This window comes from Triturus cristatus, chromosome 9, assembly GCF_964204655.1.
Source record: "Triturus cristatus chromosome 9, aTriCri1.1, whole genome shotgun sequence".
Taxonomy (NCBI): domain Eukaryota; kingdom Metazoa; phylum Chordata; class Amphibia; order Caudata; family Salamandridae; genus Triturus; species Triturus cristatus.
This window is the reverse complement of record NC_140592.1, coordinates 641,268,406-641,340,494: the sequence shown is the minus strand read 5'-3', so window position 1 is coordinate 641,340,494 and position 72,089 is coordinate 641,268,406. Positions and strand designations below refer to the sequence as shown.

The following is a 72,089-nucleotide window of genomic DNA, read 5'->3' as shown; positions in this document are numbered from 1 at the left end:
CTAAATTGATAGCAGACAGGCTGCAACCCCTGTTACCGATGGTGGCGCTGCCCGATCAATCGGGGTTTATCCCCGGCCGCGCCACGTCCCACAATTTGAGAACGATATTCTCCGTCCTACATCACCTACACCCCTCTGTACAGGCGGCGGTCGTTTTCCTAGACGCAACGAAAGCGGTTGACTCGCTAGAGTGGCCCTACCTTTTTAGGATTCTTGGGAGAATGGGATTTAGTCCCCTCTTCATAAACCTGATACGGCCCCTATATGCCGCTCCAAGAGCACGGGTGCGGGTGAATGGGCTGATCTCACAGCCTTTTGGCATAACACGCGGGACCAGGCAGGGGTGCCCGTTATCCCCTCTACTTTTTGCCATTGCCATGGAGCCTCTAGCGGCTCGGGTCCGCCAACATCATACCGCCCGGGGTATAGGCTTCAGCTCTCGTAGCCTGCTGATCTCCCTGTACGCAGACGATGTGACGTTATATGTCACCAATCCAGCCGAGAACCTGAGCCCGCTTCTGAGGGAATTCGTGCGGTTCGAGGGACTGGCCGGTGTGGCGATTAACTGGTCCAAGTCGGTCGCGTTCCCCCTGACGGATGCCACACTGGAGGTAACTTCAGATTATCCCCTACGCTGGGAAACAGACTCGGTCAAATACTTGGGGGTCTGGATTAGCCGTAGCTTGAACGACTTGTGGCTGCTGAATTTCGGCAGGGCAGTAGACTGGCTGGAAGGGAAAGTTGAACTCTGGAATAAGCTCCCCCTGTCTCTGGTTGCGCGGATTGCCCTCGTAAAAATGGTGGTCCTCCCTAAGTTTTTATACCTATTCGTGAATGTACCCTTTCCCCTGACGACGCATTTCCACACACGGGTGCGGTCACTTCTGTTGACGTTGGTTTGGGCTGGGGGCCAGGCTCGATCCTCCTGGGCGCTGCTTACTCTCCCGTTGCGACAAGGCGGACTGGGGGCCCCAGACATGGCATTATATGCGCTCTGCGCGTAGGCGCAGTTTCTACACTTCTGGGTGTTCCCCACACCTTACCAACCACATATTGCAGTGGAGACGGCGGCCGCTGCTCCTTTACCCCTGAGTGTGGCAGTATACGGAAAGCCGTCCCGCCCCTCCGGGGATGTGGACACGGTAGCCCTGCTTCGCTGGACATGGCGGGAGCTGAGACGGCGGGCGCGACTTCCCCTCCTGTATGCACCGGCCGCCCCCCTGAGGGGCAACCCTTTGCTTCCCTGCCTGCTTGACAGAGGGGGGCCTGTGGTGGTCAGAGGAAAAACGCTGCGCACTTTTGCTGATATTTACCCGGAGGGCACCTTCGGGGTTCCAACGGTAGGAGAGTCTGACTCGCAGGAGACCTTTAGTGATCTCTTTACCCTACACCAGCTACAAGAATCCTGCAAAACGCTGTGGCCTCTATTCCCGGAGGAACCCCCACAACTTCAGGCATTACAAAACTTACTCTCGAGAGCTTCCCCAAAAAAACTGGTGTCCCGGCTCTACTACTGTATGCAGGAGCAGGCCCCTGTGGTGGTACCTACCTCGCTCACTATGTGGAACGAGGATCTAGAGACCCCTTTGTCTGAAGAGCAATGGGCCTTTTGTTGTGGGCAATTGAAGGAACTATCCCCTAACTACAGGTTGCGCCTGGTGCATTTCAAGTTCTTACACAGGTACTATCGCACACCGCGATCGCTGCACCGTATGGGCCTGAGGGAGGATGACAACTGCTGGAAGTGTGGGGCCGAGCGGGCCTCTTTCCTGCATGTGGCATGGAGCTGCCCGCGCCTGGAGGAATACTGGGTGAAGGTCTTCACGGCCATAAATCAAATCCTTCACAGAACTGACGCGCCGACGCCACTTCTGGGGCTGTTGGGATGTGTCCAGGCTACCCCACCAAAGACCAGGAAACTACACGCGCTACTGCTCCTTTATGCTAAAAGGCAAGTGGCGGTGCGCTGGGGCCGTAAATCCGTGCCTAAATTTACAGAATGGGTGAGAGATGTTACGTATGGCAATGCACAGCTAGAATATTACTCGGAGACGATGCCGACCGCTTCCCGTCCGAGGGACATCTGGGAGCCCTTTCTGCAGTGGACCCGGGAGGGGGCGGGTTCCCCCGACTCTCCACGTTCCCTGGCGGGGGCAGTTTCAGACGACATGGGTTGAGAGGGCTGGGGGGCGGGTGGGGTTGGCCTAGCATGCTGGGCTCTAGCCTACTTTACAGCTGCCGGTGGTTGACTAGGGGTGCATGCTCTGAGATGGGGAGGTGGGAAGGGCAGGGAGTTTCGCCCTGCCGGGCCGGACAATGGGCCAGTGGGGATATGGCCGGGACCACGTGGGTCGCGTCATACCTGGGTCCGATGCATACTAAGGTTCGTCACTGCTGTGTGCCACTTGATATGGGGTGCCCCCTCTGTAGACTTCACTCCTGAACTGCCACGTGTATACTGTTTGTGCGCTGCTGATTTCCATCTGTACCGGAGTTCGTGTTCGTTTTGGTTCTGTAAAAGTGTATTTGGGTGGTATATGAAAACTGAATATTGCATTCACATTGATTTACAGTGCTTGATCTGTTCGGACTTAGCCCGCAGCAGCGGACGCTTGAAGCACCTTTAACTGTATTGTCATTTACTTGCTGACCTGAATAAACAAATTTTAAAAAAAAATGATGACAACTGAAATGACACATTGTGCATTGCGGTCGCGCAAGTTATAGTTACCTGATCTAACTATAACGTGGAATTTCATTGGTTTTTTACGAGTGAAATGTACAGCTAACTATAACTTGTGTGAAACCTATGGTTTTTTAAGTGAATTTGCAAGGTTCTTTAAATGCTAATTCCTAACTATAACGTGTGTGAAACCTATGGTTTTTTCAGTGAATTTGTACGGTTTTTTAAATGCTAAGTTATCTATTTATTGTTAATTTTTCCGCGCACGGTGCGCTTCGCACACCGTGCGCGCGCACCGAGCGCCCACGTTGCGCATTTCGTACCGTGCACGCCTCGCCATTTTTTACAAAATATCAATTGTTTTTTTCTCCCTTGGGGGTCCTTAGATTTATATATTAAATGTGATTGTTAATTTTTTTTTTGGGATTTTTACCGTACGGTAAGCTTACCGTACGCGCACTCCGCGATTTTTTAAAAAAATTATTAAATTTATTTTTCATACTTTTTGGTCCTTCGTGAACCCCCTGACGAACGCTAGGGGGTCTGCAACTCTCTTCGTTGCCCCATTTTCATGTTATCAACCTTTGTTTTTCAGTGCGAGAGACAGAAAATGGCGGCCGATACTTCCTGGTTTCGACCGATTTGAATGTTTACTTTGATCTAACAACCAATCAGAATCGCGCTCGCGCACGTCACCGTACGCGTACGGTAAGCTTACCGTAAGCGCACGGAGCGCGCTTACAGATATATATATTGATTTAAATGCTAGTTTCTCAGGAACTACTGAACAGATTTACACCAGACCTACAAAAGGCACATCCTTGGCCTGCGGACTACCTCTCTGCCAAATTACAAGTAATTCTGTTCAGCCGTTCGGGCTGTAGCTCGGACTAAAGGTCCTATGGAAAAATGCATGGGGAAAACGCGTTTTGGGACCCCCCTTTTTTCTCAGCCCCCGCTTGACGAATCCCCCCGAGACTTTCAGGGTAGGAGCGGAGCGTAGCGCCCCATTAGTTTTGAAAAATTCGCGAGGATTCGTCAACCGGCGCCAAAGTTATTCAAAATAGAATTTTCAGATTTCCTATGGAAACACGGTCCTAACTATAACTATCTACTGGCGACCGCCAGTAGATAATATATATATATATATATATATCTTCACATTCACCAACGCTCCGCTCAGCAAGGTATCCACGGCACCGTGGAGAAACAAGGTCAGGGCAATTATTTCTTTTTAATATTTATTTCAATCCACCATTAGTGCAGAGACATGGACGGTCTACGCGTTTCAACGCTATGCCTTCAACTGGAGTTCAGCTGTCTAGATCGCCATCTTAAAGTGACAGGTGCTCATTACAATCCCTTGTTTATTTTTACCCTTGTGCTTTCTTTTAGACTGCTGACCCACTACTCATTATAGTGGCATTTCATTTCCACCATTTTCACACTTCACTAACTGTAAAGTACATTAGTGATCTTTTTGCAAAGTATCAAGACACAAAACGGCGAAAAAGTGCAAATGCATTGTTTTCAAACAAAGTGCCAGTGCAGAAAAGTGCTTTCAGTTATTAATCAGGTAAAGCAGTTTTTTAAAGAGCCAAACATGTAAACATTTTCATAATAACGGGGGGGGGGGGGGGTTGTTTTAATTTGTTTTAATTTTTTGTTGGAGTAGCAGTATTGGCATTAGTTATAAAACCCCTAAAATGTAAAATTCATGCAAGTAAGTCATACCGTTTTGTCCATAAAATCAAGTCAAGTCAAAAGATTGCTTTATTCGGTTAAAAATTTTAAAACCATCAAAGCACAGGACAATATTTCATAGTGCAAGTAGTTGCAATTACAAAAATCAAATAGGACCACTAACACAATACAAATTAAACACAATTTACCACATTTCATGAATAATAAACAATACAATACGATTGGCACATAATCACAATAAAAAGTATATCATCCAAATAATTCTGCAATTTTTACAAATCCCATAAAACCATTACTACTTCATCATTCCACATTCTCCAACTATTAAAAACAGTACTAATAAAATATGGGGAGGTTACTAAAAAGACTGCACCCTATTTCTACACCTAATGGCCCCTGTAATGTAACTGGCTACTCCGAAGCATACCAGTGGTGACCCAAGCATTTGCAGATAAACCAGTGCGGGCCTCACTTGCTCAAAATTACAGTTCTTAAGAATAGGAAAAATAAATTTCTTGCGCTGCAAAGAGTAAATTTTACAAAAAAATATCAAATGCAACGTGTTTTGTTCTGAGGTATTGTCACAAGGACAGGGCCCCAGGGTTCCCTCTTTGAAAAAACCCTTAGGGTAAGCCAGTAGCCAGGGAAGCATGCCATGCTTGAACCTTATTAAAAAAAACAGATGAAATGGTTTGTTTATGTAGGTCAGGTATGGGTGGATCTCTCGACCTATACTTAGCGTGACAAACCTCCTGACTCCCGGCTTTCCCAGTTCACCTCCTTCCCTCAGTAACATCGCTCTACTCAAGAACTGAGTCTTAAAGGCCTTTATCTCTGCTTTACTCAACGCACTTGGTTTGTCAAACAATTCGAGACAGCCAAGTGACTCCAAATTAATTTTAATATATCGAAACCATGGAATAGACATGGCTTTATCAAGAGACAAATAATAAGTTGATTTAGGTTCGGAGGTTGCTGTGCCCAAACTCTCACCCAACCTAATAACGGAGCCACAGAAATTTGGTCAATAAGATAGCCTACCCCCAAATCTTCATGTATATTAAAAATAGGAGCAGATTGGGGGAGTAACAACATTTTCCGAAAAAAGGCATTTTCTACTGTTTGGATTTCGGTCGTAGCCTTGTAACCCCATACCTCGCTACCATATAGGGCCATAGGAACACACTTAGCTCTATATATCTTCATAAGAGCGGGTAGGGGTTTACACCCCAAACGTTTTGCAAAGCCCAACAGCGCTCCTGTCGCCCTAGCAAGAATGTTCTTTTTCTGGGCACGTTGCATGACCCAAGATCTCCTGTCATCAAAGACAATCCCCAAATATGGGAAGGTCTGCACTTTTGTGAGCTCCTGCCCGTTACAGTAGAATTTAGCCTTTTTCGCCCTCCCACAACCAATTGACATGGAATGTGATTTTTTAAATTTTATTATTAAGTCTAAAGAGACCATAAAATCATTAAATCCATTTAAAAGGGCTTGTAGGCCTCTCGCGATTCTTGCCAGCAGAACCGTGTCATCGGCATACAATAATGCGGGAATCAATTGAAAGTTCAACTATAAAAAGCATACATTGAATATACCTTAAAAGTTAAAAATCTCAATGATAAAAATATATATGTATGTAAAGTACATGAACGATCTGACAAAACTGACTGTTCATTTAAAACAATCTGGAGATCACAGAGGGAAATACTATTTGGTGGAACTTCTTCTAAAAAGGTATACTAACATTGTAGCCCATCATCATGTAAAGAGTGTAAATATAAGGAGGAGATGATCTTTAAAAACCAAGTGTGGTAAATGTATTAACTGTTTCTTCATGTTTATCTAAATAATATTCATAAATATGATGCCTATTTGAACATTTTATTGATAATACATACATCACAACTCCTTTTAAAATTCAATTTCTAGATTTCAGAAAAGAAGACGGTTCCATTCCCCTAGACTTTTCAAATCTCCATATCAATTGTTAAAGTGACAATATGCATAAATAAATAAATAAATAAATAAGCAATCCTCCATTCCCCTCTTATGTTTTGGTTTTTCCCCACAATTCTCTATTCTTAAATGCAATTTCTCATTTTAAGATCACTCAAATTGTCCCTTCTCATTAATGGCGTGGGAGTTCAGTTAAGAGTTTCAGAGCCATCATTGTAAGTGTATATGGAGTTCCGCATCCACATTGTGACCAAAAGGATTCTCTGTCCCTATAGCTAAGATGTATCTGGACTCCATTTTTCTTAACTCCATTGTTCTGTTACCACCTCTACTTCCTAAGGGCACAATTTTTATGCCAAAGTATCTCAAGACACGGTCATTGCTAGAGTGGTATTCAAATTTTTTTTTCGAAATGGGGTAAGAAAAGTCTTTGTTCTTGATGGCTCTCATATGTTGAAGAGTTCTTAGCTTTAACTTTTTGATCGTACTCCCAACATACTGTTTTTTGCAAGGACATTCTAGTATGTAAACTACATATTTGGACTTGCATGTTATATGGTCCGTGATCTGTTCTGTTTTCCCATTTTGTAATGTAAACATCGATGTATTCCAGCCATATTCACATGCCCTACATTTGGGACAACTCCAAAATCCCGGGATAGTCAACCAAGATGTTTTTTGGGGGGGCTTTGATTTCAAAATGACTGTGTCAATATGGCCCCTAGGGATGCTGTTTTCCTATATGTTATGCTGGGACATGATGGTAATTTCTTCCTTAGTGTTTCATCCAGCATAAATATATTCCAGTTCTTTTTTACAATCTTTTTCAGTTCCTTGTTTTCATTATTAAAATCTATGATCAGCAGTGTTATTCCCATGTCATCATTTTGTTCTGCCAAATCTTCCTGTTGAGATGTGAGAAAAGATTCTCGTGATTTTAGATTGACCTTTACTCTGGCAGTTCTAATCACCTCTAATTGGTATCCGCTCTCCAAGAAGCGGGCACTCATCTCGTCGAGTTGTTGTTCTACATCATTTGTCTCTGAACAGTTTCTTTTGACCCGTAGCATTTGTCTGTATGGTATGCTCCACTTCAGATGTTGAGGGTGCCCAGTATGTGCGTGGAGTACACTATTGCAGGCAGTGGGTTTCCGGTGTATTTTGCTGCAAATTTTGTTGTTCTTGATGAATACTTCCACATCCAAGAATATCACACTATTCTTGCTGGTAGTGGAAAGGTAGATTGAGATCATTCCTATTTCACCACATATATCACCAAAGTTCTCCCAACATGAATGTGAAATATCTGCTAACTGCAAGTATTCTCTCTGGTGTGCCTATCACCGGTGTAGACACAGGTGTGCCTATCACAGCTGAAGAACAATACTCCTAGATGTGTTTACAATCCTCTGAACTCATTCCGCTTAGTACACCGTCCAGACGCTGTTTTTTCCTTTTTTGATTGGTGTGCTTATCACCGCTTGCTTCCCAAACCAAAATGGCATGTATGTAAAACGCGTACTTGCACACCTACAGCTGATAAACACCCCCTGTCTGCTCCAATTGGGTTTTCATCAGCCTCGGCGTGACACACGCTGAACTTGACCCATGCGCATAGGCTCGGGCTCCACTTTGACTCAGCAGTCTCGAGCACATCGCTCGCACACTGTACACGCCGCTTGTTCCTGACTTTGACTCAACAAAAAGTATGATTTTTTTTTTTAAATAGCTGGAAATAGTACCACGGCGGGTCCAATCCACCTGCCTCCAGTAGGCTCTTATGCTCCGAGGCAATCACCGTTATCACCGACAACCTGCTGAACGTCAGATGTCGTCTTTGTCCACGATCTCCGAACACTGATAGCTTCCCAGTGTTGAGGTGCCCTCTTCCTCAGTATCCCACCCTCGTCGCCAGCATAACATTTAAAAGAAGATGCCACACGACATCAAGATGTGGTAAGTGGGCTTTTCCACTGACTCCTCACATCAACTGATACTTGCTCACATGAAACTTTCACCACATTCCATGTTCCAAGTTCTATGGAAACTATTGCATAAGCACCACCCTTAGCCAGATACCACAAGTCTGGTGACGGTTAGCAATTATGAAGGTGCGCAGTATGACGCTCACCTGTATATTCTTGTGACTTTACAAACACGCACTTGCTCTTGTGCGGTGTTTTTTTCATGAGGGCTGTGGCTGCGAGGAAGCGGATCTACATCCGTGGCAAGAAATCAGCAACTGGTCACAATCTTCACATAGTTCCATGACGCGCACCAGTGGCCATATAATAAATTGGGATTCGAGCAACCAACCTATCAAGCAGCATTTTTGGCACGGATCACGTGATGTACCTCATGCGGTTGCGTCAGCGATGCCATATAGGATCGGGACAGTGTTAATTCTTGAGTGTGCGAGGAAACCAACAAATGTCTATGTTTTCCTGTGATTATGTGCCCGTGTGCCACGCCTCAGTCTTACTGCGTTTACCTCGTGCTAATTATGAAGTGTGCCAGAGTGCCTTGATCTTTCTAAGTTATTGGAAATCTATTTATTTTTTGAGTTTGAAATCTATTTATTTTTCGAGTTGTGGTTGGTGATAGTGAAGATTTCTATAAGCATCAAAGAGACCGGGTGGATTTCAGGGCAAAATCAGTAGAGGGTTTTATTTAACTTCAGCTGTGTGCTCCAGCAGTGAGTAGATTGACTTAAAAAAAGAGAGAGAGAGGAGGAACAGTCCAAGGGGAATGATGGCTTATTGAGGAACACTACCATTAAAATATTTTTTGGTGTTATGCTTGTTTGTTGATCATATGAATAACCTAATAAACCCTGGAAAGCCTCGTTTGAAGTGGGGAAAGTGTGGTACGTCCCTAAGTGCAGCTCAAAAAACATAATTATTGATACATTGTCTGGGACCAGAGGGTCAAGAGGTTAATGAACATTTCCTCGATTTGTCTAGTGACGAAGCTCATAATTTAAATGAATTTGAGACCTGTTTTGAGGTAGCTTGATTTACATTATTTACCTAAAGTCTCAACTGTTCTTGAAACGTATCAGTTTGGCAAGGGGAAACAGTAGAAGAATAACTGTACTCAGAAAGTTGGGTTCAATATGCAATTTGGAATGCATTGTGAAGAGAGGCTGAGTGACCATTTATGTTGGGGTGCAGTGTGGAAAAAGTTAAAGAAATTTTTGGGAAAAAATATGATTCCAAAGGTAATTGCTGTTGCGAAAGCTGGTGAACAGAGTCAAGCATGTGCAGAAGAAATAAAGAAGGGGTCCACCACAAAGAATGAAGGAGAAATTCTGTTAGTTAAAACCAAAACTAAAAGTGTTGATAGTGATCAATTTCTACCTTTTGGGGAAAGGAATGATAAAGAGAGTGAAAATAAGAAAATTCCAGAATGTTTGTTTTAGGTGTGGTGAATATGGTCACTGAGCAATAATAAAGAATGCACAGGATGGAAAGTCACATTCAGAACGTGTGAGAGAAAAGTTAATGTACAAAGTGTTGTAGGCGTAGTAATTCAAAGAAAGAAATTCAAGTAGTGACACGTGAGGAGGAAGCAGAATGTGAGGAAATTGTTCCACAAGTTATGGAGGATGGTAAATATTGTCCTTTTGAGTTGGTTCAGATAGAAAATGTGCCAGTACATATGTTGTTCGACTCTGGAGCCAGAATAACCTTGATTCCCAGGGACATTTATGAAACGGAGTTAAAAGACAAGGTCACACTTATTAAACCTGATATTCAGCCTAAAGGATATGGAGGAGAACCAATCCAATTGATGAGTTATTTTACAGTTGCAATTCACTTTAAAGGGAGCTATACAGCTGGTAAAATGTATGTATCTAAGAAAAGGTGATTATCTAATCCGTTGGTCTTATCAAAGCGACTTATCAGTCTATTTAAATCCTAATGAGAATTCAGCAGTTCGTTTTAAGAACGCAAATCAGATTAGCCAAGTTGAAGAAAGTAGACCTGATTATGAAAATTAATATCCAGAGGATAAATTGGGGTGCCTTAAAGGTTATGTCCACGAACTTCTGTTGCAAAGCAACTCAGTGCCAGTTGTGAGCAAAGTTAGAGGGTATCCGTTGGGGGTTAAGGATAATATGAAGTTGGAAGTGGAGAGATTCATAAAGAGTGGAGTAATTGAAAAGGTTGAAGTGATGGAATGGCTCCCACGAGTAGTAATGGCGCATAAACCCAATGTTGATGTGAGGTTGTGTGTGGATCTGCATGTGCTCAGTAAAAATGTGGTAGTAGACCACTACCCCCTACATAACATTACTGAGATGATGACAATGTTGAATGGTGCACGATATTTTTCTTCTTTGGATCTAGCCTCAGCATATCACCAGGTGAAACTGCATAGTGACTCTCAAAATTTAACATCATTCATTACTCCATTTGGAACTTTTACATTTATATGGATGCCCTTCGGGCTTAGTTCAACAGCTGCTGGATTTCAAAGGGCAATGGAGAATATCTTGAGAGATATTGTGGGTGTAAAGATACATCAGGATGATCTGCTCATTTACGGTTGTAATGTTGAAGAATTAAACAGGCGAGTGAGGGAGGTGCTTAGCAGGTTGAGATGTAGTGATCCCATATTAAAAATAAAAAAACGTTGGCTCAATCTTTCTGAGACAGACTATTTGGGTCATAAAATTACTTCAGGTGGCATTGAGCCAAAAAAAGAGTTGGCAAACACAATAAATAAAATGGCTGGTCTAACATGTAATGAGGAAGTGGTAACATTTCTAGGTATGTTGGAATACTATAGTAAGTTTATCTCCTGTTTTGCAAACAAAACCAAGAACATGTGGACTTTGTTGAAAGAATGTATGCTGTTCAAATGGACGGGTGAGTGGGAGGATGAGTTTAACGGTTAAAGTCATGTTTGAGTGGACCGTGTACTTTGCAGAGCTTTGAACTTGGCCAACATACCATCATTAGGTCCGATGCCAGCTAGAGAGGTTTGGGGGCTGTATTAATACAACATTATAAGGGAGTACGCACAATTCTATTTATCTCAAGAGCATTGAGAGGGTCAGAATTAAATCATTCTGTGATAGAAAAGGAAGCTTTGGCGGTATAATGGTCTGTAAACAAGTGAAGGACATTTATTTGGGGTGGGGGAAAGCTTCAGATTAAAATGCATCATAAACCAGTGAAGGAGGTTTTTGACAGAAAAGGGCTGAATGATATCTCTGAAAGTATTAGAAAGTGGGGGGTGTCTTTACAAAAGTTTCAGTTTCATATGTACCTTGTCTGAGAAGAAGTCTTGCCGTCTGCTGCTCACGTTTGATAGATAAAGATGTAGAGAAGGATGTAAGTGAATGTAATGATGAAGGAGTAAATGACTGTGCGGTGTGTTTAGTCAAGGACAAAGTCATAAAAGAGGAGGAACATATGGAAGGATTTAACAAAGACGTGGTTCTAATGCAAGCATGTCAAAAACTTGAGTTTGGGTGGAAGAACGATGATAAATCTGACAATGTGTTGAGTGAATTTTGGCAACGTAAAGTAAAAGTCTTTTTTCAAGGGGGCGTGTTATTTTGCGGAACTAGATTGATTCCTCAGTATTTATTGAGAGAGGATCTCATCAACCTTGCTCACAAGAGTCATCAGGGATATCCAAAACCAAAGGGAGGCTTAGATTGTCATACTGGTGGTCTGGCATGGATATTCAATTGAGAGAACAGTATGAGAATGTATAAAATGTCTGAATTTTGACAAGATGTTTAAGTGATGGTACAACCAATGATTTTGAGAGTTACCCAAAGTACCATGGGAGGATTTGCTATTTGACATTCTGGGTGTGATTAGAAATTCAGGTGTGGATAAGTATGTAATTGTACTGCTTAACATGTTTTCTGGGTGTCAGAAGTGGGATTTGGAGGTATGGAGGCAGTAATAAGTAACATTGCAGAGAGCCAGGAAAAGCACGGACAAGCTATGGAGAAGTTTCTCAATGCAGCAGCTGAAGATTGGGATGCTATCCATAAAGCATTGACAGCCCAGTCCACTACGCAAGAAGCTCCAGAGATCTACACTCCACTCACCACACCAAAGTACCCATCAATTCCATGCTGAGGTGTATCTTTTGTGGGCGCTATGAGCCCATGATTGGGATAAAAAGGAAAGAACCTCTTCTAAAATTCCCGACCCTTGCCATCGTCTCCCGAAAGTCTGCATGCCATTAGAGGAAGATGACCCCAGTGCACAAGTTGATGTGGAAGGCCCATAGGGTCCAAACGAAGGTCCAGTGAGGGATAAATCTGAACTGTAGGGGCACAAGGGACAGCCATGTCCACCAGAAACCAAGACTGCATCTGAGGGTACCTAGACCCACTTGCGCCCGCTTGTGACCAATCTGGAAAAGGACCTGTTGAATCACTGCAAACAGAGTAAAGACATACATCACCGCTCTCGACCAGGATTGCAGGAACGCATCCGAACTCTCCGCCTTAGGGTCTGGGCCCCACATGTGATTCAGGGATTGAAACAGCAGCGGCCGGTGCAGGTAAGAGCGGTGGGCGGGGGGATGTCGACAGAGGACGGAATAGCATTTATTTAATTTTACCTATTCAGTCACATGTTGACTTCCCCCCCTTTCGCCCCTCCTCCACCCCACTCCACCGCCCTACTGCGCTTACCTGCACCGGCCGCTGCTGGATTGAAATACGCAAGAGAGAAGCCTCCATTTGCTGAAATCGCATGAGAACCTTGCACTCTAGTCCGCGATCAAATTCACCTGGCCTGAAATGTATTCCGCTTGTATCGCAATCTGATTCTCCAGACAATAATACCAGAAATCTTTGGTGATCTCTGCTAGGCGATGAGATTTGAGTATCCCACAGCTTATTGATTTACCGATCTGCAGAATTTGTGTCCATCTGAAGAATAATACAAAATGTTGCCTTGTGAGGGGAAAGAATCTTCACTGCAGAGGAGCCTGCAAGGGGTTTAAGACAACTGATGTGAAGTTGAAGCTCCTCTTGAGACCAATGCCCCCCACCCCATCTCGACAGAACCGCATCTCGCTCTCCAGCCCCATCTGCTGTCATCCGATACAATGATCTTTTCCGGAACTGAGGTGTATATTGCCTTGCCATTGCAGGTGTCCATATGAGCCAACCACCAGGAGATCTCCGTCCTGGCTTCATCCAACAGTGGATGCATTCTGAGTAGGAGAGACATTTGCAGAGATGAAGAATCTTGAGCCTTTGTTGGGCTAGGTAATGGAGAGGCCCCAGAAATATGGCCTGAATAGATGACGCAAGAAGGCCCACTAGCCTCAACAGAACTCGCAGAGATATGGAGGTGGCTAGCCAGAGCCCATCTCAACTCTATCTTTATGGACAGAATCTTTGAAAGGAGATGTTTGAGTTGCGCAGCCAAAGAGTCCACTTGGAACACCAGAAAGTCCAGGTTTTGAGAGGTTATGAGAAAGGGCTTTTCACAGTTTATTATGAACCTTACATCCGAAAGGAGTTGAATCGCCAAGGATAGGTGACGCAAAACAGTGTTGCTTTGTTGGACCAAGATGAGATATCGTCCAAGTAGACGATAAGTCTCACCTCTTTTTTCCCTGAGGCACTGGATGACAGGCCGCAGAAGTTTGGTGAAACATCATGGAGCCAATGAGATACCAAAGGGGAGAGCTGTGAATTCATAAGATTGGTTGCATCATAAGAACTGGAGAACCCTCTGATGAGGTGGAAAAATCGGCACCAATAGGTAAGCGTCTTTCAAATCAAGGCATACCATTCAGTCGCCGAGCTGGAGAAGGTTGCGAAGAAGATGGATGCCCTCCATCTTGAAGTGTTGACAAACTACCCAAGAGTAAGTTAAACTGGTGCAAATTGAGAACTAGGCAAAAACCGCCTCCCTTTTTTTACTCAAGAAAAATAGTGAGAACGAACCCCCGTGGGTGAGAAGGTGAACACACTATCGCTTCTTTGCAAAGCAATTCTGTCACTTCTGGGTCTATAAAGAGACTGTTGGGGTTGCGAAAAATGGAGAGGATGAGGAGAATTTACCTGGGAAGGAGTGTCATCAAATTCTAGGTGGAATCTTCAAACTGTCTCTAGAACCCAAGAGTCCTGGGTCAGGCATTCTCAGTTGTGAAGAAATAGCAGTACCCTGCCCCCCAAAATCACAGTTGAATAATGAATGATCGTTACCTGAATATTTTGTGTCGGTTGGGTTTTGTTCCCCACCATAGTTTTGATTGTTGTAGTGACCTCTGCCTCCCCTGGAATGTGAGGGGTAGAAGTGGTATTGCCTGAGTAGACATTCCCCATCCTTTGTAGGAGTAGAAATCTCTCTGAGAGGCCTAGAAAATTGCCCCAGCTCAGCGTGCAACCTTTGTCGCGCCCAGCAAGCACAAAAAGGGCACTATTCAAAACCCTTTTGATGTTGTTCTGGGCTTTATCCAGGGCTGAGAAAGTGGCAACATCTTTTCCTAAATCTTTAACAAATTTGTTTCCAAAAAGGAGGCTGTTCACCAAGGGGCCGGCATCAGAGGATGCGAGTTCACCTAATTTGGGATTGATACGAATTAGAAGGGACTTGCACCTTTCGGAGCAGAGCATTATGTATCTTTATCCTCTACTGCCAATTCCAGAATTTTTGTAAGTGGACCTGGAACGACTAGGAGCTTGTCTTGGCATCCACACCAGGCCCTGTCGCTTCCATTCTTAGGGTCCTTGGTGTCTTTTTAAAGAAAAGTGGACATGTTAGGGTCCAGGTTGGGAGTATTGGCAACTTTGCCGAGGAGAGAGGGCTGAGGGCACTAAGAGCGCAGAGTACTGCACATGTCATGGTTGAAACCTTGATGTAAACATGTATGGACATAATCAGTCACTTCAGGGCATGGGAACCAATCAGTGGATCGTGGGTGCACCATCTCATGAGGATTAAACTTTAAATTCTTCCTCTGAGGTGATTAACATTATGGCACTTACGCTCACGTTTGGAAGTGGGCGTGAATCATGCTGGGATTTCTCAGAACCACATGACTGGGAGCCTGAGTCATCTGATGTATAGTCAGGTACTTACACACACCCTTAGCTGCAGGGCCGAGGTCTGAAACCTGTCAAGGTCATCATGACAAGGTTGGTTGAGCTCTGTATGTTTCACCTCCAAGGTGGGTGTGGAAACTCTCGAGCTTGTGACACATTCCCTTCTACCATAATTAAGTAATGGTTGAGTAAAAGGGCTTAAGGCCCTGACTACGACTTTATTGGCTGAGTCTTGTACATGGGTATCCAAGGCTTTCATGAGTCTCTCTCCCATTTGCTGCTCGTAGGGAGCATCCAAAATTCTCCACTGGAGTCCTCCTCCTGAAAGTAGCATTGTATATTGGTGCATTACACCTGAATGTGCCCCAGGGGAACTGAAGTGAGGAGGTAAAAGGATGGGAATGAGGTGGAGTAGCCCTTGAGGTGCAAATGGATCTAAAACACTGTGGCAGGCAAATATGGTGTGGAGAGAGGCATTGAAACCCCAGAGCAGGGCCCTGTAAAGTTTTTAAGGGCCCCAGCGGACATGGGGGCAAATCAGAGTGCACCGCTGGAGCATCAGCACTGCTGGAGCTGGAAAGCCGGGTGCTCAGTTGTTTAAGACAGAAAACAGTGGCCCTAGTTCTGACTGACGCGCACTGAAAACTCCCCCCTTCATGCCGGGTACAGAAATCAAAAACAAAGGCGCACACCTATAAACCCATAAATAACACAATAATGAGATAGGTGTGATATACAAACTGTGAACATCATGTCACAATCAAACAGAATAATGTGTAAGAGCACCTATCTGAGCTGTCAGCAGCGAAGAAAGAGGAAGGACTAGATGTCTTCTTCTCTGGCTGTCAGGTTCCTTCTGACAGTGGTGTGTTATCATTACTCCACGGTCACTTTGAATTTTTTGCCACAGTTTTGGTTTTCTTATTGATCTGTGAAACTTGTCACAGGTGAACTTGGTTCACAAGGTCAGCACTGTGATCGACTGCGGATAGCGATCAAACAGGTTTGCAGAAATGCCAGCAAGCTTCTTGATCAGAGGGTTTTCCTTTAGATCTAATCCTTTGTAGAATTTTTTGTTGAGTTTGCGGAGATGGTGGTCCAATATCTAATCCTAGGTCTCTGTGGCGGTCTGCTGTTCTTGCGAAGCAATGAGCACCTGTTGCTATCCCCAAGGCCTTGCTCTGTACTCTCTTAATGTCTTTCTGATACTTTGGATGGTAACCACTCCATACTGGTGAATCGCATGTCATTGTTGGTTGAATAATTGCGTTGATTGTGCACACCTTGTTCCGCATAGTCATTGACTTGGTCCTCGGAAGTGGGTACAATGCAGCCAGTTTGGTTGATGCTTTCTGGCAAGTCTTCTCTATGTTGATTTCTCCAGGTGAGTTTGGAGTAAAGTGTCACCCCTAGGTAGGAGCTGTTGTTTTCCCACTTGGTCTCCTTTCCATTGAGGAGGATTTGTGAATGATTTTTGATTCGATTTTTGGTGAATAATGTTTCTGTGGTTTTGCTTCTTTTTAGTTATCTGCCAGTCAGTGTACCATCCGTGGAATATGCTGAGCAATGTTTCGAGGTTCTTAGCCACATCCTTTTCGCTGAATGATTGGGAGGTGACTGCAACATCATCGGTGGAAAGAGCAAGAACTGTTTCACCTTAGTCCGTGGGGATACTGTTTGCAAATTAATTAAAGAGGAATGGTCCAAGAATTGATCCCTGAGGCACTCCAGCAAGAATAGGGTGTGCTGCTGAACATTCTTTTTGGACCGCCAAGTGAAAGGTCCGTTCTGCCAGATAGCTAGTCAGCAATTTTACCAGGTAGCTTGTAAACTTGAGATTGATAAGCTTGTAGATCAGCCCTCTGTGCAATAGTCGGTCGAATGCTTTGGCTACATCACGGAAGACTACTCCAGTAGACTTTTTGATGTTAAATCCATGGCTAATAATGTCCACAACTCTGATAAGTTTATGACTTGTTGAGTGTTCTTTCCGGAATCCAAACTGGTCTTTGAAGAGAAGGTTTAAGCTTGATGCAAAGTCAATGAGACGGGCAAGAATAACCTTTTCGAAGAGCTTTGATAGGCCAGATAGAAGACTTATAAGGCGGTAGTTTGCAGGATCTCTTAGTGGTTTGCCAGCTTTAGGGAATACAACAACACTTGCTTCTTTCCAGGTGTTAGAGAAGTACTGGTGACACATACATGTATTGAAAATCTCAGCAAAACTATCCACTGCTGCATCTGGGAGCATCTTGATGGCTTGGTTGGTTATTCCGTCTTTTCCTGGAGCCTTGTCATTTTTCATTTTCTTTCCCAGGCCTAGTACTTCATCAATTGAGCAGCTTCTGTTTCTGGTGGGTGATCCAGGTGATGCTTGGTGACTTCTTGCTCTACTTCTGCTGTCTGTTTGATTGGCTGGTAAGTCTTGAAGGATGCCTCTAGTGGGTCAGCAAAGACCTCTGCCATGTCTCTGTTGCTGCATGCCACGTGAGTCTTTCCTTGTATCGGGGGATTTGGTTCCTTTTTTCCAGTGAAGCGTTGGACCATGCTCCAGAGAGAGTTGTCCGACTCCTTTAAATTGGCTGTAGCTGCTTCCCATTTTTCAGTTCTGTGCTGGCTCATTTGTGTCTTCTGCAGTTTTGTCAATGCGTTGTACTTCTTCAGCAGGTCAGGCGTGCACTGTTTTTGTTGCCTATCAACTGCTTGATACCGTTCAGGAGGTTATAGATGGAACAACGTTTGGGTTTCTGTTAAGGAACGCTGCATTTGATGGCAGTGTGGACTGCAGCTGAGAAGTGGTGAACTGCTTGTTCAATGTCTTCAATACAGCGTAAGGTACCAGGGACCGGTGTTTCATCCAGGCTTATCTTGTATAGGTTTCAGTCTGCCTTCTTGAAGTTGTAGCTGGTGCCCTGTTGTTGGTTTTCAGTTACATCTCCAACAGTGATTAATACTGGGTTGTGGTCGGGTTTCAGGGCTGTTAAAGACTCCAGTACCATAGACTGGGAAAGGTTCTTCATGATAACGAGTATCCAGGACATCCAGTTTCTGCCCTGCAGTGCCTGGATAGTATGTTGGATGAGTTGGACCAGCAACTACAAAGTCCTTCTTTCCTGAGTGAGCGAGAAGAGCATGTCCTGCTGTTTGCAGTCTGAGAGTTCCAGCACTGGTGCTTGGCATTAAGGTTGCCTCCAAATAATGTTGGGATGCTGGAGTCCAGTAAAGCATCTATGTTGCTTGGGCATAGCTGGTTTGGGGGTGAGTAGGGGGCAATCAACCGCAGCTATCTAGATCTGTATACCAGTTGCTTCAATACTCCCCACTGGTGGTAGTGTAATCTCATGGTGCTTCACTTTTGTGCTGATGATCACAGCTCTTCCTCCGTCCTTGGCTCCAGTCAAGTGGTCTGTGTGGTATACCCTGTAGCTTGCTAGGTTGAGCTTCTGGTTTCCTTGGAGCTGGGTCTCAGAGATAAGCGTTATTCTCACATTCTTAGATTCCATCAGGTCATCAGGTGCAAGAGTTCTGTGGTTTTCTTTTGAATGCTGTTGGCATTCCACATCAAGAAGACAGAGTTTTTATTAGTTTTGGTTGCCATGATGGTTGATTTCTTCACCATGGAAAAGTCTGGCGATGAGGTCCGCCACCTTTGTCACCACAGGGTGGATGTTCATACCTGTAACTACTTTTGTGATCTTCACAATGAGTTCCTGTCAGTTGATGGCAGTGCTTATTTCATAAAATGAAGCTGGGGTGGTTGTTGTTGGTGGTCTGTCCTGCTTGGGTCTTGTAACCTCTGCATAGGTCCTTCCATACACGTGTGCATCGCTATGGCTGTTGGTTGAGGTGTGGGTTGGGATCCTGTGTGATGTTCTGGGTTTGTGGATGCATTTCTTCCGATGGCCCTGGTCTGTTGCTGGTGAGTGGCAAGATACCTTCTGTGGTTGGGGAATTGCTTTCGTGGTTTGTCCTTCTTTGCTTTCTGCAGGAAGATACAGCCGCAATAGCTTGCTGGGTGATTTCCTGTGCAATTTGCACATATCACTGGTTCTCTTTCTCTATTCCTGGTGCATTGGTTGGAGGTATACTACCCTCCACAGCATACACACCTTGGCTTCTACTGGCAAAATGCAGAGGTCTGCCCCAAGTGTTGGCAGTTGTAGCACATGACTGGGGCCTGTCTCGCCTTAGATGCTGCTGTGGTGACGGTGCAGCTGCAAAGCCTTGTAACAACTGAAAGATCTGCAAGTTTTCCATCTTGGCTTGCAGACAGGGTTATGACGAACAGGGGAAACGTCTTGTTCTTTTCTGTAGGAGAGGCAATTTGGGTTATGTTCTTAACAGGAATTCCAAGTTCTGCTAACTTCGGGGTGATGTGTCCAAGGGATGCATTTACCAGTAGTTCACATATTACAAGGCGCTAGGTTTTTACTGTGGTCAAGTGTGCTATTCCAGCTTCTGATCAGTAAGTATGCTAGTCACACTCCTGTAATCTTTTGGTGTGGTGAGCATGATTTTGGCGCGGTCCTGCCCGAGCTTTATCTTGAAAATGGGGGTGCAGTGTTCCTCCAGTAGATCCAAAAGATTGATGTGAGTGGGCAAATTGTTCAAGTTGATGGGTGGGATCCACAATCTCTTTTTAGGGCATGAATGGGTTTCAGCTCCAGTCATCCTGTGGTCTTGAGAATCAGCATCGCAGTCCTAGGCATTTTGCAGCACTTGAAAGCGATTTGCCGTTGCAATTGCAATACTTCTGGGAGGTGCACTGGAAAGCCTTGATGCTTTTTCCAGTGAGTTTGGGCACGAGTCGCATTCTCTCTTTGAGTTTTTGTGCCATTTAATGTTGTCCTCAGCGTCTGTGGAGTGAGTATTGACTTCTTCATTCCTTGTTGGTAATTCTTTGTTGGAGCCGGAGGGTGAGTTCTTAATGTAGATATATTAGCTTGTTTGCCACTCCTATCGCTGTCCTTTGGGGTAGATATATTAGTTTATATAAATTAGCTTATATAAGGTAGCTATATTAGCGTGTCTAGTGGTCCCACAGCTATATGCAGGGACTGTAACATCTGGTGAACCTTATGTCCCCTTTACCCTCAACTCAGCCTTGCTCTGGACAAGCCAGAGAGCGAAGGCCCGGCCTTAGGACAAGTTACGTAGGGTCCAGCTTGGACTAAAAGGATCTGAGCTAAGTCATCCAAGTGAGGAATAAACTGGACTCTCAAACCTTCCCCTCCTCAGTGCACGGCCTGGCCCCGGTCAACCCAGGGTGACAGAGGCCCAGCACCTAAAAGTATCTGGGTTCAATTATCAAACTGAGAGGTACGTTGGAACAGTGTGTCAACCTGGAGCTGATCATGGGTAAATACACTATACCCAAGGGGGGGAGAGGGGTTGCCTATACTAGGCTTTTATGGATCGTACCTCGGCTTTCGATCGAGTTAACAAATCCAAGCTTTGGTATCTCCTCCTGGATTTGGACATCGAACCCTAGTTAGTTGCTTTTCTGCATAACTACCGTTCTAATCTATATTCCACAGTTAGGTATGATGAGAACAGTAGTTTGTCTGCCTAGATTAGTCAACTAACTACACCAAATCACACACAATGACGATTCGCTGTCAGAAGGCTGGTGGGTCCAAGTTCTTTGGTAAAGGGGTTGAACTCACCAAAGTTTCGACCTTCCCCTATTTCGTGGTAGTTTTTGATGATAGGGGGTCCTGTTGCGCACAAAAATCCCTTAAAAAGAAAACTTTAATGAGGGCAGTAGGCGCAACTATGGATTTTGCCAAGAGACTTGGGGCTAAACCGGTGCAAGCCCTGGTAAAGGTATATAGAGAGAAGTGTATACAAATGGCAAGCTATGGGTGTGATGTATGGGGTATAAATAAGTTGGAGAGCTCCAGTAGATCGAAAACAAATCCCTGCATAGTCTCCTTGCTTTTCCCAGCAGTACCCCATCATTCATAAGGAGGTGGGTTTAGGTTACATCACTGACCACATTGCTCTGGCACCCATTATGCGATGGCTAAGGATTTGGTCTAGCTCTGCCCTCAATTCAAACCAGCTTGTGATTGAAAATTGTGGATCCTTGGAGGGTGCACTGCATATCCCATGGCTAAGGTAGGTCATGCTGATGCTGAAAAGTGTGGGATGCATAGAATTGTTTACTACTCCCAGGCAATTATGGCAGAGGGAATTGCAGAGTGTAAACAAATATGTTTTAGCCAGGTGGCAATGTGAAAGAGAGGATAGAGAGCTTCTCAAACCCATTGTGAAACAATACATTTTGTCGAAAACATGCCCCCATGGGGAACCTTATTTGTTGTTTGTTACTAAAGCCCGCCATTTTTTTCTTATTGGTGAGGTTTAGGTTTAACATAGTACACTGGTCTCTAGTCTTCCTTAAAGGATTTTATAAGCTGGATGAATTAAAAAAGTGTTGTTGTGACAACTTTTCTGAGCAAGATATTTTACATATCATGTTGTTCTGTGATTTTTATCTGGCATTAAGGTTTAGATACATTCTTCTGCTGATAAGAAATACTCAATTTGCACAGGTAAGACCAGCTTTGCTGAACTTACAAGTGTCTTTCCCCCCCCCCCCCCCCTCCGCCGTCTGTTTTGGGGTTGCAAACTTTTTCACCGGTGCACTAAGGCTCAGGAAAAACATATTTAATGATTAGAGGTCACTTCTAAGCATTCTAGTCAATAGCAGCATTTCCTAAAGGTCGTTCCCTGCCATTTTCATATTTTTAAGGATAGCCCTATATAGGAATAGGTCAGGGGATGACCTGGTGTTTGCATCTTATGTATTCAGTATTGTAATGATGCACTTGCACGTTATTCAAATGACTGATGTAGTTTATGCTCCAGCACCACTCTGTAATCTCCCTAGAGGTTTTAAAGGTTGAGATATTTAATCGATGTATTAGACTGATATATTTTAGATGCTCCTCAACATCTCTTGCAAACATAGCAGACCCGAAAAAGAGGTTTTTCTGGTCAGGTTTTTGTTGGGTTGTGCCCCTTCATGAAATGTCATGTATTTAGGCTAATACCGATGCAGTTTGTTTTTAATCTGTGCCATGTTGTGTTTTAACTTTTGTTTGTATATTTATGTTAAGGTATGTTTGTTTACACAGGTGTAATACATGCTGTTGTTGGGTTTTTATATTGTCCTTTATGGTCTATCTTGGCCGAACAAAGATCTATTGATCGCTGTGAGTGGGCAAGTTCTTCAAGGTGATGGGTGGGATCCGCAATCTCTTTTTAGGGCATGAAGTGGTTTCAGCTCCAGTCGTCCCGTGGTCTTGAGGATCCGCGTTGCAGTCCTGGGCATTTAGTAGAATTTGAAAGCGATTTGCAGTTACAATTTCAATGCTTCTGTGAGCTGCACAGACGAGATTTGGCATTTTTTCCAGTGAGTTTGGGCATGAGCCGCATACTGTTTGATTTTGTGTGCCATTCCATGCTATCCTCAGCATCGGTAGAGTGAGTTTTGGCTTTGCCATGAATTGTGGGTAATCCTTTGTTAGAGCCAGAGTGTGGGCTCTTAAGGTAGATATATTAGCTTGTTTGCCACTCCTATCACTGTCATTTGAGGTAGATATATTAGCTTATATGAGGTAGATATATTAGCTTGTCTGGTGGTCCTACAGCTATGTGCAGGGACCGTAAAGTCTGGTGAAACCCTTCCCCTTATGTCCCCTTCACTCTCAGTGCAGGCTTGCTCTGGGCAAACCGGGGAATGAAGGCCCAGCGTTAGGTTGACTAGGGTACAGCTTGGACTAAAAAGATCTGGGCTAAGTTATCCAGCTGAGGAAAAACTGGACTCTCAAACATTCCCCTCCTTAGCACGCAGCCAGGTCCCAGTCAAACCAGGGTAACGCAGGCCCAGCACCTAAAAGGATAATGGGTTCAATCATCCAAATGAGAGGGACGTTGGACCAGTGTGTTAACTTGCAGCTGATCGTGGGTAAATACAATATAGCCAAGAGGGGGTTGCCTGCACTTTGCTTTTATGGATCTTCTCTCTGCTTTCTAGTGAGTTAACAGGTCCAAGCTATGACATTTCCTCCTGGATTTGAGCATTGAACCCAAGTTAGTGGCTTTTCTACATAGCTTCCAATCCAATCTATCTGACCCAGAGAGGTATAATGAGAACAGTAGTTTGTTTGCCTCCTGGGGGTACAGTTATTCACCCTATATATTAATAAGCTGCGAGAGGACAGCAGCCTGTAGGGTTATTCCTCAAACAATCAGGTGATTGTTAAGTGCGACTACTCACCCGTAAGGGTCTCGAGGCGCTGGGGGGAGGGGTTCGCAGGTTCCAGTCCATCAAGAAGGGGTCTGTCGAAGAGCCAGGATTTGAGGTTTCTTGCGAAGATGGGGAGCGATGTTGTCTGTCTGAGGTGGAGCGGAAGGTCGTCCCAGGCTTTGGCTGCGAGGAAGGAGAAGGAGCAGCCTCTTGGTCTGGTCTTTCTGGTGCGGGGGACCACGGCGTAGGCGAGCTGGGCTGATCGTAGGGTCCTATGGGGTGCGTGGAATTTGAGTCGGCTGTTCAGGTATGCTGGTCCGGTGTCGTCGAGGGCCTTGTGAGCATGGGTGAGCATCTTGAGGGTCACTCTAGCTTTGATGGGGAGCCAGTGTAGTGTGCACAGGTGCTGGGAGATGTGGCAGTGTCTTGGCAGGTTGAGGACCAGTCTTCCGAAGGCGTTTTGGATGTTCTGTAGCTTGTGGGTGAGGTTTTTGTTTATTCCGGCATAGAGTGCGTTGCCGTAGTCGAGTCTGCTGGTGACCAGGGCGTGAGTGACGGTCTTTCTGTGTTCGAGCGGGATCCATAAGAAGGCCTTACGTAGGAGGTGGAGGGTGTGGAAGCGGGAGGACGAGACGGAGTTGATCTGGCGGTCCATTTTGAGCTCTGAGTCCAGGATGATTCCCAGGTTGCATGCGTGGTCCGTGTGAGTGGGCGGGCGGGCTTCCGAGGGCGCGGGCCACCAGGTGTTGTTCCAGGCGTCGCGGTTTGGGCCCATGATGAGTTCTTTTGTTTTGTTGGTGTTTAGTTGAAGGCAGCCGTTTTTCATCCATTTGGCGACTGCTTCCATACCTTCTCGAAAGTTGTGTCTGGCGGTGTTGGGTTCGTTGGATAGGGAGAGGATGAGTTGGGTGTCGTCTGCGTATGACACAATGTTGAGTCCGTAGGTTCTGACGATGGGGGCGAGCGGAGCCATGTAGATGTTGAAGAGCGTAGGGCTGAGGGAGGACCCCTGGGGGACTCCGCAGGTGGTTGGTGTAGGATTGGAGAGGAAAGGGGGGGTCTGACCCACTGCGTTCTGCCTGGGAGGAAGGAGCGGATCCAGTCAAGGCTTTGTCTTGGATCCCTGCGTCGTGGAGTCTGCGTATTAGGGTGCGGTGAGAGACTGCATCGAACGCCGCTGAGAGGTCGAGGAGGATGAGGGCTGCTGTTTCTCCTTTTGTCCAGTAGGGTGCGGATGTGATCTATTGTGGCGAGGAGGGCGGTTTCTGTACTGTGTTTTTTTCTGAAGCTGGATTGGGAGGAGTCGAGGGTGTTGTGCTCTTTGATGAATGTGGCTAGTTGGCTGTTTATGGCTTTGTCGATGACTTTCGCTGGGAACGGGAGCAGGGAGATGGGTCTGTAGTTTTTGAGGTCGGTGGGGCCCGCCAAGGGTTTCTTCAGTAGGAGATTGATCTCGGCGTGTTTCCGGTCATCGGTGAAAGAGGCGGTTGCCAGGGAGCGGTTGATGGTGTGGCGGAGCATGGGTGCGATGGTGTCGGCGGCTCTGTTGAAAATGTGGTGGGAGCAGGGGTCCGTGGGGGCCCCGGAGTGGATTGACTTCATCGTCTTCAGTGTGACTTCGGTGGTGAGGGCTGTCCAGTTGTCGATCGCTGGCTTCAGGTGGTCGGGGGGGGGGGTTGATGAGGGTTCAGTGTGTTGGGTGTCTTCTTCTAAGTTGTCGTAGATGCTCTTGATTTTGTGGTGGAAAAATGTGCTGAGTTTGTCGCAGAGGTCTTGTGTGGAAGGGATGTCGGTGGACTCGCTGGTGGGTTGGGCAAACTCCTTGATGATGTTGAAGAGTTCTTTGCTGTTGTGTGCATGAGTGGATATTCTGTCTTCAATCACTTTTTTCCTCGTTTTTCTGATGAGTTGGTGGTGGGTGTTGGTGGCGACTCTGAAGTTATTGTGGGCTTCGGTGGATTTGGTGTTTCTCCAGGCCTTCTCAAGGCAGCGGCAAGTGCGTCTGGACTCTCAAAGTTCTAGCTTTCTTGGCGTGTGTGTTGTTGGTTTTCTTGAGGGGGGCTATGGTGTTGGCGCTGTTGGAGATCCATCTGTGCAGTGTTCGGGCTGTGGTGTTGGGGTTGTCGTTTTCCGTGATGTTTGGGGTGGAGTTGCTGAGTGATGAGGTTAGCTGGTCGTCGGTGATTCTGGTCCAGTTTCTTTGTGGCAGCAGGTGCTGGTGTCTGTGGATGGTGAGTGTTCTGAAGGTGAAGTGGACGCATCGATGGTCAGTCCATGGGCGTTCAGTGGTGTGGCTGAAGTTGATGGGAGTTTCCTGTTGTGAAAAGGGGGTCTAGGGTGTGTCCCGCTGAGTGCGTGGGTTCTGTCACTATTTGGCGGAGCCCAATGTTGTGGAGGTTGTCCACGAGGGATGTGGTGCTGGGGTCCAGTTGTTTGTCGAGGAGAAAGTTGAGGTCTCCCAGTAGGGTGTAGTTGGTGGATGCGATGGCAGGCGGGGAGATGATGTCCGTGATGGAATTGGCGAAAAGTCAGCGGCGTCCAGGGGGTCCGTAGATGAGGGTTCCTCTGAGGGTGGAGGTAGGGTTGGCCAGTATCTTGAAGTGTGGACGATGGCGATTCCTCCTCCCGGGTGGGTGGGGCGGTCCTTCCTGGAGATCTTGTATCCTTGCATAATGGCGATGGCGATGTCCGGTCCCGAGGTGGTGTTGGCCCAGGTTTCGGTAAAGAAAGCTCGTCCGGGTTGGTGCTGTCGAGGAGGTCCCAGATTTCTGTGGCGTGTTTGTGGAGGGATCGGACGTTGAGGAGGATGCATTGCAGGGTCTTCGGTTCGGTTGAGTTCTTGCGGGTGGGTTGCACTGGGTCCGTGGTCTTGGCAGGGCTGCAGGTGTGACGCAGCAGTGGCAGCTGAAGGGTCCATGGGTGTCGGCTGGTGATGCTAGCTTGCAGTTGTTGTTGCTGGCTGGGTTGACAGTGTGGAGTGCTGCTGGGTCGTAGCGTTGGCAGTGCAGAGGTCCAGGGGTCCTGGCGCTGGTCGGGTCGCGGACTGGTGCAGACGGGCTTGCCTTTGGCATGCCAGCGGTGCGGCCGCCAGTAGGGGTCGGGGAGGGCTGGACAGCTGGGAGGCGGGAGCAGGGAGGAAAGCTGAATTGGACCGGTCGCGCGTGGGGCACAGGGGCAGCAGCGGCAGGGACATATAACGGGAGGAAATAAAGAGTAAAGGAAAAGGGGAATAAGCAGAAATAAAGCAGAAAAGAGCCGAGTGGAGCGAGAGGAAGGAGACAGAGGTCCACTGGACCACCAGGGATGAGGCGCAGGGAAACCTGTGGGTGGAGAATGGCCTCGATCACCAACACTCGAGAGTGCAGGGGCAGGCAGGCCTCACTTAATGGTGGAGCTGCGACGGTGGGGGAGCAATTTCACTGACAATGAGTGCGTTCTTGCTCGCCTGTCCCCGCAGCAGCTGCCATTAAGTAGGGGTCGTGGAGGGCTGGACAGCTGGGAGGAGGGAGCGGGAGGGGAGCTGGATTGGGCAGGTTGCGCTGGGGGGGAGGGGCCGCAGGGGCAGCAGCGGCGGGGCAAGGTAAAGGGAGGAAATAAGGAGTGAAGGAAAAGGGGAAATAAGCAGAAATAAAGCGGAAAAGAGCGCAGATGCAGAAAAGTGCAGAAAGGTGAAAAATAAAAGAGGGTAGAAAAACGAGTGAAAGAATGGAGCGAGAGGAAGGAGACAGAGGTCCACTGGACCACCAGGGATGAGGTGCAGGGAAATCTGCGGATGGAGGAGGGCCTCGATCACCAACACTCGAGAGTGCAGGGGAAGGCCTCACTTAATGGTGGAGCTGCAAGGGTGGGGGAGCAATTTCATTGACAATGAGTCAGTGGCCTTCCTCGCCTGTCGCCACAGCGGGCGCCATTAAGAATGGGTCGGGGAGGGCTGGAAAGCTGGGAGGCGGGAGCAGGGAGGGGAGCTGGATTGGGCCCGTTGTGCTGGGGGTGAGGGGTCGCTGGGGCAGCAGCGGAGGGGAAAGGTAAAGGGAGGAAATAAGGAGTAAAGGAAAAGGGGAATTAAGCAGAAATAAAGCAGAAAAGAGAGGAAATGCAGAAAAGGGCAGAAAGGTGAAAAATAAAAGAGGGTAGAAAAACGAGTGAAAACGAGTGAAAGAGTGGAGCGAGACAGAGGTCCACTGGACCACCAGAGATGAGTCGCAGGGAAACCTGCGGGTGGAGGAGGGCCTCGATCACCAACACTCGAGTGCAGGGGAAGGCCTCACTTAATGGTGGAGCTGCGAGGGTGGGGGAGCAATTTCACTGACAATGACTAGTGGCTTTGCTCGCCTTTCCCCGCAGCGGCCGCCATAAAGTAGGGGTCGGGGAGGGCTGGACAGCTGGGAGGGGAGCTGGATTGGGCCAGTCGCGCTGGGGGGGGGGGGCGCGGGGGCAGCAGCGGCAGGGAAAGGTAAAGGGAGGAAATAAGGAGTAAAGGAAAAGGGCAAATAAGCTGAAATAAAGCAGAAAAGAGCGGTGATGCAGAAAAGTGCAGAAAGGTGAAAAATAAAAGAGGGTAGAAAAACAAGTGGAGCGAGAGGAAGGAGACAGAGGTCCACTGGACCACCAGGGGTGAGGCGCAGGGAAACTTGAGGATGGAGGAGGGCCTCGATCGCCAACACTCGAGAGTGCAGGGGCAGGAGCAGGCCTCACTTAATGATGGAGCTGAGAGGGTGGGGGAGCAATTTCACTGACAATGAGTCAGTGGCCTTGCTCGGGTTCTAAATTAATTCTCATGCTACTAAACACAAATGACGCAGTTCTTTTTGGATGAACCGCCGTGGGCCTCCAGCATCTTTTGAATACCTCTATAGATTTTATGGATTCTCTAGATTTGTCCTCAGCATTGGCAGAGTGAGTATTGGCTTCTCTCTTCATTGTAGGTAATCCTTTGTTGGAGCCACAGAGTGAGCTCTTATTGTAGATAAATTAGCTTGTTTGTCATTCAAATTGCTGTCCTTTCAGGTAGATATATCAGCACATATGAGGAAGATACAGTAGCTTATACGAGTTAGATATATTAGCTTGGTCCTACAGCTATGTGCTGGGACCGTAACATCTGGAAAAACCCTTCCCCTTATGCCACCTTTGCCCTTAGTGACGGTTTTATCCAGATAAGCCAGAGAACAAAGGCCCAGCCTTAGGTCGAATTACGCGGGGTCCAGCTTGGACTAACCAGATCTGGGCTAAGTCCTCCAAGTGAGGAATAAACTGAATTCTCAAACATTCCCTTCCTCAACGCTAAACCTGGCCGCGGTCAAGCCAGGGTGACGCATTACCATCACCTAAAAGGATCTGGGTTCAATCATCATAATCACTGCTGAATGCTTCGAATGAGCATCTAATCAATCAGCAGTCTGTTTGAAAACTGGCTGATACTCCTTTTTTCTATTCACAAGCACTGATTCCAAACCCGTATATGTGATATCTTGGTTCAGCTGGCTGATTCAGACTGTGTTTCCAGTTCTTTTGGAGGTTTCTGTTTTCTCTGGACTCTTGGGGTATTCCTGTTTAGACTGTTTCAGGGACGTTTGGGCGAAGCTGGCTCACGTTTGAGTCAGTTTATATTTTGTTATGACTGAAGCAGTTGATTTTGCCAAGAAAGAGGAAGGATTATGGTTTCTGGACAATATATAAGGCTACATTATAGGGTGACCAGGTGTCCCGGATTTGCCTGGACAGTCCCGGTTTTTTGCCAGCTGTCCAGGAAGATTTCAGGACATTAAGTCCCAGGATTTTAGAGAGGGTCGGCTGAAAACGGTGGGAGGTATCTTTTCATGTTTTGCAAAGCAGGGATAGTTAGCTCCTGTTATAAGAAAGTAATTTAATTAACAGGCATGCTACTGGCTCTTAAAATGGCATTTTATGTATGTTCCAACAGCCTCTTCTGAAATTCTCTGCTAAGGAGCACTGTCATTCTGTGCGCTGGGTTGAAGGAAAATTGTAGTCCTTCTTCTATTTTGGGGAAATGTCCCGTTTATTGGCTTTAAAACTCTGGTCACCCTACTACATTAAATAGGGCTGTGTGGGGTCTGATTAGTGGAGTATGGGCTGTAGGGGCTGGGAAAGTGTAGTATATTTCTTATGTTACTTTGCTGTATTCAGTAGATAAAGAAAGACAAGTCCAATCCGAAGCCTCCGGTCCTGCCGTAGAATTCAAAATTTGCGAACATACGTGACAAGAATTTTCAATTCTATTAAGGACACGGAGGCGAGGATTATGCTTCTCATTTCTTTTCTAGGAAATGCTCAGCAGCCAATCAGCTTACAGTAAAAAATAATAATACTACATTACCCATGAACACTCTGGGTATTAGCTGACAACCATAGAGAATCCCCTATAAAGGGACCATAAGAGAATACTACATCCTCTTTCTTTGGTAAGTAACAGTTAATGGAAGAAACACAGTCCAACATTTGAAGAAACTTGTAACGCCAAACAGTGCGATCACGGAAACAGCAGACCAACGGGCTGGAACAGAAGAATCAATGCTTGAATCAGGAGAAGAAACAGGAACCTGCAGGCATCGAAAAGACAGTCCATAGAGGTAGAACAGCTCTCCTCACTTAGGATCAGAACCTGAAAAGAAACAGAGAGTCGTAATACACCATTCCCTCATGGCAGAAAAGATAGTAATAGGGGAGGGAAAAATCAAGGAATACATCCATAGTACACAGTGTATATATATATATATATATATATTCACTGAAAAAACCATAGGTTTCAGGGGTGTTATAGTTAGCTGGACTTTTCACTTGTACAAAACCATTGAAATTCCCCCGTTATAGTTAGTTCAGCTAACTATAACTCACGCGCCCGCAATGCACTGCTGATGACGTCACATATTACATCACTCATGACATGGTCAGTGACATCACTCATGACATCACTGATGACATCTCAAATGACATCACTGATGACATCATTCAGTGAATGTGTGTTTTTCTGAAAATTAAATATGTTTTATATATGTATATCTCAAGGTCGATGGAAGAATAAATGGGTATATAAGTGTCTAAATGGATGATTTGTTTTTGAAAAATTGATTGTGTAACTGACTGATTAAGTGTGTCATAGTGAATACATGGCTTAGTGAGTAATGTTTAAATATGTAAATATCTGTATCAGTCTCTCACTTTGTGTATAAGTGGCTGCATGGGTTGGTGAGTAGCTACATGGGTGTCTATATAGGTTATTAGTTGGTTTTTTGAGTATCAGTCTGAGTGTCTGCATGGTTTGGTGGGGGGTATTACGTAGTGCATAGGTGCATGAATAAGTGACTCACTGTTTGTATGTGTTGAAGACAGCATGTGTGCAGGACTGTATGGGTGGATGAGTGTGTGTATGGGTGTGTTAGCGAGTGAATGACTGTCTCAATAGTGTCTTTATGAGTAACTACATATGTTTTAAACTAGTATATGTGACTATTGGTGTATATAAGTGAGTATATGTGAGAGTGAGAGATTGAAATAGTTCCTGTATAAATAAGTATGTGTTTCTATAAGTGATTGTTTAAAAGACTAAGTATGTGTAAGTTTCCGTAGAAGTAAGTGTGGTGGTGTGTGTATAACTGTATATGCAAGTAAATGTATGTTTGATTCTTTATTAGCATGAGTGACTATGTGTGTGAGTACCTCTATGGATGAGTGGCATTGTGTAACAGGATGTATAGGTGTACGAGTACATATGATGAGTGAGTACATGTATCAGTGACTGTATAGGACTGTTGGTGAATGAGTGTATGTGTATGTGGATCTTAGAATTACTGAAGAGGTTGTTGTAACTGGTATTGGTATGTCCATTGTTTTGAAAATTTTAGTCTCTATTTTTGAATGTGTGTATCAAAGGTTATATTAGGGTGAGAGGAGGTCTGCCACTCTATCACAAGGATGATGTCATCAGTGATGTCATCAGTGATGTCATTTGAGATGTCATCAGTGATGTCATGAGTGATGTCACTGACCATGTCATGAGTGATGTAATATGTGACGTCATCAGCAGTGCATTGCGGGCGCGCGAGTTATAGTTAGCTGAACTAACTATAACGGGGGAATTTCAATGGTTTTGTACAAGTGAAAAGTCCAGCTAACTATAACACCCCTGAAACCTATGGTTTTTTCAGTGAATTTCTGAGGTTTTTTAAATGCTAATTCCTAACTATAACGTGCCTGAAACCTATGGTTTTTTCTGTGAATTTCAAAGGTTTTTTAAATGCTAATTTCTAACTATGCCTACAGAGATAGGACATGTGAAGAAAGAAGAAAAAATGCACAGAAAGGAAAAAAAATAAGTGCAGAAAGAAGCAACAGAAGTCCTCAAAGACGAAGAAAAGTGCAGGAAGAAGGATAACGTGCAGAAAGAACAAAAAGAAGAGCAGAAAGAAGCCTTGTTGCAAAATCATCCTGTACCCTCAACTTTTTCAGACGGATACTGGTGGTAACTGAGTCTGACTAACCAGTCCTAGAGCCAGTGCTCTGTTAAAAGACACTAAGAATACAGTGAAAACACCTACATACACTAGGGAACATTATGCGTTGGGGTCCCCCTGTGATTAGCATGACCTCCTCTGTAAGCCCCTAGTATATAATAGGGCAGGGGGATTAAAACTACCTCTTAAAACAGGCCACAGGGCGTTTTTGCACACGTTAACTCAGGCCCCGTCCCCTCCCTTCACCACTGTGTAAACATGCCCTGTGTCCGTTTTTAGTTGGGAGATTAAGTTCATTTGAATCCTGAGGGTCCCTAGGGTCCAACTAGCCCACTAGGTACCTCCAGTAAGTGCCACAGAGCTGCGTTGCAGAGAGGTGTAAAAAGTGGCACGGCCTGGACCACCTCTCTGCAATGCAGCTCAGTGGCGCTTACTGGAAGCACTTGGTGGACTAGTTAGCCCCCAGGGGCCCTCAGTATTGAAGGGAAATGATATCCCCAATTTAAAATGTGCCATAGTGCGTGTTTTCACACGTCACCTCAGGCCCCGTCCCCTCCCTTCACCACTGTGTACACGCGCCCTGTGGCTGTTCTAAGTTGAGAGATTAATTCCCCTTGAATCCTAAGGGTCCCTAGGGTCAAACTAGACCACTAGGTACCTCCAGTAAGCGCCTCAGAGCTGCGTTGCAGAGAGGTGTAAAAAGGGGCTTGGCCTCATAACACCTGTCTGCAGCGCAGCTCCCTGGCGCATACTGGAGATGCCTGTTGGGCTAGTTGGCCCTCAGGGACCCTCAGTATTGAAGAGGAATTAATTCCCCAACTTACAACTCGCCAGGGGGCGCGTTTGCAGAGTGCTGCAAGGAGGGGGCGTGGCCTCTGGCACAATGCCAGTCTTTTATGTATTTTAATTTTTTAAGAAGGGGGGCTGTGTGGTTCCCCTTCTTATTCTAATTTATTGGCCCTGATGACCCCATCCCCCAGGGCCTGTCTCCTAATTATATGTTTTTGACCCCAATCCCTAGGGCCGGCCACTGTTTTTTATTATTTTTAAAAAATATATATTTATAGACACACCTAGGACATGCTGGACAAACCGTACGTACCTATCACCATGACGATTTGCGTGATATTCATCAAAAGGCGACTATGCATACAATGAATCCACGTGGAATGTATTTACACCACTAGTGAAGCTCTGACATGTCTGATGCCCTACCGTGCCTAATCCCGGTAGACACCCTAGTCGTTTATTTATACAAACATGAGTAGCTATTGACGGGCACATTTAATACACATGCACACCAAGCCATTCAAAGGGGATTCGACAAACTATGCAAGAAACCCCCCTCACAGTTAATAAAACACACATCCACTGCCGGATGTGTAATACTTTTTATTTTACTCTCTGGAAAGGGGACGAACATCACTTGAGAGTCACAGCGCGCTCCTGGCAGAGCCCAATGCTGTGTTACACCCACCATTGCCTGCTGAGTGTCACACACCTCTGTGTTGTATTCCACTAGCTAGTGCATATGCTATGACACTCTCTAGCCCATGTGCACTGTAACACCACCCTGTGAATATGTCATGCCACAATTGTCTTCGCACGGGTTATATTGCCCCATCTAACGTGCCTTCCTCGATGCCTATGTTATAACGCACAGTGCTATGCCATACATATTACAATCTGGGATCCATATCTTTGTCACAGTGCATATGCAACGTTACACTCCCCAGCACATATTTTATATTACAACTTTAGAGACTAGTTAGGTTACACAACACTGCCCTGTGCATATTACACTCCAAGGCGCATATCGCATAGCACGCGCTAGTGCCTGTGCTATCTCGCGCTCTCCAATGAATCTGTCATTGCGCACAATGTATTGCATATTATATTTCACGCCCGGTTCATCTTGTATCCCACTTTTTGGTGCATAGTTTATACCATACACTATATCTAGTTTTCATTTTCAATCGTGCTCTCAGGACTATGTTCTATATAACACTGTGTTCACCTACCCTTTTCACGGGCATTACATTTTGCGATCGGGGGTGGAGGGTCAGGGGGTGTTTCTGCCAAGTGAGCCCGGAGTCACAGTCACAAACGTCCTCTTCTTCCTGAATAAAAGTGAGATTATGCTGCATACTTGTTCATATTTTAAGTAGTTCGCACAGACACACGTTTTAAAAACAATAATGTTCCTAATACCCGCCTTCTCTGAACAGTTAGCTTGCTGCCCCATCCCCCTCCTCCCTATCCTCTGTGTGTGAATCCATGGACTAGCCTCCTCCCTCCTGCCATGCATGGTCTGATGTGCTGCCACTGCCCTCAATTTAGTATGATGTACCAGTCCACTCCTCCTGCCCTCCATTGCCCAATTCTATGCCACATCATTGACCTCCTGCTTTAACTCTGTGCTTAGCTTGCTGCCCCTATTCTCCTTCCCCCTGCCCTCCGATGTCTTTGTGCATGCCCCTGCTCCATCCTTTTTGCCCACCATGTTCCATGGACCTGCCACTCCTATCTACTCTGAGTGTTCTGTTGAGCTGCCACTCCCCTCCCACCTGCCTAGCATTGTCAGATGACTGTAACCTGTCCCTGCCACCTCCACCCTGCCTGTCCACATGCCATGCCCCTATCCTCTTCCTCCTGTCCAACATGGTCCATTGTACTGCCACACCCTTCTGCCCTCCCTGGTCTGTTGTGCTGCAACTGCTCCTCTTGCCTGCCCCGTGCGGTCTGTTGTGAGGCCCCTTCCCCTGAACTTTCTTGTCTGTGCACAGGTCCATCGTCCTTTGTACATGCCCCTGCACCCTCCTTCTTGCCCATCATAGCCATTGTGCTGCCACTAACCCTCCCACTTGCCATGCATGGTCTTCTGTGCTGCCATGGCCCCTCCCACCTTCTCTGTGTGGTCCGTTAGCTGCCCCTGACCCCCTCCCACCTTCCCTCCATGGTCTGTGTGTATGCCATCAAAGTCTCACTGTTGCTCTTCATGGTGTGTCTTGCTTCTAGTGCCCATCCTGCCTGACCTCCATGGCTATCTTGCTGCTCCTGCCCTGCCCCTTGCCCCCAGCCCTCTGTTTACATGTGCAGACCCCTACTCACTCACTCCTGGCTTGTCTGTTCCATTGTAATGCCCCTGATCCGTCCCTCCTGACCTTTATGGTCTGTTATGCTGCAGCTTTCTCGCCTGTCTGTCCATTATGGTCAGCTAGCTACCATTGCCTCTGGCCCCTCTGTTCTCTGTTGTCCATGTGCATGGTCCTGTCCCCTCCCTCTTGCTTTCTATGGATTGTTGTGCTGCACTCCCGTCCCGCATGCCCTGTGTGGTGTATTGTGCTGCTGCAAACCCTGATGCCTGCCCTGCAGGGTCAGTTTGGTGCACCTCTCCATGTTCCTCCTGTCCTCTGTTATCCAAGTCCATGTCCCTACCCCATTTCCTTCCATGATCCAATGTACCATACTTACTAACATTTTGAACTTGGTAATAGGGAGATTTTGAAAAAAAACTGGGGTATTGATTTTCCCCTTTGAGTTACATTGAAAAAGAGGAGATTGTAGACAGGAGACAGATCAAATAAAGCCCATTTGACATTGGACGTTTCCTGGCTGAATCGGGTCTGTTGGCATGTATGGTTGTACTACCATTGCCTCTTCCTTCTGCCCACAATGGTCAATTACATTGCCACAGCCTCTCTTGCAAGTCCTGTATTGTTGGTTTGTTGCCCCTGCACCCCTTTCCACTGCCCTCCATAGTCTGTTGTGCTGCCACGGCCCTTCCTGCCTGCTCAGTGTGGTTAAATTGTTGCCTTAGCACCCTCCTACCTGCCTTCAATTTTCAGAGTCCGTGCCCCTGGCCTCTCAACAGTATCCTAACAAACAACTAGATTGCTAACATTCTATATTTATTACAAAAGTGTAGAACGCCTGACGTCATCTTGATGTAATCAAAACTGTAATACCTAGAGCATTTCCTTTAGAAATTACATATATGAGAGGGTCATATTGGCATCAAAATTATGGTTAGTGCCCTAAAAGACTAAAATAAGGACATATTTTCTGAGTTTTCAAATAGCGACAAAGCACTTTTAAATTTGTTATCTTTATGTTTTTTTATCCAGTTGACCACTTGATTAAATGTTGCACTTAGGGGAGAGGATGTGGTGTTACTTCCAGAACTGCAGACTTTGCAACTGGGGAACCAGGTTGGAGTTTCTGCTTCAGCTCGACATTCTGTGATTCTGGTCAAATCATTTAGTCTCCCCATGTCTACAACCAAAATGAATTTGTTCTTGTGTGATGTAATCAATGCTCATGTAAAGCACTCGAATACCTGACAAGTCTGCACTATATAACACTGCAAAAACACAAAATAATAAGTGTTTTGCACACTTCTGTCATTGGGCTATATTTGGGCTACATCTGGGTGATTTTGGGCTACATTTGGGCTCTTTTGTCTCCGGTGGCCATCTTATTTGTTATGAAGTTTCCTAATTTCCTCATGTACTGCAGTCTCCTCACTAGGAAATGCTTTCAGTTTTTTACTTTGATTCCATCATGAAGGTATTCAGATATGTCACACATTTGCCGTACATTCTGAATGTTAGCACTCTAGTTGCTCATTAGATCACTGTAGTAAAACTACTGTTCACCATTGAAGTCTGCTCCTGGTATTAAAAGTGCATGTTTCAGTCTGCATGTCAGAATTTTTTAATGAAATAGAAGAGGATTTGAGAAGTCACTCAAAATGTGCCCTCATTTTCTTTCTTCAGCATTAATCATAATTTCTATGGCAAAATGAACCCCTCATTGTGTTCCTTTTGAAATTAAATGTTTTAAGTGTTACCAGTTTATTCCACTCAAGATGGCTTCAGGTGTGCCATACTTTTGTCATAATGAAGACAGTAAGCGCTCTAGTTGTTTTTAAGAACACTCTGGGACATTCTATCATTGGGCTATACTTGGGCTACATCTGGGTGATATTTGGGCTACATTTGGGCTCTTTTGTCTCTGGTGGCTATCTTGGGAGACTTATTTGTTATGAAGTTTCCTAATTTCCTCATTTACTGCAGTCTCCTCAGTAGGAAATACTTTCAGTTTTTTACTTTGATTCCATCAAGAAGGCATTCAGATGTGTCACACATGTGCCATAAATTCAGAATGTTAGCACTCTTTTTGCTCATTAGATCACTGTAGTAAAGCTACTGCTCACCAGGGAAAACTGCTGCTGGTATTGAAAGTGCATGTTTCAGTCTGCATGTCAGAATTTGTTAATGAAATAGAAGAGGATTTGAGAAGTCACTCAAAATGTGCCCTAATTTTTCTTTCTGCAGCACTAATCATACTTTTTATGGAAAAATGAACCCCCTCATTTTGTTCCTTTTTAAATTAAATGTTTTAAGAGTTACCACTTTAATCCAAGCAAGATGGCTTCAGGTGTGCCATACGTTTATCATAAGTAGGACTGTTAGCGCTCTAGTTGTTCTTTGGAACACTCTGCGAAGCTGCAGTAGAACACAAAGGAATCAACTGACAGTCTCTGCCCTTGTTGGATGTACATGTTTTACTGAGAAAGTCAGACTTCATTCTCACATGACTGAGAAAGATAATGTGAATTTACAGAAAATAAGCTCTCAGTTTAGCTTATAGATCACCTTCCAAACCTCTGTGGGAAAAGCATGAGAAAATATTTTTCTCTCAATCATGATATCCCAGCAGAAGGCTTTTTCACATGGTGAAATCACCTTAGAACATACCACAATTCCTAAAATGAGTATGGTACCATCAACAAATTATTTATAATGTAACTAAAGTCTTAAAACCTTCTATTAACTGCAATGCTTTTTAATGAGATGCTATCATGTATATTGGTCCCAAGATGGCTGCCAACACTTCTTGGATGAAGTGCTGACAGCCAATCAGATCTCAGGATGAGATGTGTGGTTAGGCTCCGCCCACATATATATATGATTTTACTTTTGATTTTCTCAGGAACTACTGAACAAATTGACACCAGACCTGCAAAAGGCACTTCCCTGACCTGAGGACTACCTCTCTGCCAAATTTCAAGTAATTCTGTTCAGCCGTTCGGGCTGTACCTTGGACTAAAGGTCCCTATGGAAAATTGCATGGGAAAAACGTGTTTTGGGACCCCCCTTTTTTCTCAGCCCCCGCTTGACGAATCCCCCCGAGACTTTCAGGGTAGGAGCGGAGCAGAGCGCCCCACCTATTTTGAAAATTTTGCGAGGATTCGTCAACCGGCGCCAAAGTTATTCCAAATAGAATGTTGCGGATTTCCTATGGAAACACGGTCCTAACTATAACTATCTACTGGCGACCGCCAGTAGATACTATATATATGCAAGAAAAACAGATAATGCAAACAATCATATGAAAAACAGAAACAATGGGTGTGATACTCCTCGCCTCCGTGTCCTTAATAGAATTGAAAATTCTTGTCACGTATGTTCGCAAATTTTGAATTTTATGTCAGGACCGGAGGCTTATGCTTGTTCAAAGCTGCGCCACCACAACAGATGCAATATCCACAATAGGCTTATAATAAAAAGTCTTAAACATAGTCAGATGACCAATCAGCTGCCTTCATAATGTCAATTAAACTCACTCCCACTGAAAAAGCTTTGGAAGCCATAGCTCCACGCACTGAATGGGCACCAAATTTGGCGACATCAATAGCAGCTTCATTCATGAGCCACCTCACCCATCTTGCCAAACTAGCTGGGGTCACAGGACGAAAGGGCTTTTGCAAAGCAATCAACAATTGACCATGCATATCCTGTCGAAATGGAGCAGTACTTACCTCATAATCCCTAATACACTGTACTACACAAAGTTTTGGATTATTGGAAAAACTCGGGTAAGTAACCAAGGTAGTATTACACTTAGTGCGCCTAGATATAGCAAAAGTAACTCCTTCAGGTGAAAATCTACAACCTGCAAGATCCAGAGCACGAATATCAGAAACGCGTTTGCAAAAAAACAGACATAATAACAGTCAATTTTGCAGAAAGTTGTTTGTGGGATAAAGAATTATTGGAGGGCCAAACCTCCAAGAAACACAAAACAATAGAAACATCCCATAAATCAACATACTTCAGACAAGGTGGTTTGACCAACCTGACACCCCTGAGTAAGTTAGAAACCAAAGGATGCTCACCAGCAGGTTTGCCATTGATAGTTATTTGGCCTGCAGAAATGGCAGATCGAAAAATTTTAACAGTCCTATATGCAAGACCGGAAGAAGCAATTGATGCCAGAAAATTCACAATCAAAGGAACATCTGCTGAAGCGGGATCCACCTCCCGTTGATCGCACCAACTACACCATCATTTCCAGGCTGTGGCATAATGTTTGTGTGTGTTGGGAGACCAGGCTTCGCTGATAAATCTGGTAGCGTCTCGCAAAAGGCCAGGGATTTGCCAGCGATCCCCGAAACCTGCCATGCAACCAGAAGGAGTTGACTTGACTATCAGTGGATGGGGAGTGTTGAGAGGGCCCAGCAACAGATTCCACCGCTGGGGAAGAAGGAGCGGCACTGCACAACTCATCTCTAGAAGAACTGGGAACCAAGCCTGAGCCCTCCACAGAGGAGTGATCAGAATCAACTCCGACTGATAAAGCTTCATGCGTGCTAAGACCCTGGGGTTCATTACAAACAGGGGAAAGGCATAATCCAGATGGGACGGCCAGACCTGCAGAAATGCATCCATGGACAGAGCCTCCGGATCCGGACGCCAACTGAAAAACATTGGAAGTTGGGTGTTGAGGCGAGAGGCAAATAGATCGATCTGGCATTGACCCCATAAGCGAGACAGGGATCTGAATACCAGAGGGTGAAGCCTCCAATTGCTGAAGTCCCGGAGGTGACGAGAATTCCAGTCTGCAATCAGATTGCTGTGACCTGGAAGATACTCTGCAATCACTGTGATGTTTCTCTGAAGACAAAAGTGCCAAAAATCCTTGGTGATTTCTGCCAGAATCTTGGACCTTGTCCCCCCTAATTTGTTGACATACCGAACCGCTGACACATTGTCCATGCGGAGGAGTATGCAACAGTTTGTCATGCATGGAGACAGACAATGAATCGCAAAAGACCCTGCCATAAGCTCCAGACAATTTATATGGAGAGACAATTCTTCCTGAGACCACCGGCCTCCCATGGACATCTGACCGCAACGGGCTCCCCATCCCCACCGACTGGCATCGCATTCTATCACCACCTCCGGGGACACTCCGAACAGGGCTCGCCCATTCCAAGACTCCATGTGTTCTAACCACCACAACATCTCCCACCTAGCTTCCTCTGAAAGAGGAATCTGATCCGCATACCGGAGGCCTTTCTGGAAATGGCAGATTTTGAGTCGCTGAAGTGCTCGGTAATGGAGAGGACCCGGGAAGATGGCTTGAATCGAGGAAGCCAACAGACCGACAATCCGAGCTACAGATCTCAACGACACAAGCTGTTTGTGTAAAATCAATCTCAACTCCCTCTTGATAGGATAGGATAGTCATTTGTGTAGCGCAACGAATGCCGGAGCGTCTTGGCGCTGGTAGAGAGAGAGGGAGAAACATCATCTTCATCAGCGAGTCTCATTAAAGAGCCATGTTTTAACCGTTTTCTGAAAGCTTGATGATTGCCTAATGATATCATAGAGCAAGGAAGCTTATTCCAAAGACTAGCGGCACAGAAAGAGAAGGCTCTGCCACCCCTTCTGACTTTGCGTATCCGATTTATCTTGATGAGGCTTTGTGTAGTGGACCTTAAGACCCGGCCGGGTACATAAGGAATGAAAAGCTTCTGAACATCCTTGGCTCCTCCTCCAAATATAGCCTTATGTACTAAACACATAGCTTTGAATTCTATACGCTGCTGGATAGGGAGCCAGTGTAATGTTTTAATGGCACCAGAGATAGATTGGTCTGTGGGAACAGCTATCAGAAGTCTTGCAGCAGCATTCTGCAGAGTCTGCAACCTCTTCATCTGAGTCTTATTTATCCCTAATAGCAAGGCGTTGCAGTAGTCAAGTGTCGATAATACAGGAGCCACCACCACCGTCTTGCGAAGGTCAGGTTCGATGAAAGGAAGAATCTTCCGCAGAGTCCTTATTAAAAAGGAACATGATGAAGCGAGGTTGCTGACGTGTGCTGAGAAATTGAGCTGATTGTCAAAGAGCATACCCAGGTTCCTGACTTTATGCACAGGACTAGGGCACTCCCCCGCCTCCACCGGCCACCAAGATCCATTCCACACGGGGCTGCCCTGGCCAAACTCTATGATCTCCGTCTTCTCTGTGTTAGTTTTCAGGAAACTCTCCCGCATCCAGCTCATAATCTCAGACAGGCAGCTATGAAAATTAGAAGCCACATCGTTTGATTGTTCCACAGTCGAGACTATGAGCTGGGAATCGTCGGCATAGGAAATTATGGTTAAACCATATTTCCTAATGAGCTTGGCCAGGGGGGCTATATAGGAAGTTAAAAAGCGTTGGTGATAAGGCAGAACCCTGAGGAACCCCACAGGGTAGATGGAAAGTGTTAGACTGCAGACCATCCCATAGTAAACTCTGCTCCCTACCTTCCAAAAAGGAGGAAAGGAGGGACAGAGCGGTTCCCTGCACACCAATCTCCTGAAGCCTCCGCCTCAACACCGTGTGGTTGACAGTGTCAAAGGCAGCTGACAAATGTAACATCACCAGCACTGCCCTGCCTCCCCCGTCCACTATACCATGAATTTTCTCCGCTGCCACCAGGAGTGCTGACTCCGTGGAGTGCTGAGCACGGAAACCGTGCTGAGAGGAGTCAAGCTGATCATGGGAGACCAAATATTCGGTTAGGACCCGGTTTAACTCACTCTCCATGACCTTAGCCGCCATAGGAAGTGCAGCAATCGGACGGTAGTTCTTTAAGATAAGAACGGGGAGGCGAACACACGCTCCCTGCAACAAAGTGTAAAAGGAACAATGAGCGGAGTAAGCGCCAGTGAAGAACAAGCATTGGCATAGCCAATAGGTCTCGCTTTTGGGACCTTATAAGTAGTTATGCAGCACAATATCCTTGGTGCAACAACATCAAGTGTTGAATGGCTAAACACGTGTAAGGTCCCAAAGGCTTTGCCAATGCTTGTTTACTAATTACTGCTTTGAAAATTGAGTTTATTTTCCTTTCTCTTACTACAGTTATAGGTTTTTGTCAAGTGAGCTGTCTGAAGATGCCAGTTTTTTTCTCGAACACATAACACGTAAGTAAATAGCCAGTATATAAATATTACAAATAATACAAAATATATCAGGAATTATGAAAGCACATTTGTTTTGTAATTAAGGAGTGCGATGCAAAGAGTTAAACAGAACAAAACAAATCAGAAAACTTTACTTGGTGAAGTGCAAATGAAACATATGTGCAGAAACTCTATTTTAAAACATTATTGTTTGTACACTATTTAGTTTTATCCGGAAAACTGCATGTCAGTGAGAAATTGAGTGGAGGCATTTCAATGTAGAAATCGGATCTCTGCACCTTCTGTGCCAGCGTTTCGCTCTGCTGATAGGATGGAGGTGTCAACTCACATAATGGCCAGATGAAGAAAAGTAAATCGCGATGGTATTTGTCTTGAAAGTAATTACCACTGGAAATGGGGACATATGGCTGCGAGGGACAGGCGGGTGCATAGACTCAAGAAGTCAGTCGAGGTGCGGAAACCTGTGCAGTCACTGCATGTGCAGCGGAATTGGCATCGCGGCAAGGGCTAGTGGGGTTGTGCACTCACAGGGATGGGGCTCTGAACCTGTGGACGACAGAGATTTAGAATATGTGTGAGAGAGAGTGTGTGTGTGTGTGTGTGAGAGTGAGTGTGTGTGTGTGTGTGAGACAGAGTGTGAGTGAGACAGAGTGTCAGTGTGTGTGAGAGAGAATGTGTTTATGTGTGTGAGAGTGTGTGAGTGAGAGAGAGAGAGGTCTGTGTGTGTGTGTGTGTATGTGTGTGTGTGAGAGAGAGAGAGCTCGTGACCGAGAGAACCATGTGTGAGAGAATTAGTGTCAGAGTGTGTCGCAGTTAAAGAAAATCTTTGTGACAGTGTTTGAGAGAAAGAATGTCTGTGTAAAGAGAAAACGCGTGGGGATTTCTAAAACTTACTGTTGGAAGGAAGACTGGATGCGTGAGCCAAGCTCGAGCTATTTAGGGAGGGGAGGGAAGTCCTGCTGTAAGGGGGAGGGGCGCCCATGTGTGCTGCTCCTGCCCTGTGTGTCCGTAGGAAGTTGAGCATTTCTGTGCACTCTAGGAGCAGGGTGTCGGGATACAGACATTCAGAAAATAAAAACGCAAATAGCATACCCGGACTGTGACACGGGAGGAGGGCATGCATTAGCGCTGACAGCACATTGGCTTACAAAACAAGGTGAAGGAAGAGGCACAGAACAAAAGAAAAGACAATGAGAAACAAAAGGGGTATAAAACGGGAGACGGGTCACAGACATAAAGAAGGGCACAGTGACAAAGACGGGCGCTGACAAAAAGAAGGGCCATAGTGAAAAAAAGAGGGCAGAGAGAAGAGCAGGAAAGCAAACGACTGAAAAGAGACCACTGAATGGGCATTGTGAGACTGAAGAAACAGAGAAACATAAGCGAAATGAAGACTGACGTAAAAAGCGGAGAGTGAACAGAATGACAGAAGGGGCACAGACCAAATAAAATTACTTAGAACGAGAGAAGCAGCATTGCGAGACAAAAGGGGTACAGAGAGACTCCATAAATCAAAGAGACACACATAAAGGGCACCGAGAGGCAGACACAAGGAGCTCAAACAGAAGTTATATGAGATAATAGACTGATGGAGCAGAGGCAACACACAGAAGCAGAAAGTGCACAGCGAAGTAGGAGAGAAAGACCGGGTCAGAGTAATCAGACAGAATGTGCACGGAGATAACATGAACACAGAGACAGAAGACACACAAATGGGAGCATGAAGAAAGCGATTGAAGGTCAGTGTAAATCGCGACAATTGGCCAACGTCCCCACATTGCCATTAGATAGTGAGATCACTGCTGCAAAGAAATCCAGTAGCTCAAATAAGCCTTTCTTCACCAATGAGAGCTATATGCAACGAAGCTTCTACGGTTCCAACCAAAGTGATCATGGCACGCCATGTAGCGATCAGCGAGCGCATAATGTGACATATACCACGGACGAAGAAGCACAACACGCTACTTTTCAAATAAATAAAGACTGAGCTATTCATCTCGTCTAGTCATTTCTTGACAGTTGTAACAGGCGCTAGAAAATGTAGACCCCAGGAGGGATAATAACACAATAGCAAAACCGAACATGGATGTGTACTGGAATATAAAACAACTGTATAGCGTTAAGGCATAAGGCATTGCTTGAAGAGGAAAACTTGATACAGATAAACTGAGTGTTTTACCTCCCCCAGAGACAAAAAAAGCCGGGATTTAAAAGTGGTGTGTGCGCGAGCGGCCGCCGACGCTAAAGTGAAAGCACATATGTTTCCAATTAATGGAGACGCCGCGGGGGGAGGGGTGGTGCGCGTAGCGTTAAGGCAGAAGGCATTACTTTAAGACGAAAACTTGATACAAATTGTACAGTTTGACTTGGTTACAGCTTTTTGTATTCTGCTTATTTTCTTGGAAGATAAATATTCCTCTGAACATAAAAAAGAGTGGATCTAACTTTGCACAGAGTGTTTTACCTCCCCCAGAGACAAAAAGGCCGGATTCAAAAGTGGTGCGCGCGCGAGGGCCGGCCACGGCTAAAGTGAAAGCACATATGTTTCCAATTAATGGAGACGCAGCAGGGGAGGGGTGGTGCGCGAGCGCCCGCCGCGGCTAAAGGAAAAGCACTTACACACTGAGAATCCCTCATCGCGATGACTCTAAAAGCAAAAGTGATCGCGATGACGCACGCTAGGGATACGCGCGCAGCAGCGGGGGAAGGGGTATGGTGCTGAAGGCAAGTGCAGGAAAGGCAGATGGCTGGGCGAGAAGGGAGGGGGGAATGCGGGGAGCAGCTGTGCGCGTGCACGCCATCATGCACTGTAGCTTGTCGCCAGCACAAAAAAATTTAGGTAGCACTTTCTAAACCCACCTACTAAATGTCTCGCCAGACGAGCGCATGCGCTGGGTCAGGCGAGACTTAAAAAAACGAATCGGGAAACGCGACGAGCGCAAACGGCACAATTCCGAATCCCAAACAGCACCACAGCGGGCAACCAAAACAGATACAGGTAGCGGCTCAAAGCAAATACAGTGCAATAAAGCGCATAAATGCAAATTCCAAGAACAATATAGTAGGAAGGTAAAGCACTTAACTGGCTGCGGGGCAGCAAATAAAGAAGTTGTAGTATTCTCTTATGGTCCATTTATAGGGGATTCTCTATGGTTGTCAGGTGATACCCAGAGTGTTCATGGGTATTGTAGTATTATTATTTTTTACTGAAAGCTGATTGGCTGCTGAGCATTTCCTTGTAAAGAAATGAGAAGCATAATCGGAGCCTCCGGCCCTGACATAGAATAATAGCCCCAACTACGGCCGGTCGCCGCTTCACCCGCTCGCTCAGATATATTCGTGACATGATCAAGTAGGGTTACGGGTGTGTATTTTTCTGGCTACTCTCTTACGTGAAAAGAGATCTTGGAAATCAAAAATGTTTGCAAAATGTTGAGGTTAGCCATCTTTCGTTTACTTTTTTTATCCCGAAAATATCGATTTCTATTATATTTCATGGCAGCGGTCGGATGCTGTCCCTTTTCTACCTTCGTTACTGAAATTTACCATCCTTAGCCCTTACGTCACATTTCTGAAACACGCCATCCCCTTTCTCAGCGGCAAATCGAACACGAAGACAGACTATTTATGTGGTCTAATATGAGACGTGAGGGGACAACTTCTAATGAAACGACTGAGACCTGGTAGTTGAATGTTATCGATAAGATTTCCCATCTTAAAACTGCATTATTTTATTATTCAAACCAGGTCTGTGGGATCCTTTGAAATTAAAAAAAATTTCATGTTGATATTAAACAACAATGAATATTTGTTCAACATAAATATGCATGACAATATGATGTGTTAAGAATTTCAAAACTGATTTGTTGTAATACGACAAATATATAATATACTACTGCTTCACAGAAGTACGGGCCCGTTTCTACAAGAACATTCCAACATGGTGGCGAGGCAAGCCATAATCTGGAACTACTCTTACGATCGTTTGGGCCACACGAAACGGAAGCGGAAGTTGTTCTGTAAGCGCCACCGTTGAGAAGACGTGAAGCTGTGTGTGTGCTTGAGAACGGAGATCGCCAGTGAAAAGAGCAATCATGTAAGAACGGTAGTGGTATTTGGGAATGGGGGACGTGTGGTATAAGAACGCATCAATGTTCTGTTTTATAGGGCATAGAAGGGAGCAGTTTGGGCGATGTCGGGACAAAGGAGCGCGAGGGATGCTCTGCGTCTCACAAATCGCCATAAGGCACCGCGTGTTTATAGCTTTGGAAAAATATATTCGTTAATTCACGGCCCTCTTCGGGGATCTTTTTCGCCTTCCGCATCGATGTATGCCTTTGTGCCGAGGGAGAGGGTAGGAAATATTTCTTTATACGAGAGCAACAGATAGGCTATGCCGACTTATTACCCTGCCTATTAAACACACCTTTGTGCGCCAAGGTTCCAGGATAAGCCAGATGTCCAATCTAACATTAAATGAGTTATCAATGGGCGTCTCTACCACAAACTAGGTATTCCACCTATTCGAAATATTTAGGGAAACATTGGTCATTCTTTGAAAAACCTGACCTATTGGACCTTCTTTACAAAACCTGAACAATGTCACCGATTCGTTGCTAAATTTAGCCTTATATCAGTATAATAGTCATAGTATGTTATCAGATGGTATTTAGGTAAACTTCAATTAGCAGCCTGCTTTACAAACTAACAGCAAAGTTCTTATTGGCCCTCAACAGAATATAATATGTTAGTCACTGTACGCCACTTGCTTATTCCACTCCTATTCACCACTTTAATGATTCTTTAAATGCATCTAGTCAGCATCTTTCAAGGACTCCCCAAATAGTTCGCAACGGCTGAGCCCATTCTGTTGTTCTCACCCCTTTCGAATTACTACCATTGTTTGAAGATATTTAAACGAATGATTGGTAAATGGGAACAACTAATTAATTTGGGGGTTCAGAATATTGGTCTATCTTGCATGGTCTGCAGCATTTGTGTGCTTGCTAGCTGAAAACAACCACGGTGAAAGTTTCGTCAACAGTTCTCGAAAGTAAAATGTGATACAAGCTTCTCTGACCGGAAACATTACAGGTTCGACCATATACACTTGTGGTGTAAGTTCTGCATAACGCCAGTTAAGTCCGACATGATTTTAGTATAAACAGATTTATTATTGAAACCACAGAAAATCAATACATCTTGAATGTTTCTCTAGTTGATCTTTAAATACTATGGGTGAATAAGTGAAAATGCCGTTTTCTCAAAAAGTTTCAAGCTTTATTAGCTGGGTTAATGCAGTTCACTTAAATGGATTGAAAGGTCCTTTGATGACTCCTTCCCGGGGCGTTGGTTTCTGTAACCTGAATTAGTACTCTTCTGCTGTTTTGGCAGCTACCAAACCTCCGGTTGTGCTCCCCAATTTTGATCTCAAGAATGATTGAGAGGTCCCTTTACAATAGATTTAACTCGTCTCAGTACATTACAAGTAATGTAATTCCTCGCCAGCTGTACCTGACAACGCAGTCTCTTCATATAGCACGCAAAAGGACATACAACTTGAGTAGGCATCCCTCTCCGCATCCACCCACCTTGTTGATTCAGCATGTGCAGACAAACAAATTAAAGCCATGATGTCAGTAGTACATGATTGAGGCCTAAACTCTGCTTATGCCAATGCTAAAGTGTCTCCTTTCTATTCATACTAACATGTTTCAGAATTAATTTGCATATATTTTACCCTTAAAATCAGGGAGAGCAGGTATGCTAAAGTAGGGAGGAATGGACCTGGCCCTTTTTCTAAGACTCTGCTTCTAAGAATATAAATTTAGAGTGAGTATAAAGTAGTCCAGACTTCTGGGTTTAGTTCAATCAACGTGATTGTAATACCATTCACACCAGGATTCCCAGAGCCTTTACGACGGTTAATAGCTTCACAGATGTCTATGCTTGAAATCCTAAAATTAGGTGAAACATAGTCTACCTGTTTATTAAGCATAGTGATATTCAGACAGGGGTCTCCACCATAAATGTTGGCGATAGATTCTTCCTTCTGTGTATCTTCCCTCCGTGCATACTTTCTCTTGTGCTTATACACTTCATACCCCCTATCCCCAGGCATTTACCTCTGTTGGGCTTCATAGACTCAACATTCGAACCATTTTGCGTCGTACTTTAGCATGTGTGCTGCCTCCCACAGCCCTTTTCCACCCCATCCATGCACATTCATATTCTATCGGGTATGTGCCAACTGTTTGTCCTCATTGGCATGTTAACCATTGTTTCTTTTTGCACCATGCAGGAGTCTCTTAAATAAGCCTAAGAGTGAGATGACCCCAGAAGAGCTGCAAAAACGTGAAGAGGAAGAGTTTAACACTGGCCCCCTCTCTGTATTAACTCAGTCTGTTAAGAACAACACACAAGTTCTTATCAACTGTCGCAACAACAAGAAGCTGCTTGGGCGAGTGAAGGCTTTTGATAGGTAAGAATGTGTTCTGAGAAATTAAGCCACTGTTTTCTGCTGCATCTTTGATGGCCAGAGACTAAAGCTACATGATGTGCTCCTGGGTCTGCCATAGCTGCTGCTACCTGAAGTTGGTAACCATGAATGTCTGAAGAGTGGGACGTTGGCTTAATGTTACTTAAGTGGTGAATGTACTGCCATGTGCATGTTGTCTGCTCTTTTAGAAGTTTCTTTCTCTTTCTTTTAGGTAACTAATTACATCTTATCAGTGCCAAGACTGCTTCAGTTATGAAGCAGCACTTTACAAATAAACTTATGCTTTGCTAGTTCTGAGGCAGATAAAGTTACATTGTCTTTGTTTGCTCTGAATGTTTCCTCTGGTACCATTGGCTGTCTCTGAGGTATCCTGGTATTATCTACTCCCACTAATGCTTCCTCCAGTACACTGCCATCCATATACCTGACCGATGCTTCCAGGATTCCTGTGGTGTCATCGCTGCCAAATGCTGATTAATTCTGCAGTGTCAATATATGGCTTAAACTGTTAGTGATGCTTTTGTTACTGACCATTGTTAGAACTGTTTACAGTGTAATTGGTCACTATTCCAGTTCCATTAGAAATTATAACATGATTGCACATTTTTGGGATTATATGGAATCTATATCATTATGCTGTTGGAAACCTGTCAGAGTTGTGCAATTGGCCATAGCTTGAGCTTCCAGAAGTGCGTTGTTACTGACCATGGAGTGATATTAATGTGGTTGGTAGGTGGGTAATTCATTTGATCATTTTTGACTAAAACTGGCTCTGGCGACATAGCGCGATCTACAGTTGTAGCTCATATTAGCTATTCAAATTTTCGGAGGTGGTTATTGCATCACCAACTGTCACTAAGGCAATCTAGTGTGTTCATGAATTATCTATTTGCATTGTTTATTTCAGCTTTTGAAATGCTACCTTGGATTTTCTACAAAGCTTTGGTGGTTTGGTCTTCTCTTCAGCTTTTGTCAAGGTTCCTTAGGAACAGCCTATCACATATACAGATGTTATGGCTAAGGTGTCCCAAGTGGTTTATGGAATGTAGCAAACTGGTTTCATGGCAAACTCAAATGCCTGGCTGAGATAATGCACTCTCTAGCAGGTCCACTGGAATTGAGCACAAGTCAAGGATCAAATTATGTATCTGGGTTGACTGAATTATGCATCACATTATGTGAATTATTTTACTTTTTTATTAACGTATTTTAACACGTTAATATCGTATGTACCTCATTAATACTTTTTAAATATGTAAATAGAGTATTCGGCATGTAAAATTTGCAAGGGTTAAATACAAAAAGGTCGTCTCACTCATACATGAACACAAAAAGTACTTAAAAAGCTGAAATTGTTCTTTGTAGACATATTGATATTTGTATTTGATAGTGTTAATAGATGCGAGGAGTTCCTTAAAGGGTGCAACCTTCACCCATCCTAGATGGCATTAATATTAATGGGGGGTGCCCCCTTCTTATGCACCAAATAAGTTTTTCAATGGCCTCCCATAGAGCCATTGGAGCCTTTTAACCCCTTGTGTGCCCCGCCCTGTGCCGGGCGTTGAATTAGCGGGCGGGGTTCATGACGAGATAGTCTCGTCATGGGCACAGCGCAACCGCGGCCCATGACGAGACCATCTCGTCATGGGCACTCAAGGGGTTAAATAAAATTAAAAAAAATAATAATCTTGGCCTCAAGCACATGCTTGCATATAATGTATACAGTCCATATAGATATAATCAAATTTCAGTGTTTCCAAGTTGTTTTTTAATTGTTCAGTTTGTTGTTGTTTCTAGCCATACAACCAACACATGTTTTGTCGTTATTAGGGATTAACCTACAGCTTCCTCTGGGCTAAAAAATATAGAGAAAGCCATCTTGTTTGTAATGTTAGAACTTTCTACATTGCCGATGGTACCCATACTTTAGTGACATCGGTGTTAATGCATATATCGCGTACTGTCCGTGAATCTGTATGGAAACCCGTGCACAAAATATTACATAAATCGTGAATATATGACTTAAAACATACATCATGCGCACCAATATAAGTTGTTTCATAGAATCATCTTAAATACAGAAGAAGTTCTAATTGACACATTCAAAATAGTTTGCCGCCATCTTCGTTGTCTTCCATAATGTGCCTGTCTTAAAATCTGTTTTCCTAGGTTATCACCACTCCGTGCCCGGTAATGTCAAGTATTATCGCCGCTAGTCCAACATATTTCAAAGAAACATAATAAGTACTTGTCTGTTTTTACAGAATATTCGTCTTTAAAACAAGGAGGAACCAACACCATGGAATCAACACTTTCTATTGCTATTGTGCTACCACCAAAACAACAAATGCCTTATCGTCCAGACATATGAATACCATATTGCCGGTTATACCTCCGTTCCGGTAAAGTCGGTATTGTGCCCCCTTCAGTTTTTTCTGTGAATATGTAAAGTGGCCACAGGCGCTATAGAACAAACAACCAAATGTCTGTAAAATTATAGGCATAATGTACTCAGCCCTGTTATCAAGCAGCCTGCAGTCGTTATAATTATTGCTGGATGGGCTCAGGCATTCAGAGACCAAACCCACCCCGCTTTAAAACAGCAAGTTATAGAGAACCGCATTAATATTGGTAATATGGCCAGTACCTGTTACTTGAAATATCAATGTGCCCCATCCTAAAAAATAATAGGCCCCTGTATGCTTACCAGTCGTATACTTTACAGTCTGAATCACGAAGAGTGAGTAAGCTCAGAAAACAGTTTTCTAATCTGGCGCCATCCAACACGCCCATATGTGTTGTAATAGTGAAGGACAAGCCTCAAAGGTCCGCGTGGAAGCTTACCTCATATGGTCGCCATCTTTGATTAGGTCAAAATCAAATCACAAGAATATAAAAAACTTTCATGACACACAAAATCTACCTCCTGGCCGTGAATTTACTCCACTTTCTGGTAGGGTGGGATAGTAAAACCACCTCCATACATAAATTCATTGTGAACATATGTGAATCCGCTATGTGTACTTCGTGTAGTATACACTGATCAGTCTTGAAAAATGGCCACCATCTTTGAATATCTATTTCCTAACAGAATGTAAGTCAGCAGCTTCTTTAACCATATATCTCCTTCCTGCATTCCATAGTCCAATATTTCCAACCTCTGTATTCCTTCATAAATCACATCTAATATCGTGATGTGAAAAACAGTACAATGGGGTGTGTGCTTATGGTGACCGTGCGTACTATACTAAGATGGAGTCCATGTGTCATCGATTAGAAGTGTCAATAAGACTTATTACGTGCCCTCCATATTAAATCCAATGTAAAGCATAACCTGTCTCTTACACTGATTGCATCTTCACATCACCATATTACATTATCACCAATGCATCATGACTGCCATGTTTCGGATTGCCACAAACCTATTTAGGTTTATCATCGCATTGTAACATAAACCTAACTTAATCCAATTGCTAACAGTTTATAATCACAATGTCACATAGTATTGTCTTAACATTGTATTATTTTGGAGGCACATTTGTGATGTAATAGGTACACACTCATAATTACGTCCAATATGAACCTACATTGGACATACTCTATAGTCATTATCTCATCGCATTGTTTGGGCATTGTACAACAGAATATATTTGTGACCCATATATATTCTATACATGTGTCTGAATATACAAAGATAGGACCTCAAGAATACCAACTGCCTGCCGTCTGATTTCTATATCCTTGTTACACTGCTCATGCAGCTGATCATGAGATATGCAGGAATATAGTCCACTGCGTTTAAAAGCAAAAAAGTCAGTTTGAAGATTCTTCATAAACATCTGTAATTCTTGTTTTCAGCTCGGCAAGCGTTTTAATGAAAACTGGCATACTGGGTGTGGTCCATAGCAAACATCTAAGGATAGCTAGTACATTTTCCTTTAAGATTTGCCTTCTTACACTTACTGGTATGATACCTAACAAGCTGTGAGACTGACAGACCTGCATTCCTCTTATCATTTACTGTGCTGTCATTTGAAATATTACAACCTTCCATTGTCATTCAAATTAGATTTAGCATAGCTGTCCCTACTGACTTTTCTTGACAATTTTGCTGAAACTGTCCAATAAATTCATCCACTTCCATTTGAAACATTTCCTTTAGAATAATAGCAGCTGCATTGGCCTTGCAGACACTGAATATATATTTTCTCCTATATCATTTTTGTGTATTAGAAGAATATCCCTAACTTTTGGTTCATCTAGAAGTTCTGGTATGAATGCAAGAATCTTTTCTTTTTAATTATCTGCTGCGTACATATGTGTCTGCATTTTCTGCACCTAATTCTATCATACAATGAAATATGAGTGATTTGATGTTAGTAAATACCGGCAATACTTTGGAACTTTGAAATGTTATCTTCAAGAGTTTACCATTTCACCAAATATCATGCCATAGATTAATGTCAATTTGTTATCTTTACTTTTTTCTTTGCTCTGTATTTGCCAAAGCCGATTATCAAAACTAGCATGACACTTTTTGTGGCGTTTTGCTTGTCGCAACCATATTGCCACCACTTAACTTGGCAAGTACTTTTGAATCCCTTATTGCAACTGCAGCATCTCAAACTCGATTACTCAATTCAAGTTTACGCACGTTTATAATCTCTATCCCGGACTCTTCGTCACTGAAGAAACACGCATCTTTCAATTCGACTATAACTGAGGCATGCATACACTAAATTATTCTCGTACACTTTTGTGAACTAGTTTAGTTTATTTTTTTTTTTGTCTGTTTCAATAGCCTTGCAAGTTTGTTAGGCAAATTTTGTTTCTACACTTTTTATGGAATTTCCCACAGTTTATATTTACCAGTAGGTAAACTACATCATGATTGTTTAAACAATTTTCTCTTGATGATTGATGGAAGTGCTTTGATTTCGTCAAAAGCTGGCAGGCCATCAAGCAAACTTTTTTTACCCAATTTCTTTATCAGAACATTTACTATTAGCTGGGCACACTAAAACTTCTGGTAAATCTTGTTGACACAATACACACAGATCCCAATCAATCTCAGTTCCAACATTTTGTGTACTAAATATCTTCATTAATATTTACAAATTCATCTTTCGGTAGACCTTTTTACTCCTTCACAGCAGATAATCTCACACTTTCAGAAACCTGCAACAAAAAAAATAATTTTAGTTTACAAGGGCAGTACCACATACGTTTTTATTTACATCATAAGGTATTTACTTACTGGATCCATGAAGTTCTCATACTTTGTCAGCAGTCAATAAAATGCTGAATTTTTACAACTTTTGGCATTCCAGACCAGAAAAATGTGATGTGATGGATACCTAACATTAGAATCATGATAGCTATACAAATAATAGCCGCAGCCATTTACTTTTATGACTTTATATTGGCAAAGTAGCCATCCAATTTTTGGGGTCTATATCATCACACATCATTTACCTTCTTTATTAAGCCCTATGTAAAATTTCCTCTTTTTTTTTTTGTGGGCATCACATTTTGCATGATTTGAACACTAAGGTACCTCACTATTGTGCTGCACAATAATGATCTGACTGTATTGGATTGGTGAACTATAATTGTTTCCTGCACATGGAAAATATTGCTGAAACAGTAAAAATCAAACTTAAAGTAGTGAATTTGATGAAATTACATTAAGCCTTTATTTCTGACCACTCTGAAGCGTGTAGTGGGTTATACAAAAACGGAAGTAGTTTTGACTGGGCTCTATTTATATAGATAGCATTCCAAGTGGAATGCATCAGTCTACATTTTGATACTTGATTGAACCTGTATCTCAGAGTCTGGGTTTGGGGTGTTTTAGCTCTGTATGCAAGGATCTTAAGTAATACTGTTAAAGCATCTCAGCTGAGAGGGCACGTGTGCCATCCCTCTTTCCAATGGTGTTTATGCTATCTCAAAAAAAGTGATCTTGGGTATGACATTGGAGTAGTCTAACCAAGGTGTTTCTATGTGACACTGAAAATGTTTATACTAGCAATTTTTTTCTCACTCTGGGAGGGAATGGAACCCAGGCAAGGGGTTTTATTTATAGCTGGCATTCTAGCAAGCTGTATCATTACTGGAAGGGTGACAACAGGCAGTTTGAAAGCACTAAAGTGTAGCTTGCAATGAGTGCAGATGTGCTTTGTGTCTCTTTTGGGTGAGATTGCCTTGCTTGGCGAGTTCACTAATTAGTATATTTGTCAGAGTATAGAGGCGCCGGGACCAATAGCAGTGTACAACTACCAGTCCAGACACTGAACTATTAATGTTTCTTATGTTTAGTAAACTCTGTGTCTTCAAGGACCATTCTGCTCCAGTGGTGATTGGTCCTTGTACTTTTTTATGGAAAAATGTTTATCGTTTGTTACAAATACGCACTTGCAATGTGACACGGGGTTTCTCTAGTTCCCGGTTTAGACTTTCTAGTTTATGTATTTGTAGAAGCAGTTGTGGATGTTATCAAACAAATACAGTACACATGGCTGTCAGGGCATGAGGTGTAATGTTGCATTGTAAGCAAGTTTCACAGTCCAATGACATTTCTGTCTTGCCCTACAGACACTGTAACATGGTGCTCGAGAATGTGAAGGAGATGTGGACTGAAGTACCTAAGAGTGGAAAAGGCAAGAAGAAATCCAAGCCCGTCAATAAGGATCGCTACATCTCTAAAATGTTCCTTCGAGGTGATTCTGTCATAGTGGTATTGCGAAACCCTCTACTAGCTGGCAAATAAAGGACTCTCCTAAGCCATTATCCACCCAGAGCAGCAACTAAGCCTTCTTATGATACAATTGATTGCAGGTTTCATTGCATTTGATGACAGCCTATATCCTTGGTTTCCTATTTTGTATTCCTCCCCTTGATGTGTATTTACCTTCTCAGTCGGACAGAAAGACGAGTTTCCGGATAATGGCCACCCTCATTTGGAGGATTGACATTTGTTTCTCTTTCCCAGCACCAAACTCACCTGCACTTCTGTACATTTTGGATTACTGAAGTGTCTTATTTTTTTTTTTAAATAAAATTGTTTGAACTGCTTTTTTTTGGTCCTTTACTCAGCGACAAGAGAATAACCCAATATGTGCAAGGGTTTGTTTTTATATTCTTTTTAAATTACAGAAAATTAGTGTCAAAGTCTGAGATGCATGGGGAGCTCATTTCTTATTCTGGTAGTAAAAAGCATAGCTACCACAGCGTGGCCTTTGAATCTTGGGAACCTCAAAGTTTAGCTGTTGAACTCAATGGGTGATTAGGAGCATCCCTCTGCGTAAATATCCTAATGTTTGGTGGGCAAGGCCCCTGGATTGGTTTGTAGGTCAGACAGATGGGTATGAAAATTGCTCTTTTCCTTACCGGAAGCCAATGCAGGGAGTCGAGGTGCCATACGAACATGGTAAGATGGGTCATGGATGGCTGTATTAGCAGCATTTTGAAGTTGGGCTATGAATCTGGAGGAAATGGTTACATTTAAGGCATTGCCGTAGTCCAATTTTGGAGGTAGCAATTTTGGACTGTGGCTTTTCGGGACTTCTCAGGTACACACTTGAAGAGCCCTCTAATCATTTTGAGTATGATAAAGCAAGTAATAAGATTACCCTTTTGACATATAGATCAATCCTGATCAAAGATTATCATTTTTCTCACTGAGCTGTGCCTAGGCTATGGGGCCACCATTCATTGGACAAAGCATGGTTTGGAGAGCCAAGAACCCTTATTTACCTCTTTTTAGGTCTCGCCTGACCATGCGCTGGTCTGACATGACATTTTGTGTGGGCTCCAAAAAGTGCTACCAGGCCAGCCTAGAGCTACAGTGCATGTGCGCGGGGGGGGCGCGTCGTGCGTTACCGCAATTACTTTCTCTTGCGCGGCCGCTTTGATGTTTGATTGCGATCACTTGCTCGGCCACACGGTCGCTTTGATGTTCTCCGTGAGGCTTCAATAGCAGCAGTTAAAACAAGCATTGGCAAAGCCAATAGGTCTCGCTTTTGGGACCTTATAAGTGTTTAGTTATACAACTGTTGCATGGCTAAACACTTATAAGGTCCCAAAGGCGAGACCTATTGGCTATGCCAATGCTTGTTTAAGTTGATTTTAAGGTAGTTAACATGCTTCCAGGTTGCCTGCATTTCTGAAACTTGATTTTGAGATCCTCTGATCTTATGGAATCAGTACTATTATCTATGTATCGCCTGCATATAATAGAATCTTAAATTCAAATGACTTGGTAAGGGCCGCCAGAGCGAGCATATGCACATTAAACAGAGAATGGCTTGGTGTGAAGCCTCAAGGGAACATCGCATTGAATGAATTAGTCCACTTCGCTGAAAGGGGCATTAGATACCAAGTATGATACCAATTGTTTATTAAGCATCTCTTCTGTGATTTTGGCAGAAGTAGGGAGCAAAGAGTTAGGCACCTGTTACCAATATTTCGGGACATGGTTGTGAAATAGGTTACTGAGTGCAGCGAGGTAAGGCACCACTAACTTGCAGGCTGATGGAGATATTTGGGTGTTGGAGGCATAGGTAAAGAGAAAACCCATACTTTGTGGAAATAAGAGCAGATTTCACCTTGATTCTGAGCAGCCTGGAATCTAGTCAATGTATATCTAAATACAGATGCTTCTTTTAGATTTCTCTATTAGGTTGGGAGAAGTGGTGGGGTTAACGAGTCCTAGATTTTCTTGATCTTAGTGGAAAAGTATGCCGATAATGTGCTGCCGAGAATGTGGTTATCAGGAGAAAACTACACATTCCTCTCAGGGTAAGATTGGAGTTTAACAATTTTAAGCATTTCCCTAAAGGAATTTTGAGTGCATAGAAGAACACACAACTCTTGACCCTTATTAATTGATGGTATTCCTGGAAGGATTTATTTTTCATTAATTATTTTATCTATGGGTAGATACTTAAACAATTGGCATTCAAGACTTTGTTGTATAGTCTGCCACCAAAATGAAGTAAAGGAAATACAGTAAATATTCAGAACAATGTAAGTGCTTTTTCGAATCTAATGAATCCAGAAAAACAAAAAAACGCTTTCTCGATTGTGTGGCTACAATTCCATTATCTTAAAACTATAAGATACCTACAATTAAAAGGCTAAGAACAATAAGTGTTTCATGATCAGATTGGCATGAATGAAACCTACAGAGTATACCCAATAGACAGAGGCCTGTCTTAATGGTATTTGGAAAGTGGAGCTCAAGAAAGGAAATTTCTTTCTTAAAAAGACCCCTCACTCACCAACCTGGTTGGTGACATGCTTCATCATCGGGGTCTCACCCGGATAGCCGAATGCCATCCAGGTGTGCTGCGACACCTGATTACAGTGGAGCTGGTTTTTGTGAAGGTGAGTAGAAGAAAGGCGTTGGTTAAAAATTGGCCAAATTTAACCCGTTCCAAATTATTTATTCTAGGGCAATTGGACAATGTTAAAAAGATTATGGAGATACCGTGTTAGGTTAGGTTGACCTACAGTATCTTTTGGTGGATAAATAGTGAAAAAAAGGGCTGTCTACACGTTTCAACCATCAGTTGTTACTACCCAGGTTTTTGTCAGGACCAGTGAACGTGACCCGGGGGGGTGTACACTCGCTAAGGTGTACCCTGCCCTTGGTCACTCAAAACCTAATCATCTACTCACGGTTAGGAGTCCCTTCATTCCATTCGTCGAAAGGAAAAAATCTGTGGAGATAAACACAAAATCACAGAACATACATCTAGTAGCTGTAATAATTCTTCATTATGGGATAAGTGCTCCTGTAATTTCCAAAAGATTTGTGAAGCGTGAGATGATCGTGCAACTCAGTGTGCCTCCTTGGCTAAGAGGCAGTGGACTCTCATAATCACGTGCACCTGACAGTGACGACCAAGAGCCACTCACACAGAAAACATACCCACTCCTCATACTCAATCGAGAGGGTGTCAGCGTTCTCCATGAAGAGTATAGAGTACCATAGAGTACCAATGCACCGGTGCAAACACAGGACCTATCGTAAAATATCCTGAGGTCCATGGTTATATCAAACCCACATGCATCCATACTTAGTGGTGGGTGATTAGACACTCTCACTCGATTAGGTGAGTGTGCCGCTTGACAATTTCTAAATCGAGATCGCTAGCGTAGTTTATGTAGTAAGATTCGCAAACGTGTAAAAAACACACAAAGGTCCAGTTCAAATGAGGAAGAGAAGAGGACCTTACTTAAAACGTGATGTTCGTGGCCAAGATGGCGGGGTGAGCGGACGCTTCCTCCCGTAGCTCCTCCGGCCCGGCCAAGCTTGAGCCCTCTTCTTATGCTTTTCTCCCCCCGCTGAGGCTCGGCGTGGGAGTGGAGCGTGGCGGAGCACCAGGGGCGCACGTTCTTGCTGTTTTGGTTTGGATCGCCTCGGGGGAAGCCCCCCAAAAGTCCGATCGAGTTCAAGGAGCGACGGAGGGCCTGAGGGGCGGAGCGCATTGGAGTGCTGTCCGGGCGCCTCGGCTGGGCCTGGTGCTGAAAGTTGCGATCTGGAGGGAATCTGGCTCGACGGAGGTTGAAGGAGCCTTGTAGGAGGGGACCCGACGGTGCGGAAGGACTAGGACGGGCGCCTTGGCACTCGGACTGGTGTCGGCGACACTTCGCACTGCGGGGGCCCCTAACCCTTAGCCGAGGTACGACGGACTCTCTGATGGAGTCGGACCACCTGGGGCCCTGTGTGTGACAGACTGAAGCCGGCGGTGGAACCTATTTGACTGTTGTGCGTTTTGGGAGCCCCGGTGGTGCCGCCGGGCCTGGTCGTTCTGCCCTGCTCCGCCCTGCCGCCATCTTGTCCCCGAGGGAGCAGTGGTGGTGGCCTTCGCCGGAGCCCTCGCTGCTGGATGTATGTGACCCCCGCTGCTGCTGGGCTGACTTTCTGGGGGATGTGCTGATGAGACCCCCCCACTGTGGCTCCCGTTGCTGCCTCGAATGGGCTCCCGCGGCTGACGGTGACTGGGCTGGGCCGCCATTTTGTCACCTGTGACGCAGCGACTCTGCCTGTGGGGGGACACCCACGTCGAGCGCTTGCCAGCGGCTGGGCATCCCTGGGGCGGCTGGACCTGTGCCCGACCGCGGTGCTGGCGATGTCTGGAAAAGGCGGCCCGAAGAAGGGGGACCGCACCCTGCCGGACATGCTTGGCAGGGCCCAGCAACTGCGGGACAGAACACAGCCCTCGCCGGGGTCCTCCCGGGCCCCGGCGGATGTGACTGGGGGGGAGCCACCCGTCACGAGGACCTTTATGGAGGAACTGTTTAGCTCCCTCGGGGAGGACTTCCAGACACTGAAGCGGGAGGTGGCCAGTGAGGTCCAGGAAGTGCGCAGGGAAGTGGAGGGCCTTGGCGAGCGAGTTGACACGGTGGAGACGGAGGCCCACCACCGAGCGGAGGAGATAGTCCATCTTCAACAGGACGTTCTCCGCCTCCGGGAGCAGTGTGTGGAGCTCCAGGCCCATTCTGAGGACCTGGAGAACAGATCTCGGAGGAACAACATTCGAGTGCGTGGCGTGCCGACTGCGGACGAGGGGTCCGATCTGGGGGGCTACCTGCGGGCCCTGTTCCGAGAGATCCTGGGGGAAGCTGCGGACTTCCCCATCAGCATTGATAGGGCGCATAGGGTCGGCCGGCAGCGCCAGTCATCGGCACCTCCACCGGACATTCTGGCCTTCCTGCCCGACTTCCCACTGAAGGAGCGCATCATGGCTGAGGCCCGCAGGAAACAGCCCCTGACTTTCCGGGATCGGCCGGTGGCGCTTTACCAGGACCTCTCCGCCATCACGCTGCAGAAACGCAGGTCCTTTAGGATTGCCACTGACTTTTTGCGTGAACGCGAGACGCCGTACTCTTGGGGTCATCCCTTCCGCCTGATCTTTCGGTGGAACGGGGTGCTACACCAGCTACGCTCCTTGCAAGACATTTGTGGTGTCCTGGGGCTCACGGCAGCGGAGGAGGAAGGAGCTACACCGTCGTGGAGGTCTTCGGAGAGACGGAACCGGCGGAGGTCGACGAGGCGGCGCTCAGCGGCCAGCGCAGGGCATCCTGACTCCCCTACCATCAGGGCGGACATGGCCGACGCTCTGAAGGCGGCGGCCGGGGACTCGACCGGCTCCTCCGGCGTGGCCTTGACGGCCTAACACTCACTCCGGGGGGAGATGCCTTTAGCTTCTTTACATGCTTGGTACGGGGCGGGGGGGGAGCGGATGGAGGTGAGTGGCTGGACGTCCACTTTGTTTCTTTCTACGGACTTGCCCGTCTTGGGGCTTGACTGGGACAATGGGGTGTTTGAGTTTGCGGGTGGCTAGTTGCAAGGGTTGTGATTTGGGTGGGGGGGGGTTGTTTTGGGGTTGGGGAGGTCCCGTCCGATGTTGTCCATGCCCACCTTGTTCTGGCTTGTCCTGCGCGGCTGCCCCGCGCGCCCCACCCGCTCATCCCCTGCCCACTGCACGGCGCTCCCGATCCCCGAGAGGAATGTCGGGCCTAAAGGTAGTGACCCTTAACGTTCAGGGTCTGAATAACCCCGTGAAGCGCAGAGCGATCTTATCTTTGCTGGAGGGGACGCAGGCGGACATTTGCCTTTTGCAGGAGACCCACTTATTGCCCCGGGATTGCCATAGGCTGCGCTCTGCTAAGTTCCCTACCCAGTTCTTTTCCTCGGCAGCGAACAAGACGGCGGGGGTAGCCATTCTTCTAGCGAGCTCCTTTCGGGGGGAGGTTTTGTATAAGTGTGCTGAACAGAAGGGGAGGCTTCTTGCGTATCGCATGCGCTTAGGAGGCATAGCGTTTACGGTCGGCTCCGTTTATAGCCCTAACGACCACCAAGAGCGCTTCCTAGATTCCGTGTTGGTGGATGTCACTGCTTCTCCCGACCGCCACGTTATTTTGGGGGGAGACCTTAATATTGTCTTCGATTCTGTGATGGACAGATCGGCGCAGCGCTTCCCGCAGACGGGGGAACTGTCCCAGGCTGTAAGGGCCCGGATTGCGGAAATGGACTTGCACGACCTCTGGCGCTCCATGCACCCCACGGATAGGGACTACTCTTACTTTTCGCACGCACACCGAACCTACTCACGGCTGGACTACCTTCTGGTGAGTGGACCGCTGCGTGCCGCTGCCACGGCGGCGGACATCGGGGTCCTGACCCTGTCTGACCATTCCCCAGTCACCGGCGTTTTACAGTGGCCGGCGGCCTCCCCCTCTCGGGGGGTGTGGCGCCTCCGGGATACCCTTTTACACAAAAAGTCGGTGGTGCAGCGCATTGGGGAGGTCATACAAGACTACCTCACTCACAATAGCAACACCGACACTTCGCAGGCGACACAGTGGGCGGCATTGAAGGCAGTCCTCCGGGGGGAATTTATCTCTATCTCCGCAGCCGAAAATAGGGAGCGGCAACGGAAGAGGGACGAGCTGACAGCTCAGGTTCGGGAGCTTGAGCAGGTCCACCGCCGTACGGGGGCGCCAAGGGTGTGGAGGCAGTTGAAGGCAGCGAGGAAGCTCCTGTCGGCACTGGATCTTGACAGGGCGGAGTATGCAGCCTTGCGCTTGAAACATGCCTACTACACTGGGGGGGGACAAATGCGGCAGGCTCCTAGCACACCGGCTCCGGGTCACGCAACAGCGTAGCGTTGTGAGAGAACTGGTGGACACGGACGGGGGGGTCGTCTCTGGGGACGCGGAGGTAGGGGAATCTTTCCGCGGCTTCTACGAGGCGCTGTATGCTGAAGAGCCCTCCTCGCCACGGGATGCCGAAGGCTATTTGGAGTCGGTGACCCTTCCGGTGCTGGATCCGGTTCAGGCGGACCACCTGGAGCGGGATATCCACGTTGAAGTGATTTCCGCTATCGCGCGGCTGAAGCATGGTAAGGCCCCGGGCCCGGACGGGTACACGTCTCTGTTTTACAAGACTTTCTGCACGGCTGTGGCCCCTGTCCTTACTCGGCTATTTAATTCCTTTTCCGAACCGGGAGCCATCCCACCGGATCTCCTGAGGGCGACGGTCGCGGTAATCCCGAAACCTGGGAAGGACCGGGCCCTCTGCGGTTCGTATCGACCCATCTCGCTTTTAAATGTCGACCTCAAGTTGTACACAGGGATTCTAGCGTCCAGGCTGGGTCCACACCTCCCCGGATTGGTGGAGGCGGACCAGGCTGGCTTCGTACCAGGCAGACAGACGGTTGACAACACCAAGCGGGTGACGCATGTTCTGGAGAAGGCCTCGCGGATCCCGGGGGAGTGGATGTTGCTGTCTGTTGATGCGGAGAAGGCCTTCGACAGAGTTCACTGGCCGTATCTCGAGCTGGTCCTCAAGAAATTGGGAATCGGTGATAAGTTCCGCACCATGGTATTCAACTGTTATAAGCATCCTTCAGCGTCGGTGCGGGTCAACGGGTGTAGCTCCGGTGGATTTGCTATCGAACGCGGCACGCGGCAGGGCTGCCCCCTCTCGCCGCTTTTGTTTGCCCTCTACATGGAGCCGTTTGCTCAGAGGATTCGCAATAATCCGGATGCTACTGGGGTCCGGATGGGCCAGTATGTCCACACTGTCAGTCTCTACGCGGACGATGTCCTGTTGACCTTGGACGACCCTAGGAGGTCGCTGCCTGCTTGCCTCCAGGAACTGGACGCCTTTGCATGTGTGGCCGGTTTCAAAATGAATATGAGCAAGTCGATGGCGTTAGACGTGTCCCTGGCTGCGGATACCAGGAGGGACCTTCAGCGGCTCTTCCCCATGCAGTGGTCCTCGTCCACGGTGCCTTACCTGGGGATTCTGCTGGCGCCCACATTGCCGGAGATGGTTACGGCCAATTATGCCTCCCTCAGCAGGAAGATCAAGGAGGAGCTTGGTTGCTGGAGCAAGGGCCTACTGTCCTGGCTGGGGCGAATCGCGGCGGTTAAGATGACGGTGTTGCCCCAGATACTGTATCTTTTTCGGGCCCTACCTCTCCAGCCCCCGGTGGGCTGGATACATCAAATGCAGGCTGACATCTCCCGCTTTGTCTGGCAGGGCCGCAAGCCCCGAATGAAGAGGGTCCTCTCCACGCTTGCTCCGGAGGCGGGGGGTGTCGGTATTCCGGACCTCCGTAAGTACTTTCAGGCGGCACAGCTGCGATATCTGGTGGAATGGAGCAGGTGGGAGTCCGACAAACACTGGCTCTTTCAAGACCAGGCAGTGGCGGGCCGCACCTTACAAGAGGTTCCATTCTTGCGCCGCGCGCATCGCCCCCCTAATCTTTACGCTTCTTTTGTCACGCGGGTCCCCCTGCGGGTGTGGGATGCAGTCTGTGAGGCTCGGGGCCTCACCACCTTTCCTTCGCCGCTCACGCCCATAGTGGGCAACCCGGACTTCTCCCCAGGGATGGAGCCGGGGGTTTTCTCCCACTGGGTGCAGGCAGGCTGCAGGGCACTTTTCCAGATCTATGGCCCGGAGGGAGTGGTTCCTTTTCAGCAACTCCGCCAGGAGTTCGGCCTGACGGAGCTGGACAGATTGCGCTACATGCAGGTTCGGCATTGGGCCCTCCAGCCCCAGGTGCGTGCCACCGCCGCCAGTCAAATTACACCGTATGAGAGGTGGCTGGCTACTCGGACCTCCGACGCCAAGCTAATTACCGATCTGTACAAGTACCTACAACCCCCGCCGTTTCACTATTACAACCCGGGGAGGGAGCGCTGGCACAGGGAATTGGGTAGGACACTCAGCCACAAGGAATGGGACAAAATTGCGTATCGGGCGCGGCACTCTGCATACCACACGGGCCTTACGGAGACCTTTACTAAGGTGTCCACATATTGGTACTACACCCCGGAGAGACTGTATGAAATGCATAAACACACTGACAAGGGGTGCTGGCGGGGCTGCGGGCAGGAAGGTACCCTCTCACACATTCTTTGGGATTGCCCAGCGCTGACCGCCTACTGGAAGGAAGTGTTGGACGAGGTGGATAAGCACTTTGGGATAGAGCTGCCGCGCCTCCCGGCGTATGTCCTGCTGGGCCTCCCCAATGACCTAATGTACCCACTGAAGTCCCGCAGGGGTAGGCAGATCGCGATTGCGCTGGGGTCTGCGGTTCAGAACATTCTTATCCACTGGCGCACCGCCACCGTCCCCTCCATCACGGGTTGGTTGCATAGGCTTTGGCATGTGCTGGGGATGGAGAAGCTGTCGCTTACGGTTGCGGGGGAGATAGACCAATTTGAAGAACTGTGGCAACCCTTTCTAGCGCTGCTGTCCACTGAATTCCGGGAGCTCACCTGCCCGAGGTATCTTAGGCTTCTTAGGTTGACGCCGCCGGTGACCCCAGCGGACTAGTTCACATGTGAGACGGGGGCCTCCCGGGGGGTGGGGGGGGGGGGTGCGGGGCTTCTTGGTGAGGATTAATCTGGTGCGGGACCATAGGACGGGGGGAGTGGGGTGTTGTTTTTTCGTTACTGGGGGGATGGGGGATGGGGAGGGGGGGATTGTGCTTTGTTGAGTGGCTGCTGGCTTTCATTGCTTAGATTTGGGGTGTCGGATATGCATGCGGGGATTCCACAGATTGCATTTCTAGCCTTGCATTTACTGTGTTTTTCCCCTGGCCCACCGAGCTATCCATTGCCAACCCTCTGGAGTTGCACCCTTTTTCTTTGATTGTATTCTATGTATCCTAACCTCCTATCCCCCTCCCCCATGGTTTGTTTTGTTTCAATAAAAACGTTTTAAACATAAAACGTGATGTTCGCGTGCTTCATTAGCCAGAGTACTCACTGGGTGATCGGTTCCACACAGTGAGTACTGTGGCTAATTACGGGAGCCCCCGTTTCCTGTGCTCCGTTTATGACTACCTTGGGGGTATTTTGACTCTCTGTCACTTCTATCTAGATTGTGTAGAGAACGAATCGCTTGATCCCGACTCCCATGAGGCACGCGAATATTCGCGTTTTTAGTAAGCTCCTCTTCTTTTCCCCATTTGAACTTGACCTTTGTGTGTTTTTTTACACGTTTGCAAATCTTACTACATAAACTACGCTAACGATCTCGATTTTGAAATTGTCAAGTGGCACGCTCACCTAATCGAGTGAGTGTCTAATCACCCACCACTAAGTATGGATGCATGTGGGATTGATATAACCAAGGACCTCGGGATATTTTTTGATAGGTCCTGTGTTTGCACCGGTGCATTGGTACTCTTTACTCTTCATGGAGTACGCTGACACCCACTCGATTGAGTATGATGAGTGGGTATGTTTTCTGTGTGAGTGGCTCTTGATCGTCTGTCAGGTGCGAGTGATTATGAGAGTCCACTGCCTCTTAGCCAAGGAGGCACACTGTGAGTTGCACGATCATCTCGCGCTTCAAAAATCTTTTGGAAATTACAGGAGCACTTCTCCCATAATGAAGAATTATTACAGCTACTAGATGTATGTTCTGTGATTTTGTGTTTATCTCCACAGATTTTTCCCTTTCGACGAATGGAATGAAGGGACTCCTAACCGTGAGTAGATGGTTACGTTTTGAGTGACCAAGGGCAGGGTACACCTTAGCGAGTTTACACCCCCCGGATCACGTTCACTGGTCCTGACGAAAACCTGGTTGTAACAACTGATGGTTGAAACATGTAGACCGCCCTTTTTTCACTATTTATTCACCAAAAGATACTGTAGGTCAATCTAACCTAACACGGTATCTCCATAATCTTTTTAACATTGTCCAATTGCCCTAGAATAAATAATTTGGAATGGGTTAAATTTGGCCAATTTTTAACCAACACCTTTTTTCTACTCGCCTTCACAAAACCAGCTCCACTGTAATCGGGTGTCGCAGCACACCTGGATGGAATTCGACTATCCGGGTGGGACCCCGATGATGAAGCATGTCACCAACCAGGTTGGTAGAGTGAGGGGTCTTTTTAAGAAATACATTTCCTTTCTTATGCTCCACGTTCCAAATACCATTAAGACAGGCCTCTGTCTATTGGGTATACTCACTTTTGTTTGTTGTAAAGAGTTGATATAGTCAGAATATTCCAAAGTGCATGGTATCTTGTTCTGAAAAGGAATCGCAGCTACAGGAGCCTAAGTTTTCAACTTTATTCCAGCCCAATCACTCTACCAAAAAATCAATGCGGTAGAGTTAGTCTAAATATGGTTGAAAGGAAGCGATGCTGAGGGTTAGTGACCAGTGTGGGAGAAGACTATTGGCCAACATGATTTCATAGTAATATAAGCTCGTACAGAGTTTGCTCATCTCTCCGGTAGCTTGGACTACATATATAAAGTGTATCTTGACCCCTTCTAGGTTCTCACTGACAGTCCTTTCAGGAGCCTTGTATAAATCAGTTTGTCTCTCTTCTGTAAATGTCGATTTAATATTGCTGAGCCAAGGAATGCTGCCTGTCCTCTCGAGTTCCATACAGTTCATCAATATTACCGTATATAAAACCAGCTCTGGATTTAACCATATCAAGATCCATCTAAGTTGAGGTCGTAATGTTAGGAGATGCAAGATATAGCCCATGCCACCCTCAATTCATCATAGGGTATAAAGGAGGTTGTGGATTGTGAAAGTGATAATAAACGCCTTTGGAACTTGCTTTCAAACAAGTTAAAATTTCTGCGGCCTCTTTATAGCCCCAAATACCACTACTGTACGTTGCCACAGAGATGTATTTGGATTGGTAGATTTTAAACATAGCCTTAATAGGCTTAACTCCCAGACGACCAGCAAAGCCAAACACTAAGGCAAGCAGTCACCCTGGTCATTGTATCATGTGTTGCTCTCCCCAAAAGGGTCCAAGAGTTTTTATCATTAAATAAGACTCAAAGGTATGGAAAGGCCTTTACTTTGGTGATCTCGCCTCCCTCCAAAATATATTTACTGTGCTCCTTGCCTCCTGAACCCATGACCGTTGTGTGAGATTTATTATAGTTAATACTCTGGTCCGGACTGTTCATGAAGTTATCAAAAGACTTAAAATGCTGTAAACCAACAGCTGTTCTCGATATCAGCACTGCATCGTCTGCGTATATGAAGGTGGGAATAATATGCAATCCTGCTAGTTGGATATCTTTACAGGCAATGGATAATGTTCCCAAATAGTTTTTACTGTTAACAACAAAAGTGGGGCCAATTTACACCTCTGTCTTACGGCAGTTTGGACCTTGAAAGGCAAGGTGGAGCTCCCCGACTGTTCATATCTGAACACTGTGGACAGATCTGTATGTAATGCATGCAGAAAATTTACTCTTATCTTTAGAACAACCCATGTTGCGGAGGATTGACCACAGTTTGTGCCTATTAACTGACTGCTGTGAGATCCATGAAGGCAAGATGTAACTAGCCTCCTTTAGCTATTGTCTATTTCCCTATGATCATCTGCAGGTCCAGACACTGATCTAATGTACTTCTTCCAGCCCTAAAACCATATTTTAGATCACACAATGTTATTTTCGCCATTCAATCAGATAACCGGGTACGGATGACACTTATCACCTTGACCACTCAGTCAACAAATGATATGGGCTTATAACCGCTTGATTAATTTCTCTGCCCTTTTTTAAACACCGGTATATCGACATGGAGCATGATGGAGGGCTATCCACTTTACTTGCTGCGTACAACACATTGGTAAAGATTTTTGCTCATTTCGAAGTCTGCTTTATATAACTTAACTTGTACACTGCCTTGGCCAGGTTCCTTATTTTTATACATATAAACAATAGCCTCACTAAGCTCATCCTCCAAAAATTCTGTTGATTTACCATAAGAATCCACCATCAGCAGTGACTGGACCATATATCCCCTGGAAATGCTGCTCCCAAGCATCGGGCTATATGGCCCTCCACTGTTCCATTTGCAGCTCTTGCAAAATAAGGGCGATCTACTGTCTCCTAGAATCTGGCACGGCATTTTAAAATTCTGACCGAGCGTGGTTGATAGGCTTCTCCGGTTAGTTATTACCGTTTTATAGTTAATCCTACACAGAGTAACGTCAATGCTATTTCTTGGAGTTTGTTTTAGAGCTAAAAGTAAGCTTTGACCCACATAGCAAATATACTCAAACCAGCTGTAAATAGGTACTTTGGGTTTACCTCCCATAGAGGTTAAGATCTTTGAAACTTGCAGGCAGATCCTGTTAAAGACTGATAATACCTTGGGTTGGGTGGTATCCTCTACACAGGTGTGAATATCCTGACCATATACAGCATAAAGATTGTCTAGCAAGGTCTCTGGAGCAGTCTTATTTCATTTCAATCTGCGTCCCTGATCTACAGGACCCAGGCTTTTACTGTTTTTGTCTGTAAGAACCAGATTATGGTTGGCCAGAATAGAGTTAAGTACATCGTATCTCGTATGTTAAAAATAACAATGGCAATCTAGAGCACTCATGACCAACGTGAAATAGCGAAAGACGAGGTAAATAATAAAGTCATCCAGTAGGATCACCACAAACGGTGTGTACTGCTTTTCAGCATAACAATCTAAAAAGGTCTTTAAGGCCAGTAGATGTTCAGAAAAAGTGTTGTGTGATTGTGAGTTGTAAAAATTAACCACTAGCATTATAGGGGACATTCTAAAAACTAACTTTACCGCTAATAAATGTAATGAGCCAGTGTGAGCTTGAAGCGTTTTATAGGTGATGTGTAAAAAAAAAAACATGGTAAGTAATCCACCTGTAGTTCTGCACTCTAAGGAGGGCGAGGGTAGGGAGGAAAAGGAAATAAACCCATCTAGATGGAACAAACTAACTGTCCCGGGTGTCTTGGATCCCCACAACATATCCTTTTACAAAGCTCAGCCAACTATCATCCGACTTCTTATTGAATAGACCTGCAATGTTCCAGCTCCGAAGTATTTAGAGGGTATTTGACTTACATTCTTAAGCAGGGATTTAATTGATCAGCTGGCCCTTACACCCATCCCAAAACCCCTCTCCCCCCTGCCACAGTGGTGTTTTTTTTTTTTTTTTTAAATCAAAGTTGATAAGTCAGTCATTACAATCCAGGGTGCTTTAGAGATCAAATCTATTTGTCAAATGTATAGGTCTATTCGTATTCTAGTGGCTTACATGTTTCCCTGATGGTTTCTTGGGGTTGCTTACGTTTACAGTGACATTTGGTGGATAAAAATAACCTAACAAAAGTTCCTTAATCCCTGTTGAGGAGGAATACATCTGGGAAGTTTGGTGTATTATATAGCCAGCAATATTCGGTTAATCAAAATTAACAATAATACAAACCCTTCCCAAGTTTTCTCCCTTTATCCTACCCACTCTGTTCTAACCATGTTGATGCTGGCTTTTAGGTCGGCACCTCCCACCCAGCTGGCTGTTACACCAATGCATAACTTTATTTTTTAGTTGAAGAGTGGATTATTTTGCTCCCGATTTAAATGGTGGGACTCCTGTTAGGATTGCTATCAGATTAGAGGATTCAAGGAGTAATTGTAACCTGTCTCTTGGGTGCGCCTGTCTATATGGGAGAATAAGACGAAGACTAACGCCCACTTCACTGTTATCACCTCATTTTATTCTTCTTGATATAGGTTAAACCAATTGGTCTTTGTGAAAGTGATATATAGGAATTCGGACACCTCAGGACTCTCGTAATAGTCCAAGTGGGGTTTGCTTGGGTCGACTAGCTTTATCCCCAAGAGGGAAGAGAAGCACTCTTAGGGGTACAGGTGGAAAACATCAAACTTTTGTGCAGTCTTTAAGACCTAAATTAAAAAGTAGTTCCCTACAAGTGAGCCATAGACAAGTAAACTAGGGTAGATATGCCCTTGGCAGGGCAAACCAAATAAAATGAAGGCAGATGAGTGACCATAATGTAAACTGTTAAGCAATGTGTGTGCTACAAACCCCTCATATGTTCTTGGTAAGGCCCACATGGATTTTGCAAACAGACAGCTGCATTGTCTGGTAGGCGTCACTTAAACAGGGACGCATGAAATATTAGCTGTAGACATACTCTGCTTTTAACTTAATATATAGCCTTGCCCTCGCTCAGGAAACGTTCCAATGTGTAAGGATAAGTTACTTACCTGTAATCCTAGTTCTTTTACAGGGGTATCCTCGTCAAAGTCCTAAGCACATGAATATTCCTGCCCATGCGCTGGACCCCGGAAACATATAAAACATATGTGGCAACCATATATGTAGCTATATATATATATATATATATATCCATTACCTACTGGCAGTCTCCAGTAGGTAGTTATAGTTAGGACCTATTTTCCATTGGAAATCCGCAACATTCTATTTGGAATAACTTTGGCGCCCGTTGACGAATCTTCGCAAAATTTTCAAAACTTTTGGCCAGCTACGGTCCGCTCCTATCCTGAAAGTCTCGGGATGATTCGTGTAGCGTGGGCTGAGAAAAAAGGGGGATCCCAAAACTTGTTTTCCCCTTGCAGTTTCCCATAGGACCTTTAGCTGCAGCTACAGCCCGAACTGCTAAACGGAATTACACCAAATTTGCCAGAAAGGTAGACCTTGGTTCAGAGTCGTGCCTTTTGCTTAAATGGTGTAAATCCGTTCAGTAGTTCCTGAGAAAATCAAAATTACATATATATCTGGGCGGAGCCTAACCACACATCTCATTGTGAGATCTGATTGGCTATCAGTACTTCATCCAAGAAGTGTTGGCAGCCATCTTGGGACCAATATACATGATAGCACCTCATTAAAAAGCATTGCAGTTAATAGAAGGTTTTAAGACTTTAGTTACATTATAAATCATTTGTTGATGGTACCATACTCATTTTAGCAACTGTGGTGTGTTCTGAGGTTATTTTACCATGTGAAAAAGCCTTCTGCTGTGATACCATGAATCATGTTTGAGAGAGAACTATTTTCACATGCTTTTTCCACAGAGGTTTGGAAGGTGATCTATAAGCTAAACGGAGAGCATATTTTCTGTAAATTCACATTATCTTTCTAAGTCATGTGAGAATGAAGTCTGACATTCTCAGTAAAACAAGTACAACCAACAAGGGCAGAGACTATCAGTTGATTCCTTTGTGTTCTACTGCAGCTTCCCAGAGTGTTCTAAAGAACAACTAGAGCGCTAACAGTCCTACTTATGACAAACGTATTGCACACCTGAAGCCATCTTGATTGGAATAAAGTGGTAACTCTTAAAACATTTAATTTAAAAAGGAACAAAATGAGGGGGTTCATTT

General features: G+C 45.4%; 1 protein-coding gene across 2 annotated transcripts; it reads left to right on the top strand.

The window, feature by feature from the left end:
• The first annotated feature begins 45,600 nt into the window (after positions 1–45,600).
• On the top strand, positions 45,601–55,954 carry SNRPD2 (small nuclear ribonucleoprotein D2 polypeptide). 2 transcript variants are annotated; one of them, XM_085625681.1, is made up of 4 exons: positions 45,601–45,742; positions 46,285–46,474; positions 48,680–48,859; positions 55,475–55,954. In XM_085625681.1, coding segments are annotated over exons 2-4 (357 nt in total). In that variant the 5' UTR covers positions 45,601–45,742; positions 46,285–46,472; the 3' UTR covers positions 55,650–55,954. The 2 variants fall into 2 exon arrangements, with proteins under 2 accessions (XP_085481807.1, XP_085481808.1); XM_085625682.1 differs by having other exon boundaries at positions 45,649–45,815.
• The last annotated feature ends 16,135 nt before the right edge of the window (positions 55,955–72,089 follow it).

What these genes read in the sequence shown, in the direction of transcription:
- SNRPD2 (XM_085625681.1), top strand. An exon ending in CGAGTGAAGGCTTTTGATAG is followed by an intron (nt 48,860 to 55,474) that starts GTAAGAATGTGT and finishes CTTGCCCTACAG; the next exon opens with ACACTGTAACATGGTGCTCG.